The sequence below is a fragment of the Abramis brama genome (genome assembly GCF_963993115.1).
Source record: "Abramis brama genome assembly, chromosome: 3".
NCBI lineage: Eukaryota > Metazoa > Chordata > Actinopteri > Cypriniformes > Leuciscidae > Abramis > Abramis brama.
The window spans coordinates 7,590,824-7,659,575 of NC_139965.1; the positions used below are offsets into that span (position 1 = coordinate 7,590,824).

The 68,752-nt window shown below is 40.3% G+C and overlaps 4 long non-coding RNA genes across 6 annotated transcripts; all 4 read left to right on the top strand.

The window, feature by feature from the left end:
* The first annotated feature begins 11,415 nt into the window (after window positions 1-11,415).
* LOC311078623 lies at window positions 11,416-16,704 on the top strand. The gene is made up of 4 exons (XR_014605224.1): window positions 11,416-11,582; window positions 12,248-12,339; window positions 12,776-12,818; window positions 14,224-16,704. It is a non-coding gene; the product is annotated as an uncharacterized lncRNA (long non-coding RNA).
* A 1,479-nt stretch (window positions 16,705-18,183) lies between these two features.
* On the top strand, window positions 18,184-39,522 carry LOC311078621. 3 transcript variants are annotated; one of them, XR_014605221.1, is made up of 7 exons: window positions 18,184-18,318; window positions 18,676-18,767; window positions 20,484-20,517; window positions 35,783-35,874; window positions 36,278-36,316; window positions 36,515-36,536; window positions 38,632-39,522. It is a non-coding gene; the product is annotated as an uncharacterized lncRNA (long non-coding RNA). The 3 variants fall into 3 exon arrangements; XR_014605222.1 differs by lacking the exons at window positions 18,184-18,318; window positions 18,676-18,767; window positions 20,484-20,517 and adding an exon at window positions 27,878-27,960; XR_014605223.1 differs by lacking the exons at window positions 18,184-18,318; window positions 18,676-18,767; window positions 20,484-20,517 and adding an exon at window positions 35,135-35,413.
* Window positions 39,523-41,887: 2,365 nt separating this feature from the next.
* LOC311080128 lies at window positions 41,888-45,709 on the top strand. The gene is made up of 4 exons (XR_014605523.1): window positions 41,888-42,448; window positions 44,039-44,130; window positions 44,495-44,525; window positions 44,821-45,709. It is a non-coding gene; the product is annotated as an uncharacterized lncRNA (long non-coding RNA).
* Window positions 45,710-52,031: 6,322 nt separating this feature from the next.
* Window positions 52,032-57,047, top strand: LOC311079350. Its single transcript, XR_014605393.1, has 5 exons — window positions 52,032-52,303; window positions 52,683-52,774; window positions 53,893-53,931; window positions 54,072-54,102; window positions 55,896-57,047. It is a non-coding gene; the product is annotated as an uncharacterized lncRNA (long non-coding RNA).
* Window positions 57,048-68,752: the final 11,705 nt, after the last annotated feature.

The following is a 68,752-nucleotide window of genomic DNA, read 5'->3' on the forward strand; positions in this document are numbered from 1 at the left end:
TGCTCTCCAGCTTCATCTGGTGGACATTAAACAGCTGTGATGAAACATGATTATTAGTCTGATATCAACAGCTTTAAGATACATTTACAATAATTACAACTAGAAAACAAACTAATGCATATAACTGGGTAGAAAACTAAGTTAAGGAGGAGCATCACTATAAAGAGTTATTAGATATTAAACAGACAGTCTACTAATACTCCACTGATACTCCACTGATATTTTACTAATACTCCACTGATACTCCACTGATACTCCGCTGATACTCCGCTGATACTCCACTGATAGTCCGCTAATAGTCCGCTAATAGTCTGCTGATACTCCACTGATACTCCGCTGATAGTCCGCTAATAGTCCGCTAATAGTCTGCTGATACTCCACTGATACTCCGCTGATACTCCGCTGATACTCCGCTGATACTCCACTGATAGTCCGCTAATAGTCTGCTGATACTCCACTGATACTCCGCTGATACTCCGCTGATAGTCCGCTAATAGTCCGCTAATAGTCTGCTGATACTCCACTGATACTCCGCTGATACTCCGCTGATACTCCGCTGATACTCCGCTAATAGTCCGCTAATAGTCCGCTAATAGTCCGCTAATACTCCACTGATACTCCACTGATATTTTACTAATACTCCGCTGATACTCCACTGATACTCCACTGATACTCCACTGATATTTTAATAATACTCCGCTGATACTCTACTAATACTCCACTGATACTCCACTGATACTCCACTGATATTTTACTAATACTCCACTGATACTCCACTGATACTCCACTGATACTCCACTGATAGTCCGCTAATAGTCCGCTAATAGTCTGCTGATACTCCACTGATACTCCGCTGATACTCCACTGATACTCCGCTGATACTCCACTGATAGTCCGCTAATAGTCCGCTAATAGTCTGCTGATACTCCACTGATACTCCGCTGATACTCCGCTGATACTCCGCTGATACTCCGCTAATAGTCCGCTAATAGTCCGCTGATAGTCCGCTGATAGTCCGCTAATAGTCCGCTAATAGTCCGCTGATACTCCGCTGATACTCCACTGATAGTCCGCTAATAGTCCGCTAATAGTCCGCTGATACTCCACTGATACTCCGCTGATACTCCACTGATACTCCACTGATACTCCGCTGATACTCCGCTGATACTCCACTGATAGTCCGCTGATACTCCACTGATACTCCGCTGATACTCCACTGATAGTCCGCTGATACTCCGCTGATACTCCGCTGATACTCCACTGATACTCCGCTAATAGTCCGCTAATAGTCCGCTGATACTCCGCTGATACTCCGCTGATAGTCCGCTAATAGTCCGCTAATACTCCGCTGATACTCCGCTGATACTCCGCTGATAGTCCGCTAATAGTCCGCTAATACTCCACTGATACTCCACTGATACTCCACTAATACTCCACTGATACTCCACTGATACTCCACTGATAGTCCGCTGATAGTCCGCTAATAGTCCGCTAATACTCCACTGATACTCCACTGATACTCCACTGATACTCCACTAATACTCCACTGATACTCCACTGATACTCCACTGATAGTCCGCTGATAGTCCGCTAATAGTCCGCTAATACTCCACTGATACTCCACTGATACTCCGCTGATACTCCACTGATAGTCCGCTAATAGTCCGCTAATAGTCTGCTGATACTCCACTGATACTCCGCTGATAGTCCGCTAATAGTCCGCTAATAGTCTGCTGATACTCCACTGATACTCCGCTGATACTCCGCTGATACTCCGCTAATAGTCCGCTAATAGTCCGCTAATACTCCACTGATACTCCACTGATATTTTACTAATACTCCGCTGATACTCCACTGATACTCCACTGATACTCCACTGATATTTTAATAATACTCCGCTGATACTCTACTAATACTCCACTGATACTCCACTGATATTTTACTAATACTCCACTGATACTCCACTGATACTCCACTGATAGTCCGCTAATAGTCCGCTAATAGTCTGCTGATACTCCACTGATACTCCGCTGATACTCCGCTGATACTCCACTGACAGTCCGCTAATAGTCCGCTAATAGTCTGCTGATACTCCACTGATACTCCGCTGATACTCCGCTGATACTCCGCTGATACTCCACTGATAGTCCGCTAATAGTCCGCTGATAGTCCGCTGATAGTCCGCTGATAGTCCGCTAATAGTCCGCTAATAGTCCGCTGATACTCCGCTGATACTCCACTGATAGTCCGCTAATAGTCCGCTAATAGTCTGCTGATACTCCACTGATACTCCGCTGATACTCCACTGATACTCCACTGATACTCCGCTGATACTCCGCTGATACTCCACTGATAGTCCGCTGATACTCCACTGATACTCCACTGATACTCCGCTGATACTCCGCTGATACTCCACTGATAGTCTGCTGATACTCCGCTGATACTCCGCTGATACTCCACTGATACTCCGCTAATAGTCCGCTAATAGTCCGCTGATACTCCGCTGATACTCCGCTGATAGTCCGCTAATAGTCCGCTAATACTCCGCTGATAGTCCGCTGATAGTCCGCTAATAGTCCGCTAATACTCCACTGATACTCCACTGATACTCCACTAATACTCCACTGATACTCCACTGATACTCCACTGATAGTCCGCTGATAGTCCGCTAATAGTCCGCTAATACTCCACTGATACTCCACTGATACTCCACTAATACTCCACTGATACTCCACTGATACTCCACTGATAGTCCGCTGATAGTCCGCTAATAGTCCGCTAATACTCCACTGATACTCCACTGATACTCCACTGATACTCCACTAATACTCCACTGATACTCCACTGATACTCCACTGATAGTCCGCTGATAGTCCGCTAATAGTCCGCTAATAGTCCGCTGATAGTCCGCTGATACTCCGCTGATACTCCGCTGATACTCCGCTAATAGTCCGCTAATAGTCCGCTAATACTCCACTGATACTCCACTGATAGTCCGCTAATACTCTGCTAATAGTCTGCTAATACTCCACTGATACTCCACTGATACTCCGCTGATACTCCGCTGATATTTTGCTAATACTCCGCTAATACGATAATGAGAGTTATAGGTGCAATGTTTCAGTTGATGATGAAATTAAAGTTTTTTTAAGAACACAGAAACAACACTTTCAAACAAATCATGTCAGATATCAAGTGGAAATCCTGGGATGGAAGTAAGCAGAAAGCACACAACTACTCTACACCCCATAATAAATATCTTCATCCTTTTCAAGTTTTTGCATTACAGTATCATGCTATTTTATTACTATTAATATTACCTTAACTCACAATGACCAGTGGCCACTGCATGTCTGTCATAGCAAAAACATCTCAGGTCATTAAATCTGCACAAAAGAGCGAGTTGAACGGTGTGAAGTGCGGATCGAAACAAAGCTGGATGTCAGTGAATGCCCATTTTAAGAGAAGTGGATTTGAAACCTCGAAGTCACAAATGCCAAATTGTGCTCGATATTTGTCTTCCTTTGTTTATCAGTTGACAGTTTTGCATGTTTAGTTGTGGATCTGTAAAGTTCGTTACTCACTGAAAAAAAGTGTTGGATTTACATGATTTAATCATGTGTCAGTTCCATGTGAATCAATAAAGTAACAAACAACATTTGTTCCCATAACTTCTTCAAATTAAGTTATTTTACATCTCCAATTGATTATATGGTATTGACATCATTTTATTTATTCAATATTATAATTTTCTCCCATCACTAGCCAGCTTGATATATGCTATGGTCTGCTCCATGTTTTTCCAATGTTTTTTCCCGTAACATTTAGATTTAGACCATGTGCCTGCAATGAATGCAGCTTATTGAGTGTTTATATTATCTTATAATACTTATAATGGGCTTCCCAGCCCATCCAACCTGCACCGCTGGGGCTTGGCCGAATCACCAGCATGCCCCCTCTGCCAGTAGAACAAGGGGACCCTTGAGCACATATTGAGTTGTTGCCCAAAAGCTCTGGGGGAACGCCGATACCGCTGGCGTCATGATCAGGTGCTCAAGACTATCACAGAGAGCATCTCTAGTGCTGTTTCCATCTGCCAAAAGTCCAGACCTAGGAAGCAAACCATCAGCTTCATTAGAGCCGGAGAAAAGCCAGAAACAAAGAAAGGAACATCAGGGCTTCTCCAAACTGCACAGGACTGGCAGCTGTCAGTAGACCTGGGCAAGCAGCTCAAGTTCCCCCAGCATGTAGTCAAGACCTCACTCAGACCTGACATCATCCTGGTATCTGAGGCAACAAAAAATGTTGTCATGCTGGAGCTCACCGTGCCATGGGAGGAGCGAATGGAGGAGGCCTTTGAGCGGAAAAAGGGGAAATATCAGGACTTAGTCAGCGACTGCCACGAACAAGGCTGGAAGGCAAGGTGCTTGCCTGTAGAGGTAGGGTGCAGAGGCTTTGCTGGACAGTCCCTCTGCAGGGCATATACTGCACTCGGCATCTCAGGTGAAAGAAGGAGAAGAGCCATCTATAACAGCACAGAGGCAGCGGAGAAAGCCTCTAGATGGCTCTGGATTAAGAGAGCGGAACCGTAGTTGAGCTGCCAGGGCACAAGCTGAGGCTTCTGGGTCGCCTGAGTGAGGGTGTCTGATGTTCGAGAGACCCGAAACACCCGATGACCTCAGGATACATCACTGATGATGTGCCCTGGTGCATCAGAAGATGTATCAGTACAAAAAAAACAACAACATTAGTATCACAATAAGTTGTGTAAATTATAAATAAAATGATCAACTGAAGAAAAATGATCTACAACAACACCAGAACCAGACCAGGGGTCTCATTTATAAAGCGTGCGTACGCACAAAACGGGGCTGGAAACGTACGTACGCCAGTTCCCACGCAAAGGTTGTGATCTATAAAAAACAAACTTGACGGGAGAATGTGCGCACCTTTAAGCAAACTTTGAGCCGTGCGTACGCACATTCTGGAGACAAAGGGAATTGGCGACACCGATGGTGAGCTGGAGTTAAGTGTCTTTTTGGTCACTTTTAGACAGAAAATCTAAAGAAAATGTAACATATACAGAAAGATAATACAAATATAATTTCACTCACCAAGCCTGCCACTTGAAGCAAATATCCATCCCTTCTTAAATGTCCGCGCCAGCGAGCGCGTTGGGCCGTTTAGTGAAACTGACGCAAATAACAGTTTAAATAAATAAAATAATGATTTAAACTAATGGAGTTAAGCACTTAAACATGAAATCATTACTGAGAAGTTACAACATTTTTATATTCAAATTCAGTCAATAGAAATATTTGTTGTTAATGCGGTGTTTTTGAACACTTTTCCTCTGGCATGCTTTGTTTTAATGTTTTAACCACAGAGATAATTGCTTATCATGATAATACCAGATTGTCTGAGAAAATAGTTTCGTGCAAATAATGCCCAAGGACTATCTGTTTCCATTAAAAGTATCAATTAAAAATACAATTCGGCCAGTGGAAAAGATTGAGAAAAACTTTCTCTGAAATGTATTTTACACTATTTGATTTATGTATTCAAAAACAAGGCAAGGATAGGCAACTACTTGATTTTTATTAATGTAATGTGTCTTGTACCGTTAAACGTTATCACGTGGATGAATAATCATATGCAAATGATATGCAGATGAGGATCTGCATAGTAAAACTAGGCGTTGTAAGCTCCATATATGGTTATTTCGGGGTGGAGGCGCATGTGCGCACAATCTTCCGCTGAGTGGGATTTATAAAGTGAATTCTGCGCAGGTTCTGGCGTACGAACGGTTATATAAATCCGAATATTATTTTGCGTACGCCATTTTTGGCTTTCGGGCGCACGTACACTTTTAGTAAGGTTCCTACGCACAGTTTTATAAATGAGACCCCAGATCAGACACACTGATATTCATTAATACAATAAGATAAACTACCAGGATATTTCAGGACACACTGAAGGAGTTTGCTGGAAAAGCAGTTTTTCCTGGAAAACTTGGCATACTGTGAAAGAGAAAATAACCTGTTTCAAGGCAATCACCCAGACAAGTGAACCCAAACTGAACCGGATAGTTTTGCAATAGTAGAACATTACAGAGATGTTGCAAGTCTGTTGTTCCTTGTGTAACACTACTGTTAAAGGCGCATAAAACAGCAAGACCTGGGCTCCAGCAAATTATGGCGAGTTGGCTGGATTTTCTCTGGTATTTCTACAGAAACTATAAGTGACCGGCCTGGTACTTTCTAATATCACTTAATCCAGATAGCACTGACTACGCCACCTTGGGAATTGCAGCCAAAGAAATATGAAATGAACACAGGTTCAGTGGTGCAGTTTAAAAGGATAAATATTCCACTGGCATCATTTAATCATGGTATAAATCACTGGCAAGTTTATTATAATAATATTAGGAATATCACAATGCTAAAAGAACATTCCTCCAGACCCGCCTGATTCAAACACTGAATCACATCAAACCAAACATCACAAATGAAAAATACTGTACCGTTCCCACCAAATAAAGCAAACAACAAAATAATAATAATAAAAAGAATATAAACTGCAAGGCTAAAGCTTACCTTAGGGGTGGCAAACTAGCTGTAATAAATTGTGCTCTCAACCACTTATGTGTGCACAGCAAACAAAATAGAGGTGCTCAAACCCTGGTGCTCCAAACTCACAGCAAATGTGTTTCACCCGGTGACTAGCCTCCCCTCGGCACACTCAGCCTTGACTCCAACCAAAAGAACCAAAAGTGATATTAGTGGGTGCGGTACAAGGGCCAGTGACATAAGGTTTTCAACTGATAAATTAAAATAGGTCAAAACTGCACAAAGTAGTTATCATTATGGGGATGTTTTTTACTTATTACTAAAATCTCAATTTTAAACAATGTATTTTAAGCGGTTTAACTGAGAATCATGTGACGACACCAGTCAGAATGTCATACGGGATAACGTTAATGCATTTTCTAAATATTATGATAATATTAACTTTTCAAATCAATAACACTTAATGAATATATAAAGTGATGCAGCAAACAATATTTAGAGCAGAGAAAAAAAAAACAACAACTATTTGTTCTCATTATATTTTGATTTCTTTAAACGTGACCCTATACTTGTTCAAGTTCTTTACCCACATTTTAACACTGCAATGTGATTTAAAATGCAAAATGTCTGAAAATGTTTTACAGGACTTGGTATCATGTTATTATTGTTTCCTCATCTCCATGAAGTGAAATTATGCATTTCAATGGAAAAAAAAACAGCGTTATCCCGCCTGACTTAAATTGTTACTCGGTATGACACCATATGAGTTAACACATGAATTGTCATTTTTACAACACTTACACATAATAATGTTCATAAATAATTAATGTTTATGTTATGCAATGTTTTAGGAAATTAATTAGGCTCCACTGTAAAGAAATACAGATGTGGTTTTCAGTGTGTAAACTGTTACACACAAACCCAGTGTGGTTTCTTCCCAGATTTGGCAAGTATACAAATACATTTAAACAATTCTTTCATGTTTATGAGTATCAAAACAGCACAACTTTTCAACATTAGGTTTAATTTAGTACTGAAAAGTACCTTGAACCATTTTATTGATGATCATAGTCACTCTAAATCAATATTCATAAATAATGTAAAGGGTTAAAGTAGGCGACCTTCACTCATTTCACTGAACATCATTTATTAAAAAAAAAATAAAAAAAAAATAAAAATGCATGATGATGTCACTAGAGTGATGGCCTGTTCTTAAAGGGGCGGATTTCCCAATATGACAGGTTGGACAATAATTAAATGTAATTGAATATTATTATGAATTATATAATTTGCTAATATTCAACTAAACAATGTTAATGATACGTTAATATCACAATTTGAATGAAAATTATACAAATTAAAGCTGAAAACTGTATAAAACAGTATATTGTCAAACACATGTCATCCAAGATAAAGGATGACATTATGGGCTAACAGAAAATAACTTTTCCTATATGACAAAATTGTTATCCGGTATGACAAAACTCAGTTTAAATCTTAATCAGGCAGTATTTTTGGCTACCTATAGAAATCTGCAACCTTTACCTTCAACTACCAAATATGTAAATTCATGCTAAATAAACATTTACATAAAGTCCACATTGTAGATATTATTTTAGCGTTATCCCAAATGACACAGGATTTTACTACATAGTGTGCTAGTGAGGAAAAAGGGTAAGTTAAACACATTTTATGAAAGACATACTTACCTTTCACCATTGTTTGGGGGTCCTTCAGGGTCTTCCTGATTGTGTAACATGCTGTCTCACATCGTGTCAAAATAAAATTCACAATAAAATTGCTCCAGTTTGCTTGTTATCCCGGATGACATTGGCTGACAGCCAGTTTTGGGACAGAATGCTCCAAAGCATAACAATCAACTGGATGTCATATTCTTTGTAATATTTAAATATATTGTTGTCAAGACTCATACAATAATGCCTGTGGCAGAGATGTTGGGGTTTATGTGATTTTTTTTACAGTTTGTTCTTTTTTGTATATCACTCTAAGGTCCGGACAGTTATCCGATCTGACATGATGTGACTATAATGTCTAATAATTCTTACACTTTGTAATACTCTCAATATATGTTCATATCATTTAATCAGTTAATATAATTAACTTAATGTAGTAAAATTAATATTACTATCAACCCACCTGCTAGTCTTGTGAAAATTCAGCGTTAATTGTTTATTAATTCTAAGAAATATTCAATTCCGGGGAAGGGAAATGTATTTTCTTACTGTACAGTACTAAGAGCCTGTAGTCAAAATCTAAATCGTAAAATAAACTTTGTTGCAAGCAGAGAATCAGAACCAAATACTGTGCACAAGTTTTATCAACTAAATCACAAACATAACTAAACTAAACAAACATGCATACACACATGCATAAGAAAACTGGTGAGGGATGGAATGGAACCGGAAGCAGGAAATGGAACTCTGGAATGGAACCGATGTTCTCGTCACGGCCGTAAAACACAGAGAAGTACATCGGGGATGGAGAAACACACCCAAATTAGCTTCGGTTAAACAGGCGTATAATCATTTGGGTAAATGTGTAAGCTAGATGTATGCCTATTTTTTCACATCTTCATGGACACAACAATGATTTCCCCGTTAATACACTGTAAAAAATGTCTAACCCTCCCAAATAAAAAATTTCAAGTGACCGATAACATCTAAATTTTTCAATTGGCCCAAGTGAAGTTCTGTAAATTTCAATTGGCCCAAGTGAAAATCTGTACATTTAATTTTATAATTTACAGAATTTCACTTGGGCCAATTGAAAAATTTAGATGTTATCGGTCACTTGAAATTTTTGATTTGGGAGGGTTAGAAATTTTTTACAGTGTATGAATGAATGAATGAATGAATGAATGAATGAATGAATGAACGAACAAAATCTTTATTTCGAACAATTAAAAAATAAATTAAACCAAACCCAACACATGAAATATCCATCAATAAAACAAAAACAAGAAAAACAAAGTAAAGAATTTTTTTAGCATAATAATAACATAAGTTTGAAAGGGATAGGTAGAAGACCTAGGCTTATCAAGACCTACAATCATACATCTTTATCATACATTTTTCCTTGTAATAATGTATAATTTGCAAAAATGAAAACTGCTGCGTCTGTGTAGATGAGAGAATCAAAGTGTATGCGCGTTGCGCACACGCTACATTGATTATGGCCAAGCATGCACCCTTAAAATAGTATATGAATAACATGCGCAACGCACCACTGACTTTAGACGAGGTTTCTCCTGGTCACTGGCGGAATTGTTTTCTAAACCTGCAAAATAGCACCAGGGAACGTTTGCACCGGAACACGCCTCCTCTTTGCGCTGAACCGCCCCCGGGAGCGCAAGTTCATTCCCTAGTTAACCGACGTGCGTCTGTGGAGGGAAAAGTCCGCTGTGCGCGGGTGCAAAATAGGAATGAAACATGTGTCGCTGTACAAAGTCAATTGCGCTGGGTGCAAGATAGGGCCCCAGATCTCTTATGACTCAAATATGAAATAAAATAATTTTAAAAGAACAATTTTGACCTTAAAGAGAAATAAAATCATCCCTGACATCATTTTCTTTCTGTTCGACCGGAGAGAGATTTTCCACCTACCATTCTCCTCAACAGCGTTCGTAAAACTGAGGAGAAAATGGCCGACTCCACTCTTAGCTTACCCTAGTCGCCTGTAGGTGTCCCCGTATCCCTTTCTTTTAGATGCACTTAATACATTATATTCAACGAACACCTTAGGATTATTCTACAACATGAACAAACATTTTGGCACAATTCATTACAAATTTCTTTCACCTGTTACACATGGAAAAGATCCATTTAACTATGAAAAGAACCATCAGCTTATCATGTTCAGAGCACCTCATTAAATTGACACTTGCATGGTCTGTGCAGTGGACACAATTCTTGAAGTTGTTGAACATTGAAGTTGTTGATGGTTCCGTGAGTGTCAAATGTTAAAGTTGCGATTGTTTTCTTCTCTGCTGGATGAAGACGATATGATGAACTTGCATGGTTAGTTTGACGCTGTTCTCATGGCTGGAGTGCTGATCGTGGCCTGCCGGCTCTGGGCCGGAGAGAAGACGCAGAGCAAATGGTGGGAGTTGCGATGGACCTTTCTGCATTGAAAGAAGATGTTGAACTCCTAAGGTTGTCCTTGATTCTGTTGTGGTTGAGAGAGAGTCCTCTCTCTCCTGAATGAGCACATGGCTGGTTGTGAGTCGAGGCCTGCTGCCCTGGGGTCTGCTGAGGCCACGCTGGACAGTACGGCATCCTGAACATACTGAGAAGGCCAAGAGTTGATCGTTGCCCATTCAGTGATGGTAAGGTTGCAGTTTTCTTCTGAGTTGGATTGAAGAAATTACAGTCTGACTCCTTTGGGAGAGTGAAAGTATAGCAGGCGGTGGTCACATCCTGCTGGGGCATTTGGGCAATTAAACCAACTTATCTGATCGTGGTCATGGTAACTAAGACCTTCTTGAAACTATAACAAATACTTGTGTCTGATTTGTCTCAATCGTTACAGTTCTCAGGCCACCAAACAATCATTGTTGCATTAATTCCCTGTCATTACTGTAAAGCTGCTTTGTAAAAAGCTCTATATAAATAAAGGTGACAAGACTTGACTTGCAACAACAACAAAACCAGATCAGATCAGACACACTGATATTCATCAATATAATAAGAAAAAACTTCCAGGATATTTCAGGACACACTGAAGGAGTTTGCTGGAAAAGCAGTGTTTCTGGGAAAACTTGGCATAAAGTGAAAGAGAAAATAAACAGTTTCCAGACAACCACCCAAAGGCAAAAGAGGAACCGGATAGTTTTGCAATAGTTGACCATTATAGAGATGTGTAATTCTGTTGTTCTTTGTAAACTCATTTTGAAACGAATCTCTTTGGAAAATAAATAAATAAACGGATCATATAAATACGAGCAGTATTTCAGTCGGAGCGAATCCCTCTTCAGACGCTCTTCACTCACTCCAGGTGGGCAAGAATATTCATACTTCTTTATTTATAGCAAATTATGATTATATTCCTATTACACACAGATGGATATATATTTTAGTTGTTTATTTATTTCACTAGTGTAGTTTTTAGAAATTATGCGACTTCAATAAAACTGATTAAATCTCACTATTTTTTCTGCATGAATGAATTTTGTTAATTGATTAGTTCAATATAAACATTTTAATTCAAAAAGATAAACTAATTGGATCTTTTCAAAAACAACAAATGATTTTTTTGAAAGATGAAAGAATGAAATGAAATGAAAGAAAAGCGTACAGACAGTGTGTGGTTTTAAATAAAGAAGTGCTGTGTAACTTCAGTATCTCGGTGCTCTTTGGGTTTAGGGATGATTCCACTCTTAAGAAAAAACAATCCAAGGCACTCGAGTAATTTTAGAAAATATATTAAAAAAACATTATTCTTTCATGGCTTAGATTTTAAAAACAGGTGACAAGCAACGGCACACCTACATGCTGGGCCAATGAGTCTTCATCAGGCTGTGAGATGATGTGTGATGAAGGCTCATTGGCTCATGTACAGTAGGTGTGCCGTTGCTTGTTACATCTTGTTGCTTCAGCAGGTGAAATAAAGATTGATAACTTTTGAATTGTAGATGTTTTTCTCATGGTGATTTTTCTCAGTGTGTTTGACAGATCTGAACACACACACAGACTGGTGACCTTATCAAGCAGTGTCTCTGATCACAGTGTTTGACATCATCCTTCAGTCCAGCGTGAGTCTCCATTTCATTTAGCAGTTTATGAGTCATGGCTTTTATCTTGGCATCATGGATTAATTAAATTGAAAATCTTTAATTTTTCTAACATTGATGAGATTTCCTTTACTTTGTTGTCACATCATTGACCAACCTAATCGTATGAATTTTTAAGATTTTTGCTAAATCATATATATGTTACGAGTTTCCCAATCGTATGAATTAGCCACCTCGTACACACATGTACGAATTGGTCGTGAGATAGCGTTGTCATTGACAAGTGTACAAGGAGTGTAAATATTTTATGCATTGACCCTTGCAGGAATACAGAACAAAGAATGTGACATTCAACTTCAATAAATACACAAAATCATTACATACTTGTAGTATCTTCACTATAAATCAGACTATGACATACATTGAGTTAAAGTTATCACTTTACTTCTGTTTACAGCGGTTACAGCAACAGACATGGGATCATTGTGGTCTTCAGATGAGTAAGTATTTATTGTTCAAAGCTTTGACTTTATTAACTTTATAATCAACTGATTATTATAAATATGAGTACATCATTTACAACAAGGTTTCATTTGTTAAAATTAATTACATTAGTTAACATTAACTATTATTACAGCATTTTATTCATCTTAGTTAAAGCTGCAATCTGTAATTTTTTGGGTTCAAAATTATCCAAAATAATCTTTTGAGCAAGTACATAAACAGCCAGTGTGCAAAACTCTCTGCTTGCCGTAGATCGATTCAAAATGGTAAGCTTGTAGTAATGTTTTTAATTCCGCGGGAAATTCAAGCATGTCTGCGTCATTATGTTTTTAAAAGAAGTCTCTTCTGCTCACCAAGGCTGCATTTATTTGATTAAAAATACAAACAAACCAGTAATATTGTGAAATATTATTCCACTTTAAAACAGCTGTTGTCTATGTGAATATATAGTAAAGTGTAATTTATTCCTGTGAGCAAAGCTGAACTTTCAGCATCATTACTCCAGTCTTCAGTGTCACATGATCCATTTTACATTTTTTTTCATGATGCTATGATGAATAGAAAGTTCAAAAGAACAGCATTTATCTGAAATCTAAAGCTTTTGTAACATTAAACACTACCCTTCAAAAGTTTGGGGTCAGTAAGAATTTTAATTTTATTTTTGGGGGAAAGAAATAAAATAAATCAATACTTTTATTCATCATGAGTTAAACTGATCAACAGTTACAGTAAAGAAATGTATAATGTTAGAAAATATTCTATTTTAAATAAATGCTGTTCTTTTGAACTTTCTATTCATCAAATAATTTTGAAAAGGATTTGTACACAACTGGTTTCAGCATTGATAATAATAATGAATGTTTCTTGAGCATCAAATCCGTATATTAGAGTGATTTCTGAAGGATCATGTGACACTGAAGACTGGAGTAATGATGCTGAAAACTCAGCTTTGATCACAGGAATAAATTACACTTTACTGTATATTCACATAGAAAACGGTTCATTTAAACTGTAATGATATTTAACAATTTTACTGTTTTTACTGTATTTTTGCTCATATAAATGCTGTGTTAGTGAGCAGAAGAGACTCTTTTAAAAACATAAAAAAATCTTACTGACCCCAAACTTTTGAACGGTACATCTGAGACGGAGAGAAGTTATCAAGAGAAGGATAAAAACTAGAACACAGCCTCTATTAGCCAATGAATTAACTAATGTTAACAAAGGAGCCTTTATTGTGGAGTTTTATAGTGTTGTTAGTTTGCTATAGTGCAAAAGTACAGCAGGACAATTACAATGTGCATAATGATTAATAGAATGTGCATTTGGCTCTTAAACCATAAAACAGACGAAACAAATATCCAGTGCTTTCTACTTATGAAATATGTTTTGATATTTCAGGGAATTGAAAAAAAATTGTTGATGGACTGAAGTTCACAACTCAAACTCTCATTGATAAATTAGAGAACCTGGATTTGACTAAAAGCAAAAGTCAAACTAAGGAGATCATAGATGAGTTCATGGACCCAATCAACACAGAGATGGTCAAATTAAACAACCTTCAGAAGGATCCTGCAAAAATGAATAGAATTAATAAACTGCATAAGGACCTAAAAGAAGCTAAGGATGATCTATTAGTAAAGATTGCTAGCCCAGGAAATGTATTGAAATGTATTAATCAGATGAAAGACAAAGCTGTTGAATTTAAGAACAGTTTGAATTACATTTAAAGTGCCAACTAATAAATCCTGCAGAAAATGTTCAGTCAAAGCAGTGAATTCTGAATTATAGAAGTTTACATATTCTGGGATTGTCTACTGTAGATCTGATGATTTCAGGGCTAGAAACTCTCACATTACAGCAGAGGTTTTCTCTTATCAGAAAATAGTGATGAAAATGAGGTCAAATTTACTTTCTTTTTTACATTGATTTTGTACATAAAAGGTTTTTGAAAGATTTCATTTTATTTTTTGATGAGCAACTGTTGTGATTGTCATTTTTCTGGCTCTGTATGGCCTTGGATAAACTATTTGTCTTTGTTAATGAACCACTTGCTCTGGAGTTTAGATTCTGTTTATTTCTTGTGAAAATATTCTTATTAATTGCCCTTTTTGTTGTATATGTTACTGTTTTGTAATGTAATGTAAAATAAAAACTATAATCATGCTTTCCCAACTGATGTAGATGTCACCAACATCTGATCTCACCAACACATTCACCAAACTGTGTGATCTTTTATAAGTAAACATGCTCATTAGTCTGATATCAACAGCTTTAAGTTTTTTTTATTTTTTATTTTTTTACATTAAATACTTAAGATACATTTACATTAAATACAACTAAAAACACACTAATGCAGATAACTGGGAAGAAAAGTAAGTTAAGGAGGAGCATTACTATAAAGAGTTATCAGATGTTAAACAGACAGTCTACTAACACTCTACTAATACTCTACTATACTATGAGAGTTATTTGACACATGTGCAACGTTTCAGTTGTTGGCGTTGTTTTTTTAAGACCACAGAAGCAACAAATCATGTCAGATATCAAGTGGAAATCCTGGGATGGAAGCAGAAAGCGCACAACTACTCTACAGCCCATAATAAATATCTTCATCCCTTTCAAATTGTTGCACTAAACAGTGTCATGTTATTTTATTATTAATATTACCTTAACTCACAATAACCAGTGGCCACTGCATGTTTGTCATAGCAAAAACATCTCAGGTCATTAAATTTGCACAAAAGAGCGAGTTGATCGGTGTGAAGTGCGGATCGAAACAAAGCTGGATGTTAGTGAATGCCCATTTTAAGAGAAGTGCAAGAGGATTTGAAACCTCAAAGTCTTAAAGGACAGAGGGCAACTTTAGGTCGTCATCTGAGAGCAGGGGATTTTCTTTACAGTGAATGCCATCCCACAAAGTTGCATAACTTCCATATTGTGATGCTGAAGTCCCCTTTACTACTTCTAGTACATCTGTTTTCTCAACAACTCTTTCGAAATGGAGAGAGTTGGCTCATACTGTCAGGGTTATGTTCTGTGAAGTCTTTGTTTGCCCTCATGTATTTAAGCCCTCAGCTTCAGTTTGTATGAAGGTAAATCTAGCAAAACTCGAGAGCACGTAGATGTGAATTTGAGAACTTGTACAATAAATATTCGTACTTGTACATGAACATTTACACTCAAGCTCCAATGTGAAAACCTGTAAAATAAAAATCTGAAGTTGAATGTTGAAATTTGCACTCGCAGACAATAGTCACAAACCTGTATTAAATGTGTAAAAAGCCATTCACAGAAATACAACGACAGACACAAACTTGTAATATATATTTTGCGTATAATCTTACATTCACATTCGCGGCACTACCTCAATTAGGCACTTGCAACTTCTCAAATCTGTCACTGCAATTTCAAATTTCGCGCCTTGACTTTTGCTACTCTTTTCGCGATATATCAGATGCAAAACTAACTTGTGCACTTGAAACTCAGAGACAAAGGAGCCGTTTTATTGGTTGGCACCAAGCCAATGAAATGGGACTTCGATGATGTCACGAAACCCGCGTGCACCGAAACGCTAACATGGCTTAATGCATTAGACTGATATTAAAAGAAATAAACGATATTATAAAACTCAGTAAACACAATGCTAATAATGCATACTACAGAAAAGCAGATGAGCACAGAATATGAACGCAACGCGTTTAATTGAGACAGTGGTATTAAAAGACCAAACTCAGGAAACACCACAAACAAAGCATACAGAAAAGCAATTGAGCACAGAATATGAACGCAACGTGTTTAATTGTACGTTTTCCTCCCATAGAAAACCAAGAAAACGCTTAATGAGGCTTAATGGACCAACAGTTATAAACCAACAGTTATAAAATAAAAAAACAATAACAAAAAACACATAATTCGTTACATTATTAATAAAACACAGGCAGCAAGTTTATTTGCACTGAACACACATTTGCTTTCTTTCGTCATATTCTGTGCTCATCTGCTTTTCTGTGGAGCCTCCATTCCCCGGGCCTTGGCCCCTCTTTCAACAGGATGTCAGCTCCTATATTCTGGGCCCCAGGGATGTAAGCCGCTCTGAGTGAAAGTAGCTTCCACAGGAGGATTTGGACGCGAGTGCAAACCCCCCCCTGGTGATTTATATAGGCGACCACTGATGTGTTGTCTGTGCGGACAAGCACATGGTGGTCCCTGAGATCTGCTAGAAAATTCTTTAGAGAAAGAAATACTGCCAACATCTTCAGACGGTTGATGTGCCATGAGAGATGGTGGTCCCTCCACAGACCTTGAGTCGAGCGTCCTTCCAGAATCGCTCCCCAGCCTGTGAGAGAGTCATCTGTCGTTAGCATCTTACGACAACAAGAAGCTCCCTGCACAGGACCCTGGGACAGGAACCAAGGTTTCTTCCACATAACCAGGGCACGTAAACACCACCGCATAACCCTGATCATGTGAAAGGGGTTGCCCCTCAGGGAAAAACCTTTGGTCCTGAGCCACCACTGCAAGGGTCTCAAGTACAACAGTCCAAAAGGTATCCCGTTGGACACTGCTGCCATCAAACCCAACAGTCTCTGAAACTGTTTGGCCTAGCTTTATTGCCGGTGACAGACGTGCCTGCATCAACACTGAGTCCCAAACCATGCCAAGAAAGGTGGTCCTCTGTAGTGGAGAAAGCACACTCTTCTTGACGTTTAGCCGTAACCCCAACTCTTACATGTGGGCGAGGATGACATCTCGATGTTGAACCGCCAACTGATGCGACTGAGCCAGAATCAACCAATTGTCAATGTAGTTCATGATGCGAATACTCTGCAGGCGCAGAGACGCCAGAGCTGCATCTACGCATTTCGTGAAAGTGCAGGGTGATAATTGCCCTCGAGTGCTGACTGTGCATGCTCCTCACCCAAAACAGCTACACAAAGAATGTGTGTGTCCCCACCCGTTAAATAACATGGGCAGGGGTGAACACACATCCTAAACTGCTGTTTGCTTGCCATGACTTGCCATAGAGACAAAACACCAAATGTGACAGTGGACAGTTTCACAAAGAGCACTACTGAAGACAAAGAAGCTGGCACTCTCTGTTTTCGAGCAGGCTTTATAGTTTCCTGGTTCGTGACGTCACCCGCCTCTAACGTTCTGCCACACCATCGGACTGATTTGACATGTGCTTCAAGACGTCATCACGCAAAGTGTTCCCATATCGTCAATCTTGACGCAACACAAGTTCCCTTGAAAGGGAACTTGACATACAGTGAAAGAGAAAAAATCCTGTTTCCAAAAAATCACCAAAACTAGTGAACCCAAAATTAACCTAATAATTTTGCAATAGTAGAACATTATAGAGATGTGAAAGTCTGTTGTTCCTTGTAAACTCATTTTGAAATGAAGCTCTTGGGAAAATAAACGGAGCATATAAATATGATCAGTATTTCAGTCAGAGCGAATCCCTCTTCAGACGCTCTTCACTCACTCCAGGTGGGCAAGAATATTCATACTTCTTTATTTATGGCAAATTATGATTATATTCCTATTACACACAGATGGATATATATTTTAGTTTTTATTTATTTCAATAGTGTAGTTTTTAGAAATGATGCGACTTCATTAAAACTGACTAAATCTGACTATATTTTGTGCATTAATTCACTTAATTCAGCAGGTAATTAACTAATAGGATTTTTTTTAAAAACAAAACAAATGATTTGGAAATAATACAGATTAGCCTAATGATTTTGAAACCATACAGTTAGTGTGTGGTTTTAATTCAGCAGGTGAAATAAAGATTGATAACTTTTGAATTGTAGATGTTTTTCTCATGGTGATTTTTCTCAGTGTGTTTGACAGATCTGAACACACACACAGACTGGTGACCTTATCAAGCAGTGTCTCTGATCACAGTGTTTGACATCATCCTTCAGTCCAGCGTGAGTCTCCATTTCATTTAGCAGTTTATGAGCCATGGTTTGCTCTGGCAGTTATTATTATTATCTTGGCATCATGGATTAATTAAATTGAAATTCTTTTATTTTCTAACATTGATAAGATTTCCTTTACTTTATTGTCATGTCATTGACCAACCTGATCTTACAGCAATTCGTATGAATTTTATGAGGTGTATAATTTGTTGCCCAATCGTACAAATTGGTTGTGAGATAGCGTTGTTATTGACAAGTGTACAAGTGTTTCACAAGTGAAAATATTTTATGCATAGATCCTTGCAGGAATACAGAACTTTAATAAATACACACATACAATCATTACATACTTCTAGCATCTTCTCTATAAATCAGACTAATTCGGACAGGACTAGTTTCACAGGGGGACGTTAGAGAAATTTCTGTTTCACAGACGTACTTTGAGATTTTAATCCTGTCCGTAGGCCTATCTGCCATGTCTGTCTTTTTCTCACACAACCTCTGTAAAAATTCCAGAGCAAATTACCTACTGTTTTCGTCAAACTCGGCGGTCCTCAGAGAAATCTAATCCCATCCAGATGCGAATGTCTGTGATTGCCGAAAATGTTTTTTTTTTTTTCCAAAACGCTTTTTTCTTGTGTGTTTTGGTCAGCGTGAACTACCGTACAATCTCTCGCTATCGCGCCGGTGTTGTGCCGAATTTCAACCCCCTGCCAAATTATTACCCCCCTCGTTGAAGTCAGTACCTGATTGCCTAATCCTAACCCCACCCCTAATCCTAACCCCACCCCCACAACTAATCCTAAACCTACCAATACTAGGGGGTAATAATTTGGCAGGAGTCAAAATTCGGCACGACACCGGTATTCAAGTTTCTGCTTTTTGCGCACCGATAATGGATGTAGATGTGTTCGGTACACTGCGAAGAAATAAAAAAAATAAAATCAACAAGAAGAGCCAAATCACGTAAACTGTTAAGACTGGCTACTGTAATATCAGTTTCAGGTAAGATTACTTTAATTTCTGCACTTAATTACTTAACGTGTAAAATATATAAGTTAAAACTTTTTATTCCAGTGAGTTTATTATAAGAACCCAGTTCTATAAAATCATGATGATAAATGTATGTTTAGTTTTTTATACTACAATTTTTATAAAATGTTTACAAAACACTAAATGTGTTAGGACGCTTTACTTTATATTTCAAAGTGCTTAATTTTAAAAGTACTTAATTTCAAATTTCATATGACCATACGCAATCCACGCATTCTGAACACGTGATCTTCTGCAATGCCCACATGTAAAACACAGACACTCCTACCTCGGTAATAAACACGGAGATGTTAGTCCCGTCCGAATCCATGCATGAAATCACAGACGTTGGTTGATAAGAATTGTAACTCAAACGTCGTTTGGAAAACTAGTCCCGTCCGAATAGGGCTTATGACATACATTGAGTTAAAGTTATCACTTTACTTCTGTTTGCTGCAGTTACAGCAACAGACACATGGGGGATCTTCTTCAACATGTCAGAACACACAACACTTGTAATACAAACACGACACCAAGTGGTTACTCCAGGATACTACAATACTTCTATCACAGCATTATATATATATATATATATATATATATATATATATATATATATATATATATATATATATATATTGTTAGATATGAATTATTAGAGTAATCTGTGAAAATGCTTAATGTCTGATACAGGTGACTTGAATCGAGCAGAAGAGATGTATCAGGAGTAAGTATTTCTTGTTCAAAGCTTTGACTTTATCTTTATTAACTTTATAATCAACTGATTATTTTCCATATAAGTACATCATTTATAACAAGGTTTCATTTGCTAACATTAATTAACTACATTAGTTAACATTAACTATTACTGCAGCATTTTATTCATCTTAGTTAATTTTAACATTTTTAAAATGGAGAAGTTACTCATCAAGTGGAAGTTTATATGGACAGTGTAACTTATACTGTATTCAGCAGCTCCTTAAACCACAACAGAACATGATTGTGTTCACATTTCATTTACACACACACAACTCTATATATGACTTAACTTATGAGATAATAATATAATACTTGTAGATACTTTAAGCCGGCAGTTTTTACATAGATCATGCTATTATTATCATCAAATTTATCAGTGCATTTTTATAATATTTTATTCAACACCCCAAGCATGAACGATGCATAAAACAAATGATTCTAGTTCAGTGAGTTGAACTAGCGCAGGTTCTGCCAGTAAAGGACACTGGTGTAACGTTAGCAATGATGTACATCTGAGACGGAGAGAAGTTATCAAGAGAAGGACATACAAACGTACTCGGTTACTAACGTAACCTCTGTTCTCTCTAGAGAGGGAACGAGTATTGCGTAAGCTAGCTTACGCTGCGGGAAAGTCTCCTTTCTCGAGATACTGAAGCCAAAAATTATCCTTAATTTTTTAAACCTTGTCAACGCAGTGCGGCAGCCTGCAGACCTAGGGCAGGCGAATCGCGTGCCCATTGGCTGCTCTGCGGCAACTGCAGCAGCCTATGGCTGAGCCTTGCGCGTGACGTCACGTCCAATAAGCGCGCTTAATGCGTCACAGCCCGTCATTAGGGGTGTGGCTTAGCGTATATAAGCAAGGAACAGAGGCTGCTTCGCTGGTTTCTGTCGCATGAAGCGAAATGAGCTCGTGGCGAGAGCACGGCGGGTTACGCAATACTCGTTCCCTCTCTAGAGAGAACAGAGGTTACGTTAGTAACCGAGTACGTTCTCTTACGAGAGGTTCTCTCGTATTGCGTAAGCTAGCTTACGCTGCGGGAACACCCTTGTCAACGCCGTGCGCGCGCCCAGCATCCTGAATGAATCCCATGGGGGGTCCAGGGAACGCGAAGCGGAGCTGGGCGGCCAAGATACCACAGTACACAAGCACATAATATGGGGCAGGGAGCGGCACAGCCGGTCCAACTAACACTTCCCACATAGTGTAGCTCAACCAGTAGAGCTAAATCCGCAACATAGCCCGCGCACAGACAGTGGGCTGGCTTACGCGAGACTTAGACTGATAACACTTTGGCCTGCAAAGCGGGAACTTCCAGGTTGTAAAACCTAACAAATGTGGAGGGGGAGGCCCAGCCTGCCGCCGCACAAATGTCATGAATGGGAATCCCACTGGACCACGCCCACGATGAGGCCATGCCTCTGGTGGAGTGTGCCCGAATGCCCAAAGGGCACTGCAGGTTTTTAGATGCGTAAGCAGCTGCGATAGCATCAACTATCCATCTGGACAGGGTGTGTTTCGAGGCGGCGAGACCCTTGGTGCGCCCACCAAACGAAACAAAGAGCTGCTCTGAACGCCTGAAGGCGGCGGAGCGTGAAATATAGCTTTTCAGCGCTCTAACTGGGCAGAGGAGATTACTATCTGCCTCGCAGCCAGCATTCGGCAGGGCTGAAAGGGAAATGACCTGCGCTCTGAAGGGAGTGCCCAAAATTTTGGGGACGTACCCATGCCTCGGTCTGAGAATAACTTTAGAGTTATTGGGTCCGAACTCGAGGCACGCAGCGTTAGTGGATAACGCGTGAAGGTCTCCCACACGTTTTACTGAAGACAGTGCTATCAGAAAAACGGTTTTGAGCGTGAGGTATTTCATATCCACAGTTTCTAAGGGTTCAAAGGGATGTGCTTTCAGTGCGTCTAAGACCAGTGAAAGATCCCACATAGGAACCGAAGGGGGTCGCGGGGGGTTCATCCTCCTCGCTCCTCTAAGGAAGCGGATGACAAACTCGTTCCTTCCTAATGCGCGGCCCGGCTCTGAGACAGAGAGCGCTGAAATGGCCGCGACATAGACTTTGAGCGTGGAGGGGGACCTGCCCGCGTCCAGTAGCTCTTGAAGGAAGCACAATACGTGCGAGACCCCACATGTCTGTGGATTGAGCCCTCTGGTAGTGCACCATTTGTTAAACACCGACCATTTAGACGTGTAGAGCCGCCTCGTGGAGGGGGCTCTAGATTGTATGATCGTGTTCATCACCCCTTCTGGTAGATCAGCATGTAATTGTTGAGGCTCCACGCATGCAGAGACCAGTGCTCTGGGTGGGGATGCCAAATCGAGCCGCGGGCTTGAGAGAGAAGGTCTCTCCGCACCGGAATCGGCCAGGGGGCTGAGTCTGCCAATTGTATGAGTTCCGGGAACCAAGCTTGGTTCTCCCAGAACGGGGCTATGAGGAGCACTGTGTGGCGCGCTTTCCTGACTCTCTCGATGACCTGAGGCAGCAGAGAGACCGGTGGAAACGCATATAGCGGGCCGCTGGGCCATGTCTGGGCCAGCGCGTCCTCGCTCTTTGAAAAGAACACTGGGCAGTGTGCGTTGTCTTTTGACGCAAAGAGGTCGACTTTCGCTCTGCCAAAGCGGCGCCACAGCGACTGGACTGTTTGGGGGTGTAGAGACCACTCCCCAGGGGGAACGTTGTCCCTGGACAGTCTGTCGGGGCCCTCGTTCAGATGGCCAGGCACATGCGATGCTCTCAGAGAGCGCAGAGAGTGCTGAGCCCATACGAGGAGGCGTTCCGTCAGGGCGCAGAGTTGCTTTGATCTGACACCGCCCTGGCGGTTCACATAGGCCACTACTGAAGTGTTGTCCGTGCGGACTAGAACATGGTGACCATGGAGGAATGGGAGGAAGTGCATGAGCGCTTTCTCGACCGCGAGCATCTCTAGACAGTTTATGTGTAGGAGATTCTCCTGGTCTGACCAGTGGCCATAGACCGGTCTGCCTTCGAAGAGCGCTCCCCAACCTAGGTTGGACGCGTCCGTTGAGACAACTTTCCGGTGTGAAACCACTCCCATAGTCACTCCAGTGTGATACCATTCGGCTGCTAGCCAGGGCTGCAGGGCTGAGACACAGACCTGAGTCACTCTGATTAGCGAGCCGCCGGTCGCCCAGGCTCGATGGGATACGCGCGCTCTCAGCCAGCGTTGAAGCGGGCGCATGCGCAGTAAACCCAGCTGAAGCACTGCTGCAGCTGAGGCCATATGCCCCAGAATGCGCTGAAATGCTTTCAGGGGAACCCGGTTGCCTTCTTTGAAGGATGCAGCGAGGTGCTGGATGCGGCGCGCGCGCTGCTCCGACAATCTGGCCGTCATCGCCACCGAGTCTAGTTCTATTCCGAGAAAGGAAATCGACTGCCGGGGCGAGAGCGAGCTCTTGGTCCAGTTGACCGCTAGACCCAGACCCTCCAGGTGGTCGAGTAGCGCTGTTCTGTGAGACACAAGTTCTGTCTCTGACTGCGCTAGAACGAGCCAATCGTCCAGATAGTTCAGAATTCGCATTTCCTGACTCCTCAGGGGAGCGAGAGCCGTGTCCATGCATTTCGTAAATGTACGGGGTGCTAAAGACAGGCCGAACGGCAGGACTGTGTATTGATAAGCTCGACCGTCGAAGGCGAATCTCAAGAATGGCCTGTGACGGGGAGTTATCTGGATCTGGAAATACGCGTCTTTCAGATCGAGAGAGATAAACCAGTCTCCTGGGCGAATTTGCGCAAGGATCTGTCTGGTTGTAATCATCCTGAACGGCCGTCTCATGAGAGCCTTGTTCAGATGTCTCAGATCTAAAATAGGTCTTAATGCTCCGTCCTTCTTGGGAACGAGGAAGTAACGGCTGTAAAAGCCTGACTCGCTCAAGGAAGGATGAACTTGTTCTATGGCCCCTTTTCGCAGCAGCTTTGCTATTTCTGCTTGAAGCAGATGCGCTGTTTCCAAACTCACTTTCGTTTCCGTCTGCGCTAGAAAGCGCGGAGGGCGACGAGCAAATTGGAGCGAATAGCCGTGTCTTATGGTGTTGAGCACCCATTCTGACGCGCCCTGAATAGCTTCCCATGCTTTTGCATGCATAGCTAGGGGTCGAATGGTCTCTGGGTTCAGATCGCCGCGTTGCGCGGGATGGGGAACCTGTATCAGAGAGGATGGGGCGGCGCGCGCGCCGCCGATGCTCGGACACGAGGGCAGAAGAACAGGGCTGGCCGACTGTGCAGATTTTAGAAGCTCGATCTCGGACGATGGAGCGTGAACTGCTGCCAAATAACCCAGGCGCGAGAGCGGCGTGGGGATAATGGTGTCTGAAAGTGGGTGCGCGTGCTCGTGAGCTGGCGCGGGATTTGCACTTATGACACGGCCAGTGTTTGGGAGCTTTATGAGGTTTGCAACCTGTCTGGCAGAGCGGGTAGTGGGCAGGTGTGAGCACAATGCTGTGGGCACATTTTCTACACTTGATGCTCGAGCGGAATGTTTCCGCTTTAAGAGATAGCGCTCTGGACGCGTTGCCATGGGAACCTGGTCTGTGTGAGGCAGTGAGCACACGGGAGTGGGCACTTTTTCTACACTTAATATCCCTGCGGCTTGAGCCGTAGCAACTTGAGGTAACTGAGTGACAGAGCGAGCAGCGAGTAGGTGTGAGCACGGAAGTGTGGGCACATTTACTACATTTAGTACTCGAGCGGTGTGAGGCCGCTTTATGAGCGTTAAATGGGGATTACCATGGGGATTGTACATGTGTGAAGCAGTGAGCACATGGGTGTGGGCACATTTTCTACACTTAAAGCACTTATACTCTTTTTGAGATTTATCTGAGTCGCCGTGAAAACGGCGTTTGTGTGCAGGCGAGCGAGTGTTATTACTGGCTCGTTGGCTGCGGTGTGTGCTGCTGCAGTAGCCTGAACATAGGGGACTGACAGAGCTGTGCGTTTTGATGGCGGTCCGGCCGTAGCGGGACTCAACCATCTTTTCCTCCTTGCGGATGCTAGGAGGACTTCGCGGGCTCGGGCTTCAACGCGATCTTGGGCCGCGGGCCCCGTGGGGGCGGCGGTCTGTGACGGCTGGTCGAGCGCGACCTGGGGCGACTGCCCTGGCGTCGCTGCGAAGCGCTGGGAGGCCTGGAAGAGCGCTGATTAGAGCTGCGCACAGGAGGCTGAGTTTGAGGGCGGCCTGTGGCTGGGCTCGAACGGCGGGGCAGGAAGAGGTTCATCGCCTGTGACGCCTTCTGCACTTCAGAGAACCGATCCACAATTCCGCTGACCGCAGGGCCAAAGAGGCCGGTGGGCGAGAGTGGTGCGTTCAGAAATACAGCGCGCTCTGAGTCACTCATGTCAGCGAGCGTCAACCAGAGGTGTCTGTCGATGACGGTGAGCGCGGCCATGGATCTGCCGATGGCTTGAGCAGCGGTCTTGGTAGCGCGTAGCGCAAGATCCGTAGCGCTGCGCAGATCGGTTAAGGCAGACTGATCCGAGCCCTTCTCGTCCAGTTCACGGAGGAGGTCGGCTTGAAGGATCTGAAGAACGGCCATTGAGTGCAGGGCGGAAGCAGCCTGGCCGGAGGCGGCGAAAGCGCGGCCGGCGAGAGCTGAGGTAGTCCTGCAGGCTTTAGACGGCAGGGCAGACTTTGAGCGCCATCTAGCAGACGGCGGGCAAAGGTGCGTTGCCACAACTTCCTCAACGGCGGGGATACCGTTATAGCCGTTCTCGGCGGCTCCGTCCACCTGGGAGAGAGCCGAGGAGACTGGCGAGCGGAGTCTGGTGGAGAACGGAGCGCTCCAGGATTTAGAGAGCTCGGTGTGGAGCTCAGGCAGGAAGGGTGCTGACCTAGAGGCAGGCGCAGGGCGGCGGCTAGGTAGAAAGCACCCGTCAAGGCGATTGGGCTCCGGCTCCTTAGGTGGGGACCAATCCAGTCCCATTCTCTCGACCGCTTGAGTGAGGAGGCGGAGAAGCTCCGCGTCAACACTAGCGCGGGATCTGGTAGACTCCAAAGTCGAGGGGGCGGAGCGGTGAGAGCCCGACCACTCCTCGCTGTCAGACGCGAGCAGAGAGCAGCTGTCAGCGGCATCATCTGCATCATCCCCCAGGACGACGGCAGTGCGGGCAGAGGCCGGCCGCTGCGCGTCGGTGAAGGGTGGGGGGGAAGGAGAGAGCGAGGCTCGCGGGAGAGGTTCCGGCGAGCACTCAGCTGTAGCGTCCAGTTCCGGCGGCCTTTGGGAGCGACGTTTCTTCTTACGTGGCCCGGAAGAAGTGGCCGGAGAAGGTGGAGGTTCTTCAAACTTAGCGAGTCGAGCCCGTAGGGTCGACATCGGTAACTCCTCACACTGTTCGCAGCCGCCCTCGGAGAGAGCGCGGGCTGCGTGGTCGAAGCCCAGGCAGAGAGTGCACACCACGTGGCGGTCTCCGTCGCTGAGCGCGGCTCTGCACGAGCCACAGGATGAGCGAGGCATTTGCAACAACGCCTCGCGCTCTTTTAGATGCAAGTGTGTCGCGGCGGACACACAAACACACAACACAGAGCAAGAAAAGGATATATATGCCGGATGGCGCAGCAGGCAGGGAAGGCTGAAGGCGGCGAGCGGCCGGCGTCCTCAGGCTGAAATCCTCGGCGTGCTGGTCGCTTGATTCGACGGCGGCTTCCTCGGAGATCAGCGATGCGAAGAGCTTCGCTGAAGAGACAGAAATCAGCGAAGCAGCCTCTGTTCCTTGCTTATATACGCTAAGCCACACCCCTAATGACGGGCTGTGACGCATTAAGCGCGCCAAGCGCGCTTATTGGACGTGACGTCACGCGCAAGGCTCAGCCATAGGCTGCTGCAGTTGCCGCAGAGCAGCCAATGGGCACGCGATTCGCCTGCCCTAGGTCTGCAGGCTGCCGCACTGCGTTGACAAGGTTTAAAAAATTAAGGATAATTTTTGGCTTCAGTATCTCGAGAAAGGAGACTTTCCCGCAGCGTAAGCTAGCTTACGCAATACGAGAGAACCTCTCGTAAGAGAACTAGAACACAGCCTCTATTAGCCAATGAATTAACTAATGTTAACAAAGGAGCCTTTATTGTGGAGTTTTATAGTGTTGTTAGTTTGCTATAGTGCAAAAGTACAGCATGACAATTACAATGTGCATAATGGTTAATATAATATGTGCCATTTGGCTGTTAAACCATAAAACAGATGAAACAAATATCCAGTGCTTTCTACTAACATTTTTTTTTCTTCTTTTTTTTTATATTTCAGTAAACTTGTAAATGAATTGTGACAAAGCATTAAGGGACTGAACTCAGAATTTCACAGAAATCATAAAACTCTCACTGATAAAATAAAGGAACTGAACAACATCAAGGATGAACTTAAATCTGTGAAAGAGGAAACTACAGTGAGAAGATTGGTAGGATTAGCAAAAGGAATCGCAGACATACTGGGTTTGGGTTTGTCTTTAACCAAGCCAATGATTGAGCATCTGAGTACAATTTATAACACAGTAAAAGAGCTTTAGCAGATGAATGTGGATTCTGTTCAAAATAATGAAATACTGAGAAGCGTGAGATCCATGAAAATGGAGAGAATTGCCAAACCTCTCAAACTGCATGAGCAACTACAAGGCACAATCAATACTCTATTAAAAAAATCTTGATCATTACAAAATCACAGTCAAAACAAACACACACAACAAGTCAAAAGCAGAAGAAATCAAATCAGAAACTCTGAAATTGATTCCTCAGATGAGAGAAACAGCTGATCATTTTCAGGAGACTCTGAATGAAATTAAACATGCCATAGAATATATTAACAAATTAGTTTAAAATCTGTTTAGAAAAGATTGAACTGATCTGTCTGGTATTATTATCAATAATACTCTAAACTGAAATCTTTAAATGTGTGCATTTAATGATGTATAAAGTCATGCAGAAAGTGTTCAGTCTTTGAAAGCAGTGAATTCTGAATTATAGAAGTTTACATATTCTGGGATATTCATAATATTGATTTTGTCAAAATTGACAGGCATTCATTTCAATTGCCCTTTTTGTTGTATATGTTACTGTTTTGTAATGTAATGTAAAATAAAAACTATAATCATGCTTTCCCAACTGATGTAGAAGACCAAAATATCTATTACAAAATAAATGTACATCTTATCTCACCAATGTATTCACCAAATTGTGTGATCTTTTCTAAGTAAGCATGGGAAGGTATTTTGAAATTATCTTTTAAAATGCGCTATGAAGTTAAAATAAACCAATTTTTGTTGACAATAGATTCAATCTTGTAACTGTTCTTGTTGTAAGGGTTGGTTTAGATATAGATTCAGTCATTTAGCAGACACTTTTATCCAAAGCCACTTACAAATTAGGACTAAATTAAGTGAGCCAGCGTGAAGAGGCAAAAACAATGTAAGAAGTACTCAAAATACGAAGTTCAGGCATTGGTCAGAGTAGCATACGCCAGACAAGGGAGGTTTAAGGGAAAAGGAATAGATGAGTTTTAAGTTGTCTTTTGAATGTTTTAAGTTGTCAGGGATTCTGCATTCCAGATGAGGGTGGGGAGAGCATTCCACCAGCATGCAGGAACCGGCTCAGGCTCAGGTTCTGGAACAGATTCCGGCTTGGGAACAGACTCAGAATCAGGAACAGACTCAGGCTCAGGAACAGATTCAGGCTCAGGCTCAAGCACCGATTCAGTCTCAGGCACAAGCACAGATTCAGGCTCAGGCTCAGGCTCAGGAACAGATTCAGGCTTAGGCTCAGGAACAGATTCAGGCTCAGGCTCAAGCACCCATTCAGGCTAAGAAACAGATTCAGGCTCAGGCTCAAGCACCGATTCAGTCTCAGGCACAAGCACAGATTCAGGCTCAGGCTCAGGCTCAGGAACAGATTCAGGCTTAGGCTCAGGAACAGATTCAGGCTCAGGCTCAAGCACCCATTCAGGCTAAGAAACAGATTCAGGCTCAGGAACAGATTCAGGCTCAGGCTCAAGCACCCATTCAGGCTAAGAAACAGATTCAGGCTCAGGAACAGATTCAGGCTCAGGAACAGATCCAGGCTCAGGGACAGAAGACTCAGGAAGGGTGGTCTCGGCGGGACGAGACTTTGGAAGGGCGGTCTCGGAAGGATGAGACTCTGGACGGGCGGTCTCGGCGGAACGAGACTTTGGAAGGGCGGTCTCGGAAGGATGAGACTCTCTGGACGGGCGGTCTCGGTGGAATGAGACTTTGGAAGGGCGGTCTCGGAAGGATGAGACTCTGGACGGGACTTTGGAAGGGCGGTCTCGGAAGGATGAGACTCTGGATGGGCGGTCTCGGTGGAACAAGACTTTGGAAGGGCGGTCTCAGCGGGATGAGACTCTGGACGGGCGGTCTCGGCGGAACGAGACTTTGGAAGGGCGGTCTCGGAAGGATGAGACTCTCTGGACGGGCGGTCTCGGTGGAATGAGACTTTGGAAGGGCGGTCTCGGAAGGATGAGACTCTGGACGGGACTTTGGAAGGGCGGTCTCGGAAGGATGAGACTCTGGATGGGCGGTCTCGGTGGAACAAGACTTTGGAAGGGCGGTCTCAGCGGGATGAGACTCTGGACGGGCGGTCTCGGCGGAACGAGACTTTGGAAGGGCGGTCTCGGAAGGATGAGACTCTCTGGACGGGCGATCTCAGTGGAATGAGACTTTGGAAGGGCGGTCTCGGAAGGATGAGACTCTGGACGAGACTTTGGAAGGGCGGTCTCGGAAGGATGAGACTCTGGACGGGCGGTCTCGGCGGAACAAGACTTTGGAAGGGCGGTCTCGGAAGGATGAGACTCTGGATGGGCGGTCTCGGCGGGACGAGACTTTGGAAGGGCGGTCTCGGAAGGATGAGACTCTGGACGGGCGGTCTCGGCGGAACAAGACTTTGGAAGGGCGGTCTCGGAAGGATGAGACTCTGGACGGGAGGTCTCGACGGAACGAGATTTTGGAAGGCCGGTCTCGGCGGGACGAGACTTTGGAAGGGCGGTCTCGGAAGGATGAGACTCTGGACGGGCGGTCTCGGCGGGACGAGACTTTGGAAGGGCGGTCTCGGAAGGATGAGACTCTGGACGGGCGGTCTCGGCAGGACGAGACTTTGGAAGGGCGGTCTCGGAAGGATGAGACTCTGGACGGGCGGTCTCGGCAGGACGAGACTTTGGAGGGGCGGTCTCGGAAAGATGAGACTCTGGACGGGCGGTCTCGGCGGGACAAGACTATGGATGGGCGGTCTCGGTGGGACGAGACTCTGGAACGGGGACTGGAACAGGTCTGGGAATATGGACAGTCCTTGGGGCAGGAACATGTCTAAGAACAGGAACAGGTCTGGGAACATGGACAGTCCTTGGGGCAGGAACAGGTCTAGGAACAGAACAGGGAACAGGACCCGTCCAGAGAGTCTCATACCGCCGAGACCGCCCGTCCAGAGTCTCATCCTTCCGGGAACAGGAACAGGTATCGGCTTGGCTATCTTGACTGAGGGCTCAAGCGGTGAGCTGGTGGCCATCTTGGCTGAGGGTTCAGGCTGGGCAGGCATGACGTGAAGCTCAGGCTGGTTAGGCAAGAAGCTCAGGCTGAAGAAGCTCTGTGATTTGATTTGTTTAAAATTGAAACAAAGCATTAAGGGACTGAACTCAGAATTTGACAGAAATCATCAAACTTTCATTGGTAAAATAAAGGAGCTGAATGACAACACTAATGAACTTGAATCCATGCACAATACAACTACAGAGGGCATTTAGGGATGGCTAGGACGTCGGGCCTGTTTTAACATTGGGAATGGCAGGAGGAACAGGTGAAGCATTGAACATGATCAAGACTATTGTGAAGATCATAAAACATGTCCATAACAGAACCATCCCAATGATTCAACATCTGAGTACAATCTATAACAGAAAAGAGCTTCAGCAGATGGAGAAGGTCGATTATATTCAAAATAAGGAAATGCTGACAAGAGTGAGATCTGTGAAAACCACAAGAATTGGCAAAACTCTCAAACTGGTTGAGCAACTAACTGAAACAATCCCATCTCTATCAGTTGATCTTGATCATTACAGTATCATATTTTCAGCAAAAGAGACAAAAGCAAAATAAATCAAATCAGAAACTCTGAAATGTATTAATCAGATAAGAGAAACAGCTGCTCAATTTCAGGAGACTGTGAATGAAACTAAAAGTGCCAAAGAATATATTAACAAATAAGTTTAAAATCTGTTTAGAAATTATTAAACTGATTTGTCAGGTATTATTATCAATAATACAGTCAAAGCAGACCACAAAATCTTTACAAATGTATGCCTTTAATGATGTATAAAATCCTGCAGAAAGTGCGAAGTCTTTGAAATCAGTGAATTCTGAATTATAGAAGTTTACATATTCTGGGATTTTCTACTGTACATCTGTTGCTTTCAGGGCTAAAAACTCTCACATTACAGCAAAATGTTTTCTTTTATCAGAAAACAGTGAAGAAAATGAGGTCAAATGAACTTCCCTTTTAAAGGGAACTCGAGCTGCATCATGAAGCACGTGTAGAATCAGTCCAATGGTGTCGCTTATGAAAAATAAGTGTATTCAAGTGTTCTATTAGTATACTTATTTTAAACTAAATATAAGAAAGTATACATTCAGTCTACATTTTATATACTTCTCAAAAATATACTTTATGTTCTTCTCAGAAATATACTTAAATTACACTTAAGTGTACTTGACTTATACTGAGAGAAAAGTCCAAGTATATTTGGCCTGTACTTGTACTCAATCTTTTGATCGAGATATACTTAAAGTATCATTAAGTATTCAAAGTATACTTGGCTTGTAGTTGTGTTAACTCTTTTGATCGAGTAGCCTATTAAATATACATATTATATATCATAATATGTATACAGAATATACAGTAACTGCTCAGTTTTCACGCACAACCATTTCTAGGGTTTACAAAGAATGGTGTGAAAAGGGAAAAACATCCAGTATGCGGCAGTCCTGTGGGCGAAAATGCCTTGTTGATGCTAGAGGTCAGAGGAGAATGGGCCGACTGATTCAAGCTGATAGAAGAGCAACTTTGACTGAAATAACCACTCGTTACAACCAAGGTATGCAGCAAAGCATTTGTGAAGCCACAACACGCACACAACCTTGAGGCGGATGGGCTACAACAGCAGAAGACCCCACCGGGTACCACTCATCTCCACTACAAATAGGAAAAAGAGGCTACAATTTGCACGAGCTCACCAAAATTGGACAGTTGAAGACTGGAAAAATGTTGCCTGGTCTGATGAGTCTCGATTTCTGTTGAGACATTCAGATGGTAGAGTCAGAATTTGGCGTAAACAGAATGAGAACATGGATCCATCATGCCTTGTTACCACTGTGCAGGCTGGTGGTGGTGGTGTAATGGTGTGGGGGATGTTTTCTTGACACACTTTAGGCCCCTTAGTGCCAATTGGGCATCGTTTAAATGCCACGGCCTACCTGAGCATTGTTTCTGACCATGTCCATCCCTTTATGACCACCATGTACCCATCGTCTGATGGCTACTTCCAGCAGGATAATGCACCATATCACAAAGCTCGAATCATTTCAAATTGGTTTCTTGAACATGACAATGAGTTCACTGTACTAAAATGGCCTCCACAGTCACCAGATCTCAACCCAATAGAGCATCTTTGGGATGTGGTGGAATGGGAGCTTCTTGCCCTGGATGTGCATCCCACAAATCTCCATCAGCTGCAAGATGCTATCCTATCAATATGGGCCAACATTTCTAAAGAATGCTTTCAGCACCTCGTTGAATCAATGCCACGTAGAATTAAGGCAGTTCTGAAGGCGAAAGGGGGTCAAACACAGTATTAGTATGGTGTTCCTAATAATCCTTTAGGTGAGTGCATACTGTAAGTGCAAAATAATATATAAATAGTAAAGTATAATGTTATGTTCACTTAATGAAAACTTACAAGTACACTTGCAGTATAAACTACTAAACTAGTAGTTTTCTGAGAGTACACTTCAACTTTTAAACAGTGTGCTGTCCCTTGCTCTCGTTTCCTTATGGGTGGGAACACGCAAACTGTGTGTAGCTTGTCTGTGAGTTGAGCATGCCCAAGCACACACTGCGGTTTCTTCTCCCCGAGGCGAGGTACTAGTGCTATAATTATCCAGTTCTGAGAATCTGGATGTTGTAAGTATTGATGCAGGGGATTTTGAGGATTCACCACCTCATACCCCTGCTTATGAGGAGCTTATGGAGGTTGTGACTCATGCTGTCGCTAAACTAAATATCAAGTGGCCAGCCGAAATTTGCAACAGATTTGTCTCTTCGGGCCACCACGGACACGGCCAAATCAGTAGGCTGGTTGTTCCCTACAGTTTCACCGTTAAAGTGGCTGCTCGACCAAAACCAGAGGCCAGTCTCGAGATACTGGTTCCCTTAGTAGATTTTCTGGCAGCGTGGAAGCTACTGCCAAATACATCTCGCTGGGTCCTGCTCACAATAGACAAGGGTTACAGAATTCAGTTCGGTTCTCGACCGCCCAGATTTCTAGGGGTCCTCCCTATAGTGGTGGACACTGAGCAGGCTCTGGTTGTGGAGCAAGAAGTACAGACTCTTCTACGAAAGGAGGCTATAGAAAGGGTTTCTCCTCCCAGCAGGGAGTCAGGGTTTTACAGCCGTTACTTTATTGTTCCAAAATAGGATGGGGGGTTGCGTCCTATTCTAGACCTGCACCAACTAAACCGCAGGGTTCAGAAACTCAGGTTCAAGATGCTTACACTCAAACAGATTGTGTCACAGATTCGCAGAGGACTGGTTTGTGACGATAGACTTGAAGGACGCGTACTTCCATGTAGCCATCTATCCTCATCACAGGAAGTTCCTGAGGTTCGCTTTCAGGGGTATAGCATACCAGTACCGGGTTCTTCCCTTCGGCCTAGGTTTATCAACCCGCACTTTCACGAAATGCGTGGATGTAGCTCTGGCTCCACTGAGACTCCAGGGCATTCGTGTGTTGAATTACATCGACGATTGGTTGATTTTAGCTCAATCCGAGCAGATGGCAGTTCGGCATCGAGATGTTGTTCTGTCTCATATAAGAAAGTTGGGGTTGAGGCTCAACGTCAAGAAGAGTGTGCTCCCCCCGTCTCAGAGGACCACTTTTCTAGGTGTGGTTTGGGATTCGACGACGATGCAGGCACAACTGTCCTCTGCTCGTATATCATCGATTCTCTCAGCTGTGAATGGGGTAAAATTAGGCCAGTCACTCAGTGTGAAACAGTTTCAGAGACTGTTGGGTCTCATGGCAGCTGCATCCAACGTAATCACTTTTATCCTCCTGTACATGAGACCCCTGCAGTGGTGGCTCAGGACCAAGGGGTTTTCTCCGAGCAGAAATCCTGCATTCTCAGGCCACCAAACAATCATTGTTGCATTAATTTCCTGTTATTACTGTAAAGTGACTTTGTAAAAAGCTCTATATAAATAAAGGTGACAAGACTTGACTTGCAACAACAACAAAACAAGATCAGATCAGACACACTGATATTCATCAGTATAATAAGAAAAAAACTACCAGGCTATTTCAGGACACACTGATGGAGTTTGCTGGAAAAGCAGTGTTTCTCTGAAAACTTGGCATGAAGTGAAAGAGAAAATAAATAGTTTCCAGACAAACAGCCAAAGGCAAAAGAGGAACGGGATAGTTTCGCAATAGTAGAACATTATAGAGAAGTCTGTTGCTCCTTGTAAACTTATTTTGAAACGAAACTCTCGGGGAAAATAAATAAATAAACGGATCATATAAATACGAGCAGTATTTCAGTCAGAGCGAATCCCTCTTCAGACGCTCTTCACTCACTCCAGGTGGGCAAGAATATTCATACTTCTTTATTTATAGCAAATTATGATTATATTCCTATTTCACACAGATTAATATATAGTTTAGTTGTTTATTTCACTAGTGTAGTTTTTAGAAATGATGCGAAAAAATCTCTAAATCTCACTATTTTTTTTCTGCATGAATTAATTTAGTTAATTGATTTGTTCAAAATAAACATTTTAATTCAAAAAGATAAACTAATAGGATTTTCAAAAACAACAAATGATTTGGAAAAGAATACTGATCGATGATTTTGAAAGCGTACAGACAGTGTGTGGTTTTAATTCAGCAGGTGAAATAAAGATTGATAACTTTTGAATTGTAGATGTTTTTCTCATGGTGATTTTCCTCAGTGTGTTTGACAGATCTGAACACACACACAGACTGGTGACCTTATCAAGCAGTGTCTCTGATCACAGTGTTTGACATCATCCTTCAGTCCAGCGTGAGTCTCCATTTCATTTAGCAGTTTATGAGTCATGGTTTTTATCTTTGCATCATGGATTAATTAATTTGAAATCTTAAATTTTCTAACATTGATGAGATTTCCTTTACTTTATTGTCATGTCATTGACCAACCTGATAGTATGAATTTTACGAGGTGGATAATTGTACGAATTCATACAACCTCACTCGTACGAACTGGCCGTGAGATAGCATTGTCATCGACACAAGTGTACAAGGAGTGAACATATTTTATGCATTTATCCTTGCAGGAATACAGAACAAAGAATGTGACATTCAACTTCAATAAATACATACAATCATTACATACTTGTAGTATATTCACTATAAATCAGACTATGACATACATTGAGTTGAAGTTGTCACTTTACTTCTGTTTGCAGCGGTTACAGCAACAGACATGGGGGCATTGTGGTCTTCAGGTCAGAACACACACACACACACACACACACACACACACACACACACACACACACACACACACACACACACACACACACTTGTAATACAAACACGACACCTAGTGGTTACTCCAAGACACTACAATACTTCTATCACAGCACTATTGTTAGTTATACATTATTTGAGTAATCTTTTAAAATGCTTAATATCTCATACAGATGAATTGAAACAAGCAGAAGAGTAAGTATTTCTTGTTCAAATCTTTGACTTTATCTTTATTAACTTTATAATCAACTGATTATTATAAATATGAGTAAATCATTTACAACAAGGTTTCATTTGTTAACATTAATTAACTACATTAGTTAACATTAACTATTATTACAACATTTTATTCATCTTAGTTAAAGCAGCGTTCAGTCAGAGAATGTCTAATATGGCGAGAAGTTTCACTCTCACTACACTTCCGGCTTCTGAACTGGTTGCAGTTCCACTCTGATTCCATATGAGGGCGCTCACAGGACGAGTGCAGAACGAATGGAGGTCAATGGCGGTATACCCCTCAAAATCCACTTTTCTCAGGATATAATTTTTTGTCTAGTAATTTGAATGTTGTATTCGAAAGGAGATGCAAAGAAATTACACATTGCTGAGTGTTAGATTTTTTAGAGTCACTTATTTGCTTTAAAAAGTTTTTTAAAATGTCAATGACGTCAGAATGCTGACGTCATTAGCAGAATGCTAGCGTGTTATGGGCAACAACAACTCAACCTGTAAGAAATCAAAACGACATAAGTACTCGTTCATTCAACTTTCGACCTAAAACCCATGTTGAACTTGCAAAATCTACAATCAAACCTGAGATTTCTCAACGGCGATCGGGTGAAAGAGACAAATTTAGCCGTCTAGCCCCATAGACTCCCATTCATTTTGCACTCATGGCGATCGCCCCCAGTGGAACTCTGGTGGAACTACAACCGAAATTCGGCATAATAGGACTTAATAGGGAGTGGGCAGGCTCTCCGTAGACGGGCTCTGGTTCAGTAGTTTCGGGATTTCTTCGCTGTATTCTCGCTTTTTGCTCGCAGGTTTCTCTCTAGAGCTCCCCCCACAGCTTCGGAATAGATATTTGACAACACTGTTGTAAAAACTCGTTGGTGATTCTCAGACACCAGAGGCTAGTAGATCAACGACATCAAAGCAGATGGGACATTCTTTAAAACGTCTTCTTCATTCGGGTTCGGACAGCGTGAGGGAGCGCAATAATGACAGCATTTTAGCAGATTTCTTTTGGCCGTAAAGCAGTTGTTTACATCGCAAGACCTGATATCACGCGAGACTTCCTGACGCGGCGGCCGGCTATTGAATAAATATGTTATATATATATATATATAATCATTCTAATATGATGATTTGATGCTCAAGAAACAATCATTATTATTATCAATGTTGAAAACAGTTATTTACATTTTTATTTCATGATGCTATGGTTTTGTGACATTAAACACTACCGTTCAAAAGTTTGGGGTCAGTAAGAATTATTTTATTTTATTTTAAGGGTAAATAAATAAAATAAATCAATACTTTTATTCATCAAGGATGAGTTAAACTGATGAAAAGTTACAGTAAAGACATTTATAATGTCTTTAATGAAAATATTCTATTTTAAATAAATGCTGTTCTTTTGACCCAAAGAACCCAAAGAATCTTTTTATTCATCAAAGAATAAAAAAAAAAAAATAAAAAAAAAATTGTACACAACTGTTTTCAACATTGATAATAATAATGAATGTTTCTTGAGCATCAAATCATCATATTAGAGTGATTTGTGAAGGATCATGTGACTCTGAAGACTGGAGTAATGATGCTGAACATTCAGCTTTGATCACAGGAATTAATTACACTTTACTGTATATTCACATAGAAAACAGCTGTTTTAAATTGGAATAATATTTCACAATAAATTTGTTTGTATTTTTAATCAAATAAATGCAGCCTTGGTGAGCAGAAGAGACTTATTTTAAAAACATAAAAAAAATCTTACTGACCCCAAACTTTTGAACGGTACATCTGAGACGGAGAGAAGTTATCAAGAGAAGGACATACAAACTAGAACACAGCCTCTATTAGCCAATGAATTAACTAATGTTAACAAAGGAGCCTTTATTGTGGAGTTTTATAGTGTTGTTAGTTTGCTATAGTGCAAAAGTACAGCATGACAATTACAATGTGCATAATGCTTAATATAATATGTGCCATTTGGCTGTTAAACCATAAAACAGACAAAACAAATATCCAGTGCTGTCTACTTATGAAAAATGTTTTGATATTTCAGGGATTTGCAAATAATTGTTGATGAACTGAAGTCTCAAACTCTCACTGATAAATTAAAGGGCCTGAATTTGACTAACAGCAAATATCAAACTCAGAAGATCACAGATGATTTCATGAACCCAATCAGCTCAAAGATTCAACGTCTGAGTAAACCTTATGCGAAAATAAAAGAGCTTCAGAAGGATTCTGCAAAATTGAAGAAAATTGACGAAACTCGCAACCTGTATAAGCAACTAGAAGACAAAAAGAATACTCTATTACAAATGTTTGATTATTACAAAAACACAGGTGAAAAAGCACAAGAAACTTTGAAATGTATTGATCAGATGAAAGACAAAGCTGTTGAATTTAAGAACAGTCTGAATTACATTTAAACTAATAAATCCTGCAGAAAGTGTTCAGTCTTTGAAAGCAGTGAATTCTGAATTGTAGAAGTTTACATATTCTGGGATTGTCTACTGTAGATCTGATGATTTCAGGGCTAGAAACTCTTATCAGAAAATAGTGACGAAAATGAGGTCAAATGTACTTTCTTTTTTACATTGAGTTTGTAATATGGGATTAAATTTTCACTTACAAAAATTTGGTTTTTGAAAGATTTCATTTTATTTTTTGATGAGCAACTGCTTGATTGTCATTTTTCTGGTTCTGTATGACCTTGGAGAAACTCTATTTGTCTTTGTAAATGAACCACTTGCTCTGGAGTTTAGATTCTGTTTATTTCTTGTTAAATTATTCAGGCATTCATTTTAATTGCCCTTTTTGTTGTATATGTTACTGTTTTGTAATGTAATGTAAAATAAAAACTATAATCATGCTTTCCCAACTGATGTAGATGTCAAGACCAAAATATCCATTAACAAATAAATGTACATCTGATCTCACCAACATATTCACCAAACTGTGTGATCTTTTATAAGTAAACATGGGAAGGTATTTGAAATAAATGAAGTTAAAATTAAAATTTTGTTTAATATATTCAATCTTGTAACTGTTCTTGGTGTACGGGATGGTTTACTGAAAATGCTTTTGGTCTTTTTCATTTATTCTTTAATAACTGACTTGTATTAGACCTTCACCAAATAAAACAGATTAAAACCAAAATGCATATAATGTCATTATAAAATTCTCCATGATTATTTAATATATTAGTATATTAATCAGTAACGTTTTTGAAGAGGAATTTACTCTGTAAGATGTTGAGTTGTTAATAAAAAAATAAGTTTAAAAAATGTTTCAGGAACATCATTCTAACCTTAAAAAAACGTTCCACTAACATTAAGAAAACTGGACATTTTAATGTTCCCATAAGCAGAACAATGTTTGGGAAGCGTTCTGTTAGCTGTGGAGTTCGTCTCTCCTGCTCTCGAGCTTCATCTGGTGGACATTAAACAGCTGTGATGAAACATGCCATGACTGCACTGTTTTATAAGGTTTCCTATGGGGTGCACTTGTAACGGGACAACAGAATAATTATTCAGTGTATTTTACCCAACAGAGGTTAAATAAGGCCTAGGTTGAATCACAAAGATTCTTCTGAATTGTAGATCAGGGTCTGGCCCGCTGTTCAAAGGTGGATCACTCAAACAGAATCAGCATTCAAAAAAACAATTTGCACAAAACAATGCAGTCACATTAAACATTTCTTAATCTCAACCATTTCTACACCGACATTTACTATCGGCTGCACAACATGTCTGTGATTAGTGTTAATCCAACACGTGACAACATAAGTGCACATAAGCACGCTTAAACACATAAACGTGTTTAACTATAAAAATATACAACATATCTCATTGTACAACATCTTTTTCCACTTGTTTGCATTTACATACTCATAGATGATGCAATCATTCAACCAAAACAGTTAAACTAACGTTGTACACAAATGAATTAACTCTATAACCTACCATCATACACCTGTCACGCCTGAGGCGTTCCCCAAAGCGTCATTCAACGCAGTGCGAGTTCCCTTTTGAAAGAGAACAGCTGCTAGTGTTAATACAGATCTCTCAAAGATTATTTAACAACAAAGTCTGTATTTTACCCTACCTTTTAGCCTGAAGGAGACAGAAACTAGACTCCAGACTAGAAGTGCCAGTGTTAAACTGAATTATGTGACCGTAGAAAGCGCTGTATTGACCTAATCTTAATCCCAACACTAACCCTAATGCTACCATCACTACAGCATCTATAACTTACATGGAACCACTTGACATGCTTCTTTAAGTAATATAGTAAAGTAGTATATTTTTTTGAGAGCAACACAACATAATACCCTGAGTAAAAAGGCTTTAAAGTCATACTCAAGCACACTGTCACGGGTGGCTGTGTCAATGAAGCATAGGAGCAAACTCAAAACTGTCTTTAATACATCCACAATGGAGTAACAGGGAATCACAGGAGAAATACAAAAACAACCACTACGCAGTAACGTATATTTATATATTGTCTGTGATATATTGTGTGGTTAAGAGAACATTTTCCAGAACGTGGACATTAAAGTCAAATCATGTCCGTTTTGACTTCTTTCAATCAAAGACCATGAAGGGCTGAAATTAACATGGCAAAAAGTAACTAACTCAAAAACTGTTGATTATACAACTCCAGAAACAGCTTTGCCATCTTCTTTATCAGTACCGTATTCTTCTTTATTGCTCCTAGTTATAAGGAAACACCAGTAATTTGTTTAGGCTTGGCTTGTAGGGAATTACAAACCTGCGCACATATATTCAAACGCACATAACTATAGAACCAATTCTTAATGCGCATGTGAACGCCATCAGCGTTTCTCACAGGATCGCGTTTAAAGTTTGTGTAGAGAGAATGGTGTCGTCTTAGCGGCCCCTAATTTAATAACAAATGATCGTTGCGACGGAAGCGAATCAATCAAAACTAACTTTAGCTGGAAAATAACTTTATTAAAGAACCGCTATAAAGCTAAAACAATCTTACCTTAAATTATACGTTTATCTCTGTAAAGCTGCTTTGAAGCAATCTACATTGTTAAAAGCGCTATATAAATGAAGATGACTTGACTTGACTGTAACGCAGTAACGCAGAGTATGCAGTTTTACCAAAAACATAATTTGTTATTATAATATTGAGATTTTTTTTCTTCTTTTTCTTCTCTTTCTTCAGTAAAATATTTGTCCAATGAAAATATTCTGGATTTGAATGTTTTATGATGGGACCTTGAAACTTTTATGGACTTGAAAGGACCATTACAAATATTCTCCTGATATTATTATTATTATTATTATTATATATTTGTTTTTTCTCTTCACCTCTCACTTTTCTGAAACTATTGGGAGAGTAACCACTTATATGATGTTAGCAGTATACTGTATGAACAACTTAACTGTATGTGATACCCCTAGTGACCTGTTTGTTCTGTTCTTTTGAATGTGAAAAAATATATATAGTTTAACATTTTTGTTAAAGTTATCTTCTATGTGTTTCCTTGTTTGAATCTACTATTAAAGACTCTTGAGTTTCTCCTTCTTCATGCTCTGTTCCAGCTGTCTAACTATGACACACACATGCATGTGCGCTTTGGTTTGATGAAGTTCTCAACGGGTTTCACAAACGCCAAATTGTGCTCGATATCTGTCTTCCTTCTTTTATCATTTGATGTTCAGTTGTGATACTTCCTTCCAGAGAATCAACCCAGAACGAACCTGACAGTTTTGCAATATGTAAATGTTGTTCCCATTTTGAAACGAAACTCATAAACGGGAAAATAAACGGATCATATAAATATGAGCAGCATTTCAGTCAGAGCGAATCCCTCTTCAGACGCTCTTCACTCACTCCAGGTGGGCAAGAATATTCATACTTCTTTATTTATAGCAAATTATGATTATATTCTTATTACACACAGATGATTGTATATTTTAGTTATTTATATACACATTAAAAAAGAAAGTGATTTACTTTTATTATTCTAAAAAAGGAAATTCATTATTTTGTTAAAATCTACTTTGAAATTACTTTTATTTCACTAATGCAGTGTTTTGAAATGATACGAGTCTTCATTAAAACAGACTAAATCTGACTGACTTTTTTTACATGAATTCATTTAGTTAATTGGTTTGTTTTCCTTGAGAAAATTTGCATTGTACCTGCTATCCAAAATAATCAATATTGAATCAAATCGAATCATAATCGAAATCGAATCGAATTGCAAGCTTGTGAATCGAAATCGAATCGAATTGTGAAATTTGTGTCAATACCCAGCCCTAATAATGATCCAGTTCTGAGAATCTGGATGTTGTAAGTATTGATGCAGGGGATTTTGAGGATTCACCACCTCATACACCTGCTTATGAGAAGCTTATGGAGGTTGTGACTCATGCAGTCGCTAAACGAAATATCGAGTGGCCAGCCGAAATTTGCAACAGATTTGTCTCTTCGGGCCACCAAGGAGACGGCCAAATCAGTAGGCTGGTTGTTCCCTACAGTTTCACCGTTAAAGTGGCTGCTCGACCAAAACCAGAGGCCAGTCTCGAGATACTGGTTCCCTTAGTAGATTTTCTGGCAGCGTGGAAGCTACTGCCAAATACATCTCGCTGGGTCCTGCTCACAATAGACAAGGGTTACAGAATTCAGTTCGGTTCTCGACCGCCCAGATTTCTAGGGGTCCTCCCTATAGTGGTGGACACTGAGCAGGCTCTGGTTGTGGAGCAAGAAGTACAGAGTCTTCCACGAAAGGAGGCTATAGAAAGGGTTTCTCCTCCCAGCAGGGAGTCAGGGTTTTACAGCCGTTACTTTATTGTCTTTATGGGTCTCATGGCACTTTTGGCCTCCTGTACATGAGACCTCTGCAGTGGTGGCTCAGGACCAAGGGGTTTTCTCCAAGCGGAAATCCGTTTTGCATGATCAAGGTCATGCGGCGATGCTTACGTGCCTTAGTCATGTGGAAGAAACCTTGGTTCCTCGCCCAAGGCCCAGTGCTGGAGTCTTCTTGTCGTCGTGTAACGCTAACAACGGATGCTTCCCTCACAGGTCAACTCCCAATGAGGGCATTGTTCAATAAAACCCCTTATATAATATATAGGCCCTATTTGTGCATTCAAATGCATGCATGTGCATGGCGTCACCATTTTCACAGATTCACGTTTTGAAGTTGACTCAGAGATGATAACGTTATGGTTTTCAAAAACTTGCACTTTGAAACCTGTTTAAAAGTGTGCGTTCTCAGGCCACCAAACAATCATTGTTGCATTAATTCCCTGTTATTACTGTAAAGCTGCTTTGTAGGGGTGTGAGATGATGTGTGATGAAGGCTCATTGGCTCACGTACAGTAGGTGTGCCGTTGCTTGTTACTTCTTGTTGCTTCAGCAGGTGAAATAAAGATTGATAACTTTTGAATTGTAGATGTTTTTCTCATGCTGATTTTTCTCAGTGTGTTTGACAGATCTGAACACACACACAGACTGGTGACCTTATCAAGCAGTGTCTCTGATCACAGTGTTTGACATCATCCTTCAGTCCAGCGTGAGTCTCCATTTCATTTAGCAGTTTATGAGCCATGGTTTTTATCTTGGCATTATGGATTAATTAAATTGAAATCCTTTAATTTTCTGACATTAATGAGATTTACTTTACTTTATTCTCATGTCATTGACACAAGTGTACAAGCAGTGAAATATTTTATATATATATATTATAATATATATATATATATATATATATATATATATATATATATATATATATATTACATAGATCCAATGCAGAACAAAGAAAGTGACATTCAACTACAATAAATACACACACATTACTTCTATTGCAGCACTATATATATTGCTAGTTATGAATTATTAGAGTAATCTGTGAAAATGCTTAATGTCTGATACAGGTGAAGTGAATCGACCAGACGAGATGTCTCAGTAAGTGTTTCTTGTTCAAAGCTTTAACTTTATTAACTTTATACTTAAAACAATAGAAGGACATTAAAACTAGAACACAGCCTCTATTAGACAATGAATTAACTAATGCTAACAAATGAGCCTTTATTGTGGAGTTTTATAGTGTTGTTAGTTTGCTATAGTGCAAAAGTACAGCATGACAATTACAATGTGCATAATGCTTAATATAATATGTGCTATTTGGCTGTTAAACCATAAAACAGACAAAACAAATATCCAGTGCTGTCTACTTATGAAAAATGTTTTGATATTTCAGGGAACCTGAAGATCTTTGTAAGGAACTGCAAGAAAGCATTAAGGGACTGAACACAGAATTTCAGAGAAATGATCAAACTCTCACTGATAAATTGAACAACATCACTAAAACAGAATCAGCAAAAGGAATCGCAGACATACTGGGTTTTGGTTTGACTTCAACCAACCCAATGATTAAACATCTGAGAGCAATTAATAACACAGTAAAAGAGATTCAGCAGATGAATGTGGATTCTGTTCAAAATAATGAAATACTGAGAAGAGTGAGATCCGTGGACATGGGGAAAATCGCCAAACCTCTCGAACCGCATGAGCAACTAACAGTCAGAATCGATACTCTATTACTAGAGCTTGATGATTACAGAATCAATAAACAAAACGAGTCACAATTGATTCCTCAGATGAGAGAAGCAGCTGATCAATTTCAGGAGAATCTGAATGAAATTAAACATGCCAAAGAATATATTAACAAATTAGTTGAATGATTGAACTGATCTGTCTGGTATTATGATTAATAATACTCTAAACTGAAATCTTTAAACGTGTGCATTTAATGATGTATAAAATCCTGCAGAAAGTGTTCAGTCTTTGAAAGCAGTGAATTCTGAATTATAGAAGTTTTCATATTCTGGGATTGTCTACCGTAGATCTGATGATTTCAGGGCTAGAAACTCTCACATTACAGCAGAGCTTTTCTCTTATCAGAAAATAGTGACGAAAATGAGGTCAAATGTACTTTCTTTCTTTTTCATTGAGTTTGTAATATGTGGTTAAATTACTCTGGTTGTCATAAGGGTTTTTGAATGATTTAATTTTTGATTAGCAAATATTTGCATGTTATCTCTGGTTCTCTATGATCTTGGATAAACTCTATTTGTCCTTTAAATGAACCACTTACTCTGGAGTTTTGATTCTGTATATTTCTTGAAATTCTTCAGGCATTCAATTTAATTGCCACATACATACATACATATATATATATATATATATATATATATATATATATATATATATATATATATATATATATATGGTCTTTACAGAATAAAACTATAAAATATCAATCTAATGCAAAGCATTCTGGGAACCAGAAGTCTTCATCAACCTTTTTCTGTTTTGGTTCCCAGAATGCTTTGCATGAGGCTGTTATTTTAGTTTTATTCTGTAAAGATAAAGACTTGTTAATGTTTAATGTTCATTTAACTTTGAGCAAACTGTTGCCAGTAAATAACATAAATTTAAATCTACAGTAAGTTACTGGCAAGCAGCTGCCAGTAATACTGTAATTTCTACAGATTTTTTTTTACAGTGTATATATATATATGTGTGTGTGTGTGTGTGTGTGTGTGTGTTACTGTTTTGTAATGCAATGTAAAATAAAATCAATAATCATGCTTTCCCAACTGATGTAGATGTCAAGACCAAAATATCTATTACAAAATAAATGTACATTTGATCTCACCAACATATTCACCAAACTGTGTGATGTTTTTAACCCGATCTCAAGACAATTCGTACAAATTTTACAAGGTGGCTAATTAGTATGAATTCGTATGAATGACGGACCCCTGTCCCGGCCCCTAAACCTAACCATCACGTGGGTTTAGGTTTAGACAAATCGTACAAATTCGTATTCGTATGAATTTGTACGAATTAGACACTTTTTAATCACTCGTACGAATTTGTACGAATTGGTTGTGAGATAGCGTTTTATAAGCATAAATTAATTTCTTAGTTACATATTTTATTAACTAAAAGTGTAAATGAATGTGTTAATTACCACAATTGGTCAACGCAATTTACTTCAACTTCCAGTTGTCTGCTTTAATTAATCATTAACTAATGATTTGCAAATGTATCATTTGTCATGCTTGTTCTCTGTTGTCACTAGTCACATGTCTGTCTAGTTAAGTTTTCCAGCCTTTTGTTATCAGTTCAGTTAAATCACCTGTGTCCTGTTAATTATCATCATCTGTCTCACGTGTTTGTTCACCAGTGTTAGTATTTAGTTCCCTTCAGTTCAGTTAGTCTTTGTCCGTTCTTGTCTATGTTTAGTGGTTTTTGGTAGTGATGGCAAAATGAGGCTTCCTGAACCACTGAGACCTCGCAGCCCATTGCTTCAGCCAAAGGTTCATTACGCGAAGCTTCATTCAGCATTGCTCACTAGTGACACCTAGCTACTGTGCAAAGAAATAGCAGACAAATTAATAAATTTTGAACCAGTGTGTGTCCCCCCAGTTTGGACATGAATAGCAAAAGTGACACTGTGTTCAAGTGCAGTGCTTAAGGTGGAGGGAGTGCAATAAAGTAAACTGCAACAGATTAGTCTGGGGTGGGAAAAGTTAAGAATTGTATCGGGGGGGGGGGATGAAACAGAATTGTTTCAAGTGTGTTGGGGTTTAGACGATTCCTCTTCTTGGACAAAACCTCTTCAGCCACAGAGGATGCAGGGGAACATAAAAATGCCAGTGCCAGCTGGTATAAATGAGGACACTGATGCTTCTGTTGAGCCCAGACAGGGGAGGATTCCCTCTTTCTTGCTGGCTCAATTACCAGGAAAAAGAGAAAAGAGGTCACAAAAAGCAAACAAATCAAAAAGGGAAATCAAAATCAAAAAAGCAGTCCAGTCCAGATCCAAAAATCCAAAGCAATCCAAATAATCGTATCTAATTAATATAACAAGACTATAATATAGCTAGGCCTACTATAATTAATAATACCATACTATAAGTATTCTAACCTGATATAATGTAATAATATACTGCCCTAACACATATATGACACAATAACAACAATGACAATGGGAGTTCTCTAATGGCGCTTTTCCACTGCATGGTACGTCGTAAATACAATGACGCTGGTAGAGATGATTCTGTCTGACCAATCAGTGATCTGCAGTGTTTTCACGTCACATTTTAGTATCGGTACGGTACGCTTGCCATGTAACGTGGTTGTGTATGGATGTTTATAGTAAGTTGATCGACTATAATATGACCCACGGTTTACTGTAAATCCTGGAGATGTGACTAACCAATAACCTTAATTCCTATGGGCTATTTTGGATGTGAACTATGCTTGTGTGTGATCATTTCATATAGGTTTGCATACGGGGAAGGTAACCAGGGTGTCCCATTTCCGTGTATGTTGAGTGTGACATTCCACGAGGTAAAAGGAAATCTTAGTTATTCTACCTGTATCACTTATTATTGATTGTATATGTATGTTTGTATATGGATGTTTATAGTTGATCTACTAAAGTTTTACTGTAAATCCTGGGGATGTGACTAACCAATAACCTTAATACATATGAGCTATTTTGGATGTGAACTATGCTGTGTGTGATCATTTCATGTAGGTTTGCATACGGGGAAGGTAACCAGGGAGTCCGATTTCCGTGTATGTTGAGTGTGATATTCCTAGAGGTAAAAGGAGATCTTGGTTATTGTACCAGTATCACTTATTATTGATTGATACCAGTTTAGGATATTTACTGTATATAATGGATTTTTAATTCTGTATTTAATGGATTTGTTTCTCCATTCAGAAAGATTGTCACTGCTGCTTTGCCTCCTGTGAATTTAATGTTGAGCACCCTAGAGTCAATACCTATATCATATGACTCTTGCTGGTCACAATCATATCATAGCGAACAAGCAGCAGTTTAAACAGTGTGCTGTCCCTTGCCCTCGTTTCCTTAAGTGTGGGGACACAAGCAAACTGTGTAGCTTGTTTGGGAGTTGAGCATGCCCAAGCACGCACTGTGGTTTCTTCTCCCCGAGGCGAGGTACCAGTGCTATAATTACCCAGTTCTGAGAATCTGGATGTTGTAAGCATTGATGCAGGGGATGTTGAGGATTCACCACCTCATACCCCTGCTTATGAGGAGATTATGGAGGTTGTGACTCAATGCTGTCGTTAAACTAAATATCTAGTGGCCAGCCGAAATCTGCAACAGATTTCTCTCTTCGGGCCACCAAGGAGACGGCCAGAACAGTAGGCTGGTTGTTCCCTGCCGGTTCACTGTGAAAGTGGCTGCTCGAACAAAACCAGAGGCCAGTCTCGAGATACTGGTTCCCTTAGTAAATTTTCTGGCATTCTCTGGTTGTGGAGCAAGACGTACAGACTCTTCTATGAAAGGAGGCTTTAGAAAGGGTTCCTCCTCCCAGTAGGGAGTCAGGGTTTTACAGCCGTTACTTTATTGTTCCAAAATAGGATGGGGAAATTGCGTCCTATTCTAGACCTGCACCAACTAAACCGCAGGGTTCAGAAACTCAGGTTCAAGATGCTTACAATCAAACAGATCGTGTCACAGATTCGTTCCGAAGACTGGTTTGTGACGATAGACTTGAAGGACGCGTACTTCCATGTAGCCATCCATCCTCATCACAGGAAGTTCCTGAGGTTCGCTTTCGGGGGCGAAGCATACCAGTATCGGGTTCTTCCCTTCGGCCTAGGTTTATCAACCTGCACTTTCACGAAATGCGTGGATGTAGCTCTGGCTCCACTGAGACTCCAGGGCATTCACGTGTTGAATTACATCGACGATTGGTTGATTTTAGCTCAATCCGAGCAGATGGCAGTTCGGCATTAAGATGTCGTTCTGTCTCATATAAGAAAGTTGGGGTTGAGGCTCAACGTCAAGAAGAGTGTGCTCCTCTCGTCTCAGAGGACCACTTTTCTAGGCGTGGTTTGGGATTCGACGACGATGCAGGCACAACTGTCCTCTGCTCGTATATCATCGATTCTTTCAGCCGTGAATGGGGTAAAACTAGGTCAGTCACTCACTGTGAAACACTTTCAGAGACTGTTGGGTCTCATGGCAGCTGCGTCCAACGTAATCACATTTGACCTCCTGTACATGAGACCCCTGCAGTGGTGGCTCAGGACCAAGGGGTTTTCTCCAAGCGGAAATCCATTTTGCATGATCAAGGTCATGCGGCGATGCCCACGTGCCTTAGTCATGTGGAAGAAACCTTGGTTCCTCGCCCAAGGCCCAGTGCTGGAGTCTTCTTACATTTACATTTATTCATTTAGCTGACGCTTTTATCCAAAGTGACTTACAATTGCTATATATGTCAGAGGTCGCACGCCTCTGGAGCAACTAGGGGTTAAGTGTCTTGCTCAGGGACACATTGGTGTCTCACAGTGGATTCGAACCCGGGTCTCTCACACCAAAGGCATGTGTCTTATCCATTGCGCCACCCTACCCTACCCTACCCTACCCTACCCTACCCTACCCTACCCTACCCTACCCTACCCTACCCCACCCTACCCCACCCCACCCTACCCTACCCTACCCTACCCTACCCTACCCTACCCTACCCTACCCCACCCTACCCTACCCCACCCTACCCTACCCTACCCCACCCTACCCTTCTTGTCGTCGTGTAACACTAACAACGGATGCTTCCCTCAAAGGTCAACTCCCAATGAGGGCATTGTTCAATACAAAAAATATATAGGCCCTATTTGTGCATTCAAACGCACAGGCCAGATAGAGACTAAACTCATTCTATGTATGTGTCACCGGGTGAAAACCTGGCAAATCCAAAAAGATTCCTCATTGGTTCTAAATCTGGCTCTGTTGAGTGTTGGCCATAACGAGTGCCAGCTGAAGCAAATCAGCTGCGCTTCATTGAAGCATGTGCTCAGGAAAAGGAGCATAAAAAGGGAGTGTTTGAGCAGTGTGTGAGGACGGGTAGGCAGCAGTGTGTGTTCTGACAGCGGCGGTGAAATAGGAAGGCTGAAGGTTTAATGCCGGATCAGAGTTCTACTGTGAGATTCCCCGAGGCATGCTCATTTAGTGAGTTTTCTGAAGAAACCACAAACAGCAACGCAATGAAGTAAGTGAGAGAGGAAACCACTGCAGGATATTGAGTGATTCACCGAGGAAAAGTTAAGTGCACCCTTCCATTGATTCCCTGTTGAGAAAACCACATTTGAAGATTGACCATCACCAGTGTGCAACTAACCTTTGTTTGCGGGCAGTGTGTGTGATCTTGTTGACAGAACGAAGCGTAGTAACTGGAACAGCTGGGAGGATCGCTGATGTGTTCATGCTGATCTTCTGAAAACATTATTCTTCGAGTCATTCACCCTTCAGAGACAAGAGAAACGAGTCGATTAATCACTGTGGAGATGAAGTGAGTTTGCAGTGTCTGAAAGAGTGAAATGCGCACGTGTGAGGATTTACAAGAGTGATTTATGCACAAGTGTGGTGAGATCAAACGACTGCGTTTCCTCTGAAACTTTGATGGATGAATATTGACTTATGACTGTGAAGATTCCTTCAAATTGATCTGTCTAAAGCTGTGTCCAGGTTCCCACTTGAGTGTACGGTGTGGAGGGAAAGAGCTCAACACACCCCGAGTACCACACTCCACGAGCACTGTCTCTCACGTCCACGAAAGTCCAGTCTCACGAACTCTTCCAACGACGCCGCTCCGCTACGCACGGAACGAGAGTAAAGGCGGGTAAAATACCACAGTCCTGTCTCACTTGTTATTGCCTGATCCACCGTTACTGTCTGTCCCTCAGAAGAGGTGGGGAAGCTGCTGTTCATTCGATCGGCTGTCCTAAGAACATCTTCACGAGCCGAATACTTACCTGCTCTGTCAGTGGGGAAAGCTGAAGGCGAGAAGAAGCCTCTGTCCATCCTACAAGCACATTCTGATGAGTCGAAAAGACGAGAAGAAGCCATTGTTCCACCCACGAGCCAGTAGAGAAGAGGAATATTTCCCCCCCCCCCAGTTCCTCTTCCCAAACCGGGTTCCAGCCACGAACATTCTCAGCACTGTTTTTATTGTTTTAAATGAATAAAAACTGACCTTTAAAAGTCATTCTGTTGTCCGCCTCTTGGTGTCCTCTGGTGTCTGCTCCTCCGGAGTGTGGTAATCGTCCCTCGGCCCTAACATCGGTTACATATGTATATTACATATATGTGAATTGTGTCACCATTTTCACAGATTCACGTTTTGAAGTTGACTCAGAGATGATAACGTTATGGTTTTCAAAAACTTGTACTTTGAAACCTGTTTAAAAGAGTGCGTTCTCAGGCGACCAAACAATCATTGTTGCATTAATTTCCTGTTATTACTGTAAAGCGGCTTTGTTAAAAGCTCTATGTAAATAAAGGTGACAAGACTTGACTTGCAACAACAACAAAACAAGATCAGACACACTGATATTCATCAGTTTAATAAGAAACACTTCCAGGATATTTCAGGACACACTGAAGGAGTTTGCTGGAAAACTTGGCATAAAGTGAAAGAGAAAATAAACCGTTTTCAGAGAACCACCCAAAGGCAAAAGAGAAACCCGATAGTTCCGCAATAGTAGACCATTATAGAGATGGCTGTTGTTCCTTGTAAACTCATATTGAAATGAAGCTCTTGGGAAAATAAACGTAGCTAAATACGGATATAAATACGAGCAGTATTTCAGTCAGAGCGAATCCCTCTTCAGACGCTCTTCACTCACTCCAGGTGGGCAAGAATATTCATACTTCTTTATTTATAGCAAATTATGATTATATTCCTATTACACACAGATGGGTATATATTTTAGTTGTTTATTTATTTCACTAGTGTAGTTTTTAGAACGTTATTAAAACGGACTAAATCTGACTAATGTCTGTGCATGAATTAATTTAGTTAATTGATTAGTTCAAAATAAACATTTTAATTCAAAAAGGTAAAACTAATAGGATCTTTTCAAAAACAACAAACGAGTAAAAAAAAAAAAAAAAAAACTGATGGATGATTTTGAAACTGTACAGTCAGTGTGTGGTTTTAAATCAACAGGTGAAATAAAGATTGATAACTTTTGAATTGTAGATGTTTTTCTCATGGTGATTTTTCTCAGTGTGTTTGACAGATCTGAACACACACACAGACTGGTGACCTTATCAAGCAGTGTCTCTGATCACAGTGTTTGACATCATCCTTCAGTCCAGCGTGAGTCTCCATTTCATTTAGCAGTTTATGAGTGACCCCGGTTTCACACAGCAAGCGTCAGCGGCGCGTGAGCAGCGCGTATTTTTTTCGGCGTCCATGTTAATCAATGAGTGCATTCACACCGGGAGCAGGAGCAGCGCGTGAGCGTCAAGCAGGAGCGTCGCGTGAACAGCAGTGCAGCGGGGGTTTCGGCGTCCGGTCTATTTTTTGCTGTGCTGCTCACGCTCAATTAAAGTGAAAGCACACTTTTGATGGACAAAATAAATGTGATTTAACACAAAACGTGCTCAAAATGCACAGAATAAGCATGTCAAGAGTTTTAACAACAATGCCAATGTCTAGTGTGTTACAATTATGCCAGAAAAGAAAATTAAGTATAACAAATATGTATTTACCCATTTAAACTTTTTAATTATTAGTTTTGGGTGAAAGTAAGGTGTATTATTATAAAAACAAAAATGTTGAAAGAACTGACACATTGTTTGAAATGGTTATATTGTCTGCCAAACACGGTTTGCAGCTGCTGCTGCTGCTGTGACGCTGTACTACGCTTCCAGTGTGAATACTCGCGGGAGTCTCCTGCTGCAGTGACGATGTAGTTTCGCGGATGCGCCGCTCTCGCGCCACTCACGCTTGCTGTGTGAAAGAGGGGTCATGGTTTTTATCTTGGCATCATGGATTAATTAAATTGAAATTCTTTAATTTTCTAACATTGATGAGTTTTCCTTTACTTATTTTAACGTCATTGACCAACCTGATCTTACAGCAATTCGTATGAATTTTACGAGGTGGATAATTGTACCAATTCATACAACCTCACTCGTACGAATTTGTAAGATTTTTACTAAATCATACATAGGCTATGTTACGAGTTTCCCAATCGTATGAATTAGCCGCCTCGTACACACTCGTACGAATTGGTTGTGAGATAGCGTTGTCATCGACACAACAAGGAGTGAAAATATTTTATGCATTGATCCTTGCAGGAATACAGAACAAAGAATGTGACATTCAACTTCAATAAATACACAAAATCATTACATACTTGTAGTATCTTCACTATAAATCAGACTATGACATACATTGAGTTAAAGTTATCACTTTACTTCTGTTTGCAGCAGTTACAGCAGCAGACATGGGATCATGGTGCTCTTCAGGTCAGAACACACACACTTGTAATACAAACACGACACCTAGTGGTTACTCCAGGATACTACAATACTTCTATCGCAGCACTATATATTGTTAACTATGAAATATTTGAGTAATATTTGAAAATGCTTAATGTCTGATACAGGTAAAGGGAATCGAGCAGAAGAGATGTATCAGTAAGTATTTCTTGTTCAAAGCTTTGACTTTATCTTTATTAACTTTATAATTAACTGATTATTATCAATATGAGTACATCATTTACAACAAGGTTTAATTTGCTAACATTATTTAAATACATTAGTTAACATTAACTATTATTACAGCATTTTATTAATCTTAGTTAATTTCAACATTTTTAAAATGAATATTTACTCGTGAAGTGGAAGAGGGAAGTTTATATGGACAGTGTAACTTATACTGTATTCAGCAGCTCCTTAAACCACAACAGAACATGATTGTGTTCACATTTCATTTACACACACACAACTCTATATATGAATTAACTTATGAGACAATAATATAATACTTGTAGATACTTTAAGCAGACTGTTTTTACATGGATCATTATATTATTATCAAAAATTTTCAGTGCATTTTTATAATATTGTATTCAACACCCCAAGCATGAACGATGCATTAAACAAATGATTCTAGTTCAGTGAGTTGAACTAGCGCAGGTTCTGCCAGTAAAGGACACTGGTGTAACGTTAGCAATGATGTACATCTGAGACGGAGAGAAGTTATCAAGAGAAGGACATACAAACTAGAACACAGCCTCTATTAGCCAATGAATGAACTAATGTTAACAAAGGAGCCTTTATTGTGAAGATTTAGGTAACACTTTATAATAACTGCACGCTATTAATCATTAGTTAAGCATTAGTAAACAGTTAATTCATCATTTATAAAGCATTAATAGACATTAATAAGTAGTTTATAAATACAGTAATACATGATTTGTTATTGTGTTTTCATACTTTATTAATGATCAATTTATCATTTCTAAATGAATTATTGCATTATTTACAAACCGGTTATTTAGGAGATGTCAGTGGTTCATAAGATCACTTAGAAAGTGTAAATAAATGATTAATAAACTGTTTAAATACATATTATTCAGACATATAGTAATAGTTACTTAGTGTGTTAATAAATGCTTTATTAACATGTATTTCTACTGTAATTCAGTAATTCAGAGTTAATTCAGGTAGTTATAAAGCATTTAGTAGTGGTCAGTTAACTATTTTGTGAGCTCATCTAAAGTGAGGACTAGTTATGCCTTGTAAAGCACTTATAAAGGAGATTTAAAGGCTGTTAATATTTGTATGTTCTGTATCGCTGTGTTGAGTTTGTTTCCGTTTTCTGTTTAGAAGAAAACTGAGCCTTTAAATCTCCTTTATTAATGCTTTACAAGTCATAGTCCTCACTTTAGATGAGCTCACAAAATAGTGACCTGACCAATACTAAATGCTTTATAACTACCTGCATCTACTACATTTACTTACACTTTCTAAGTGATCTTATTAATCAATGACAACACCTAGTTTGTAAATAATGGTAAATAATGTAACTGGTTTGTAAATAATGCAATACTTCATTTAGAAATGATAAATTGATCATTAATAAAGTATGAAAATACAATTGTTAAACACATTATAGATATGCTTTTAAATCAATAATAAAGCATTTATATCTGTATTTATAAGCTGCTTATTAATGTCTATTAATGCTTTATAAATGATGAATTAACTGTCTAGTGATGCTTAACTAATGATTAATAGCATGCAGTTATTATAAAGTGTTACCGAGTTTTATAGTGTTGTTAGTTTGCTATAGTGCAAAAGTACAGCAAGACAATTCAAATTTGCAGAATGCTTAATATAATATGTGCATTTGGCTGGTAATACCATAAAACAGACAAAACAAATATCCAGTGCTGTCTACTTATGAAAAAGTTTTGATATTTCAGGAACCCTGAACCTCTTTGTGACAAATTGAAACAAAGCAATAAGGAACTGAACTCAGAATTTCAGAGAAATTATCAAACTCTCACTGATAAAATGAACGACATCACTAAAACAGGATCAGCAAAAGGAATCGCAGAGACACTTCGTTTGTGTTTGACTTTAACCAACCCAATGATTCAACATCTGAGTGCAATTAATAAAACCATAAAAGAGCTTCAACAGATGAATGTGGATTCTGTTCAAAATAATGAAATACTGAGAAAAGTGAGATCCGCAAACATGGAGATAATTGCCAAACCTCTCAAACTGCATGAACAACTAACAGGCAGAATCAATACTCTATTACAAAATCTTGATCATTACAAAATCACAGAACAAGACGAGTCACAATTGATTCCTCAGATGAGAGAAGCAGCTGATCAATTTCAGGAGAATCTGAATGAAATTAAACATGCCAAAGAATATATTAACAAATTAGTTTAAAATCTGTTTAGAAATGATTGAACTGATCTGTCTGGTATTATTATCAATAATACTCTAAACTGAAAACCTTACAAATGTGTTCATTTAATGATATAAAATCCTGCAGAAAGTGTGCAGTCTTTGAAAGCAATGCGTATGACCTTGGATAAACTCTATTTGTCTTTGTAAATGAACCACTTACTCTGGAGTTTAGATTCTGTTTATATCTTGTTAAATTACAAGCATTCATTTGAATTACCCTTTTTGTTGTATATGTTACTGTTTTGTAATGTAATGCAAAATAAAAACAATAATCATGCTTTCCCAGCTGAAGCAGATGTCAATATATTACAAAATAAATGTACATCTGATCTCACCAACATATTCACCAAACTGTGTGATCTTTTATAAGTAAGCATGGGAAGATATTTGAAATCATCTTTTAAAATGTGACATGAAGCTAAAACAAACAATTTTTTTATTTACAATATTCAATCTTGTAACTGTTCTTGGTGTATGGGTTGGTTTACTGAAAATGTTTTTGGTCTTTTTATTTATTCTTTAATAACTGACTTGTATTAGACAAAGGCATATCATAACGTTCTCCATTATTAATTAGTATATTAATCAGTAACGTTTTTGAAGAGGAATTTACTCTGTAAGATGTTGAGTTGTTAATAAAAATATAGTTTAAAGATTGTTTCAGGAACATCATTCTAACCTTAAAAAGCGTTCCACTAACATTAAGAAAACTGGACATTTTAATGTTCCCATAAGCAGAACAATGTTTGGGAAGCGTTCTGTTATCTGTGGAGTTCGTCTCTCCTGCTCTCGAGCTTCATCTGGTGGACATTAAACAGCTGTGATGAAACATGCTTATTAGTCTGATATCAACAGCTTTAAGGGTGTATTCACACCAGGAAAGTCTGATAGTTCACTTTGGTCCGGACCAAATAGAATGTTGATTTTTTTTGTTTGGTACGGTTCGCTTTCACACTGCTCTTTTTGCAAGTGAACCAAAATGTGTAAACAAAACCACACGTGTGCTAAGGTTGTCCATTCATTGGACAGGAATTCTCAAGCAGGGAAAAGCAGGAAGTGCACAAACAGGCTCAGCATGGAGATATTTCGTTATGTAATATTTGTTATTTTACTGATTTGGTGTTATTCTCTACAAACGCAATATGAAGAAACTAATTAGTATCATATGATACAATGTCATCTATACGATGTTGTAATTAGGATTTAGAGAAGACGACGATGTGCTGCAAGACGGTTCCGGCAGAAAGAACAAGCTTTTAAACCATTTAAGCGCAATAAGACAAAAGAGAACGCTCTGTCTGTTAATGTCCTGATGCACACACAACGCGCAGAAAGACACACAACAGTATCGCGTGCACAGACAGCATGCCGGAATTCTCTTTCATGCTTAAACGAACAATAGACACCATTATGCCAAAATGTCCGTTTTGTTAAAGGGATAGTTCACTTTGAAATTAATTTTTGATATGTTTTAGCTTACCTCAAGGGCATCCAAGATGTAGGTGTCTTTGTTTCCACAGTAGTTTCAATTTTGATCTTTTTAGGTCAAACCGTTCTTGTCTGTCAGTCATATAATGCAGGTCTATGGTCACTGTCTCAAAACACAAGCACAGAGTCCAAATTAAAACAATTCCCCATCGTCCAAATGAAACAATTCCCCATCGTAAGTACACATTGATGGCCTAAGACACGAAACGAGCGGTTTGTGTGAGAAAACGAACAGTATTTATATTGTTGTTATCTCTTGAAAACAGCACACGTCCAAATGATCTGACGGCGCGGGCGGGTATAGATATATACATAGATGCCGCCTTGGCTACGGTTTCGTTCCAATGAACTGCAGTAGCCAAGGTGACGTCTAGTGTATATATCTATACCCGCCCGCGCCGTCAGATCATTTGGACTTGTGCTGTTTAAATAATAGCCGCTAAAATAATTGTGCTAAAATAATAGCCGCGTCACGTCTATGACAACTCGAGGTATCGCACACCGGACATGCACTTTCTCAGTTTATGGCCAGCAATATCATTATGTTTAAGGACATTATGGAATTGAGATAATGTCTGTACTATGTTATGATTATACTGTACAATTAAATACAATAGTTGCTGAGTATGTGATCTGAACACTTTTTTCTGCGCTCTGTGTCGCAGCAGGATTTTGAACACGGTCCTGAGCCGTTGCTGGGCGCCGCGGACAGACGCCGAATAGAACCGCGCTGTGCTTCTCGTCCGATGTGTGTACACTCAGAATGTGTTTGAATTTTAAAGACGTGGCGCTGCGCTTCTCGTCCGGTGTGCGACCACCTCTAAAGGTGCTGTTTTCTTTGAAGCCGAAGAACTCTGTTGTTAATACTGGCGAGCTTACTTTTTTCGGGTGTGGACAGAGTGTTTCACTCTAGCTGCGCGGGCGCGGACGAGCGCTGCGTATAGAAAACGCCAATATCGCCAATACCGGTATATTGTATTGCTCTAAATTAACACGATGTCGATATTTCATGCTTTGAATATCACGATTATCGTCAATACCGGTATATTGCGACACCCCTACTCCCACATTATATTCAGCAACCGCTTAAAATACACTCGTTGTTCACCCGCTTTATTTCCCGACCTGACGGGTCTGCAAAATTTAGATCTCGTTTCCATAATCTCATATTCAAATGTCTCTAAAAGAAAGTCTCGGAAAGAAGGAGATTAAGTAGCCTATAATAATTATAAATGCTATACAAAAATTGTGTTCGTGTCAATATAAATATTAGGCTATTATAACATTGTAGCCTACTGTCAGCAGAGAAAAAAAAATGCCACAGAAAAAAATTATGAAATATAAATAAATTAAATAGGACAAAGCCTATCACTCAAATTTCTAAGCAACATAAACGAAAATCATATTGCCCTACTGACAAATGAAGTAGGCTATTTTCTGTCAAACTATTTCAAACATCCTTGCAAAAAAAGAATGTTGTTGACTGACAATGGTTTCAGTACCAAACAGCTCCTCAGAGCTAGGTGTACAGGCGGTCAGAATGAAGTGCGGATGCGCTGTCAAAAGATGTCGGGAGTGGGCTATTGTTAGTCAGACCGCCCGCTCCGTCCAAAGTACACCAGAGTTCTGACCGCTACCGTCTTTTGACGCGCGAATGAACACAAAGTGGTAAAGCGTATAACTAGACGCGGCAGGCGCGAATTTGACGCGCTATTCGCGTCCGGAGGTATTAAAATGTAATCCCGCGCCGCATTATTCCCTATGGGCGTTTCACACAGTATGCAGCTGGTGAAATCGCCGCGCGACTGCGGCTTTTCTCAAGTAGTGGAAGAGTTTTGTGCAGCATTTAGGACTTCCAAAATGTTCCAGCGGGCCAGAAAATATTGCTGGCGGGCCAGTTTTGGCCCGCGGGCCGCCAGTTGTCGTTCCCTGCCGTAAACGAACCGTACCAGAGTTCGTTTGGAACCGTACCGAGACCACCTCTTCAGCTAGGTCTCAGTTCGATTGTTTGGTCCGCACCCGAGTTCGATTGCTGTATTCACACCTGCCCAAAAGGTCCGCACCAAGGGGGGAAACGAACTAGAGTTCGATTCAGTCGAACCAAACAAGGCAGGTGTGAATACACCCTAAGATACATTTACATTAAAGGGGACCTATTATGCTCCTTTTCACAATATGTAAAATAAGTCTGATGTCCCCAGAGTGTGTATGTGAAGTTTAAGCTCAAAATTTTAAATTAATAATTTTTTTACAGCATGTTTAAATTGTCACTTTGTGGTGCTCAGAAAAACTGTGTCTGTGCCCTTTAAATGCAAATAAGCTGCTGCTGCACGGCACACGGGGCGGAGCTTCATGAGCTCGCGCTCAGTCTCTCAGGACAGTTTCATCTCACGGAATGAACATAATATCTGAAACTTTCAGTAACGTTGTTCATTTCGACCCGGAGTCGGACAATAATGCCTACAGAGTCAGAGTGCTGTATGGAGATGGAACATGTATAGTTTAGTTTAATTACGGTTATAACGTATTTGTCATCTGCTTGTATGTATCCACTATTAATAGCCTACAAGTCTGCTGTTTCGGACCAGGTCCGAATGATGATCAAATTTATTTTATTTTTTTTCATTTTTCCTACCGACCAAACTTTGGATAGCAGTGGCACGAACACCACAACGTTGCCCAACATCAAATGGCAAACTCAATCATGCGCTAATCATTTGTGCTTCTGCTTCACTGACCATTTATCAGTTTAGACCAATGTCAGTGCAGCGCGAGCCGATCTTAATCAAGTGACACTGTTACTACAAAGCGCTAAGAGATCCAGTAAGGAAACATTTGAATTCACCACAGAAATCACAACATCTCTGCGAGATCTAGTGAGAAGCATTCAAATTTCTCCGTTATTAACCGTAGATCTCTTTTAGATCAAACAGCGCTGACGTGGAAACCAGGAGAAACATTTTGCAATGATTAAGTCCACAAATCAGAAACATTCACGATGGATTTAATGTAGTAGGCTAACACTAACTGTCACCATGGAAGTTTGGCAGGCATAGTTGCTTTCAAGTACATCACATACTGTATCTTTTTCTAGCACTTCAAAACTCTAATAGGCTATTATCATATATTTAAATGTTATTTTTAATGTGATGACCAAAGCATTATTTTGTTCATCCTTCAAAGATTACCCCATTTATAAAACTAAAAGTTTCTAGATGTAGGGAAAAAAAACACACTAAAAAAGACGTTTTTGGTGGCTGCCATTTCCACTCTCAAATATTTATTTTTTAATTGTTTTACTTTTGAATTATTTCGACAATATAAATAAAATTGCTGCCCTCACATGTTAACCTGGACTGGAGCCTTGTGTTACTGGTCTCTTGTCTGCGTTGTGTTTTTGGTTGCGCATGAGAAGAACAGGACAGCATTCAGCAGTTTCACTGATCTTTAATTCCTGATATACAAACAAATGTAATCAGCCTCTTAGTGAGAATCACCCTTGTTAACTCTCTCCACTGCATCACAAATGCAAAGAATGCATATGACAGAAAACATACCTGATATACAAACAGATGTAATCAGCCTCTTAGTGAGAATCACCCTTGTTAACTCTATAAAACAAATGTGATGTACACTTGTCACATGTGCTCTCATTTCACATTTAGGCCCAGATGCAAAAATATAACTTAAACGGGATGAAATGACAAAAATAACCACACAGATAGGTAAAATAATATTATATACATACATTAGTTAGAAAAAAATATACATAAAAGCAACAATTAAAATTAGGATTAAAAAAGATTATCAGGAGCCCAAAATAACCTCATCTCTCCACTGCGTCACCAATGCAAAGAGGAAGAGGAGGGGACAGAACAGGAAATTGTACTGACTCATGACATCACATCAATTAAAGGGAAAGGTACTCATTTCACTTAGGCAGTCATATCAGGTGCATGTAAATGAACAATTTTGTGAGAATTCTAATAAACTATACATACATTTAACAGTACACTTTCTGTACCTGTTACACTTGCAAACTTAAAATAAAATAAACCTTTGTTTATAACTACTACAATACATTTAATTTTTTAAGGAGCGGTTTTATATGCTGCTAAGAAGACACCCCAGAAGATGGGTCAAGTATAGCTCCATCATTGTTCAAAGTCAAACAAGATAATACTTTATGATGCGACACACACACCTCTGAAGTGATAGAAAAGTCCTCGGGACCGCACCACTCGCAAGACGAAACCTGCATTGCTGTACAAGGCCGAAGTCCACCATTCTCCCGTTGAATGGTTGCTACACACACATAGTTTAGATGTGTCCGTGGCCAACCAACCGCCCGCAGTCAGAGTCTACCCCGGGCAGCATCGCGGGGAAAGATGCACTGGAACCTTTGCACCACGAAAACAAACGCGCGTCCCATCATTGCTCTCTCATCTACTACGCGATATCACAGTTTGACATGTCTGTTATTGGAAAGTTCCACGTGGTGTCATGAATAATTAAGAGCAAGTGTCTTCTCATTGGATAAGAAAACTCAGTCATGAATAATTATGAGACACCGATGAGTCATCAAAGTACTATAGTGCTCTGCCACGTCACAGCCTAAAAAATAAAAATGTTCACCTCTCTGACTACCCTTGATGGTGGGGTGACTGTGCCTCTGGCAGGCCACCTCTGCCCTGCATGTGAGGCCAAGGTACTCTTATTGCACAAGGGTAGTTCTGAGCCAGGGTTGAGCTGCATATGTCGACTGACCTTGATTAAAGTCATGGCGCAGACGATGTCCATCTCTGTGGTCCAGAAGGCTGGCCTTGCACGGGTGCGAGAGTTCGTCAAAGTATGCTTTCTTGACACTCTCATCTCACAAAGTGGCCTCTTCGGCAACACTGTCGAGGACTGGCCCAGCAGTTCTCCGCAGTCAGTATCATAGGTATCCTGATGTATCATCAGAGTCCCTTATGGGCCGCCCCTCAGTCTGCTCATTGCCAAGGGTGTCGTTCCCTGCTAAAAAAAAAACTGTGTCTGCTTCAGGAAGACGACGCCACCCATCTCTGCTGCTGTTTACGTGGTTGGTTAAACATCACCCATGAGACGGGTGACCCGGAGATGGGTGGGGCTGCTCTCCTCCGGAGGTTTAAGTCCAAATTCTGTTCCGCCACTGGAGTTTCAGTGGTACCAAGAAAAAATAATAAAAAGAGCAGTTCCTCCATCTCTGGGTCTTAAGAGGGCAGTGGGAGGCCAAAAACCACCAAGCCTTCTCACGCACCCTCTGCCCAACCGAGGAACCAGGTAAGTGTTGCACAGCACACTCAGACCCTGCTGCGGGCCACCTCGAAGAGAGAGCCTCCCTTGCCGGTTCCCTGTGTTCCACCTCGCTACCTTACTGTGGGTACGTCTACAGTCCCTTTGGTCCTGCTTGTACGGTCTCTGAGAGCCTGGCTAGCACTCCCCAGCCCATCTTCACTGGCTCATTCGGACTATCAGGCTCGGCAATGTGATTCAGGTCGCCCGGCGTCCCCCCAAGTTCAGAGATGTCCAGTTCACTTCAGTGAAAGCTGTTGATGCTCATATCTTCCGAGCGAAAATCGCAGTCCTACTGGCGAAAGACGCGAAAGAGCCGGTCCCTCCAGCCGATATGAGAACTGGGTTTTACAGACCCTACTTCATTGAACCCAAGAAAAGTGGTGGGTTAAGGCCGATCTTAGACTTGCACGATTTAAATCGTAGCCTTCACAAGCTACCGTTCAATGCTGACGCAGAAACGCATTTTTGAATGCGTCCGTCCCAGAGATTGGTTTGCAACGATTGACCTTAAGGACGCGTACTAGCATCTCTTGACTGTTACTCGACACAGGCCATTTCTGTGCTTTGTGTTCGAGGGTCGAGCTTATCAGTACAAAGTCCTACCCATCGGGCTGTCCCTGTTTCCCTGCGTCTTCACGAATGTTGCGGACCCTTGTTCCCATGAGGAACACAACATTCACATTCTCAACTATCTCGACGACTGTCTGATATTAGCACAGTCTCGGGACCAGTTGTGTGAACAAAGGGGCCACTGGCTGAGGGTACAATTATAAACCCATACAACTAATTGTAAATTGTAGCCTCAGGTTATTTTCTGTAGTTTTCTTAAGTTCTGCAAGTTGCTGGAAATACAAGCCTCTGTTAAATGACATCATAATGCCACATTTCATTTGCTCATGAGTAAGGTTAGGATCTTACAGTGAGAACAGCTGTTATTTGTTGTATTGACTGCACAATGATAAGGTAAGATACAACAAACCTTACTCACTTTTTTTAGTTACAATTTTTTTTTATACAATTTTGTATTGTATTTTGTATTCATGAAAGCAGCTAAATTTCCAAGTTTGGTATGCCATTTCTGGGGATTTTTCAAAACTAAACTAACTCTTGAGCAAATGAGATCATGTAAGAACAGCTGGTGTCTGTGAGTGCAGCCTCAGCGTATCTATTTCAGTTTGGGTTTTACAATAGTTTACAATTAGTTAGGGACATTTAATATTCATTTAACACAGGAACCTGGTGCTCAGTCACCTCAGCCAGTTGGGGCTTCGGGTCAACTGGTAAAAGAGCAAACTTGCCCTCCATGTATTGCTTCATATAAGAGCGCTTCAGCACTGGTTTCACGGTCGAGTCCCGAGATGGGTGACCATGGGTCCCACCAGGTGACAATCACACCGGCGTGCCACCAAACCTACTCCTGCCCGAAGTAACGAAGTATAAAAAAATATTTGGATAGCACATTTTAAAAATAACTATCTCACAAAACATTTGTTTACACTAGTACAAATACAAAATTTGACTTTTGATAAAATGTTAAGTACTGTATATATTACATTCTTTACAACCCATGTTGGCATAAACTCTCACACTGGGATGCCAAAGCCTGTTCCTGGACAACCACTGTTCTGCAAATTAGTTTAACTTCAAATTTTAACTAAACACACTTGAACCAGCTAATGCAGGATAATGGACTGGAGCAGGCGTTGATACCCCTGCTCTAGACCAAAAGCAAATTGAATCAAAGCCAAAATTCACCTGAGTGGAAGACCAAATCTCTCAACTGAGCAATGGAAGAATTAAACGGTTGTTGAAGCCTGATTGTTGTAGGCCGCTGTCGGTAGCCTAAAAGAGGCCTAGAAATAGGGTTTCGTTCCACCAAGTGGGGCACTACTTTTTCTTTTGCTCAATATGTTCTATGTTAATAAAAGGTATCCAAGCAAAAAGTTCTCCACGCATTATCCTGCAGTTAATGAGAAATTGTAATTTATTGGCACACTATATTGACTGCTTATTGAGACATATAAAACTGTTGAGCTAGATTTTCAACCAATCAGCATCGAAAATGTAAGTAGGTCACAGCCGAAATCAAGCCAATATCACTACGCACATGTAAACATGGAGGAGGACGTAAGCAGCGCATCTTCATCTGATAGCGGAGATCAAGCTCGATTAACACCCGTAAAGTGTATTCTTCATGTCGGAAAAGATGGTGGGAAAGGTCCGCAGCCCTTTACTGAAGTCCGATGGGAAAAAATCAAGCATAGGAATGGCTCAAAACGTCGGACACTACGGAGCTAACGTTAGCTATTGCTAATAAACATGTTGCCCTCCTGGACAAACCGGTCTCTGATGTCCCAACAACTACGGGTTTCACCCAGCCTGCTATCGGCGTTTTATAGACGCTTGACTTGTGTGCATGTGCGTGATGGGTAGGTTTAGGGGTCGGGTTAGTGTGTGTGACACAATCTGAAAAACATCAACCAATATTGCATATCCATAATTATTATAATGGATATAATTAAAGAATACTTACACTATAACGTAAATTAGAAGTGTAACGCAAAAAAAATGGATTTTTACACCTATTTTGAATTTTACTCGAATACAAATACAAATACTTTTCCCCCCTCAACAAATACAAATACAGATACAAATACCGGCTGCTTTGCACACCCCTAGTATATAGGATCATGGTGCTCTTCAGGTCAGAACACACAACACTTGTAATACAAACACGACACCTAGTGGTTACTCCAGGATACTACAATACTTCTATCACAGGTCTTCGGTCTATACAGGTATATTGTTAGTTATGAATGATAGTTAGAGTAATCTTTGAAAATGCTTAATGTCTGCTACAGGTGAAGTGAATTGAGCAGAAGAGATGTCTCAGCAGTAAGTGTTTCATGTTCAAAGCTTTGACTTTATCTTTATTAACTTTATAATCAACTGATTATTATCCATATGAGAACATCATATACAAGGTTTCATTTGTTAACATTAATTAACTACATTAGTTAACATTAACTATTATTACAGCATTTTATTCATCTTAGTTAATTTCAACATTTTAAAATGAATAGTTACTCGTGAAGTGGACGAGGGAAGTTTATATGGACAGTGTAACTTATACTGTATTCAGCAGCTCCTTAAACCACAACAGAACATGATTGTGTTCACATTTCATTTACACACACACAACTCTATATATGACTTAACTTATGAGATAATAATATAATACTTGTAGATACTTTAAGCCGACTGATTTTTCATAGGTCATGCTATTATTATCATAATTTTTGCTTGTGCATTTAAAAAATATTTTATTCAACACCCCAAGCATGAACGATGCATAAAACAAATGATTTTAGTTAGTTGAACTAGCGCAGGTTCTGCCAGTAAAGGACACTGGTGTAACGTTAGCAATGATGTACATCTGAGACGGAGAGAAGTTATCAAGAGAAGGACATACAAACTAGAACACAGCCTCTATTAGCCAATGAATGAACTAATGTTAACAAAGGAGCCTTTATTGTGGAGTTTTGGCTTAGTGTTGTTGTTAGTTAGTGCAAAAGTACAGCATGACAATTACAATTGATACTATTAAATATCTTGGTGTATGGCTTGATTCTAAACTTTCCTTTAAACCACATATTAATCATGTTTTACGAAAAGTCAATGTTGGAATGAGTATCTTGCATCGATCTCGAAACTGCTTCTCTTATAGTGTTCGTAAGAAACTAGTTGCTCTAGACTGGAATAATTTGCCTGTAGATATTAGATCCATTACTTCATTTCGGTTGTTTAAACAATCTTTATTATCTTATTTTAAAATAGATTGCACGTGCCGTCATTGATACTGTCGTTGTTGTTATGTGTACTGTTGCTTATTTTTTTTATTGCTATATATATATATATTTTTTATTTTTTTTGCCGGTTTGTTGATGTATTGTTAATTGTAATCTTGTTATTTTCTTTAAGTTGTATTGTGTTTCATTCTAAGGACCCCCTCGAAAACGAGATGATACATCTCAAGGGGTTAATCCTAATAAATTCTAATAATAATTTGCATAATGGTTAATAGAATATATGCCGTAAAAAAGACAAAACAAATCTAGTGCTGTCTACTTCTGAAAAAGTTTTGATATTTCAGGAAGCTCTTTTTGACAAATTGCAACAAAGCATTAAGGGAACCAAATATGATAGAAATCATCAAACTCTCAGTGATAAAATAAAGGAGCTGAATGATATCACTGATGAACTTGAAGAAAACTACAGAGGGCATTTTGGGATGGCTAGCACGTCGGGCCTCATCAATTTTAACATTGGGAATGGCTGGAGGAACAGGTGAAGCATCTAACATGATCAAGACTATTGTGAAGATCATAAAACATGTCCATAACCATCCCAATGTTTATAATTTAACATTAACAACAAATTTATAACGCCATAAAAGAGCTTCAGCAGATGGATTATAAAAATTTATATATTTCTATTCAAAATAAGGAAATGCTGACAAGAGTGAGATCTGAGAAAACCGCAAGAATTGCCACAACTCTAAAACTGGTTGAGCAACTAACTGACACAATCCCAGCTGTATCAGTTGATCTTGATCATTACATATTTTCAGCAAAAGAGAAAAGCAGACGAAATCAAATCAGAAACTCTGACATTTATTAATCAGCTGAGAGAAATTAACAGCTGCTCAATTTCAGGAGACTGTGAATGAAACTAAAAGTGCCAAAGAATATTTTAACACATAAGTAAAAAATCTGATTAGAAATGATTGAATTGATCTGTATGGTATTATTTTCAATAATACAGTCAAAGCAGACCACTCTAAACTGAAATCTTTAAAAATGTGTGCATTTAATGATGTATTAAATCATGCAGAAAGTGTTCAGTCTTTGAAAGCAGTTAATTCTGAATTATAGAAGTTCTGGGATTTTCTACTGTGCATCTGCTGCTTTCGGGGCTAAAAATTCTCACATTACAGCAGATGTTTTCTTTTATCAGAAAACAGTGAAGAAAATGAGGTCAAATTAACTTCCCTTTTTAAGGGACCTCGAGCTGCATTATGAAGCACGTGTAGTATCAGTCCAATGGTGTGACGAGACATCATAGGTGGGTGGAAACTATAAAGCACACCTGAAAACAGACCGCGCTAGCTTCTGTCTTCAGCAAGTGTCCTCTGTGATACTGTCTCTGTCTATTTGGTGTTGTTTTGTCATTGCACAATCACTATATATATATATATATATATATATATATAAAAACACTCACCTAAAGGATTAGGAACACCTGTTCAATTTCTCATTAACGCAATTATCTAATCAACCAATCACATGGCAGTTGCTTCAATGCATTTAGGGGTGTGGTCCTGGTCAAGACAATCTCCTGAACTCCAAACTGAATGTTAGAATGGGAAAGAAAGGTGATTTAACCCCCTGGGGTCGGCGGTATCGTCGGCGATACCAGCTCGCTTTTTTTTATCAGTTCAAAAGAGATTCATTTTGCTCTGTTGACTTTGATATTACAAACAAGTTTCATA